Source organism: Thunnus thynnus, chromosome 1, assembly GCF_963924715.1.
Source record: "Thunnus thynnus chromosome 1, fThuThy2.1, whole genome shotgun sequence".
Classification (NCBI taxonomy): Eukaryota; Metazoa; Chordata; class Actinopteri; order Scombriformes; family Scombridae; genus Thunnus; species Thunnus thynnus.
The window spans coordinates 17,102,099-17,164,223 of record NC_089517.1 but is presented as its reverse complement, the minus strand read 5'-3'; the positions used below and the strand labels follow the sequence as shown (position 1 = coordinate 17,164,223).

The 62,125-nt window shown below is 39.1% G+C and overlaps 3 protein-coding genes across 4 annotated transcripts; 1 reads left to right on the top strand and 2 right to left on the bottom strand.

Moving 5' to 3' along the window:
• Positions 1–11,258: 11,258 nt before the first annotated feature.
• On the top strand, positions 11,259–26,977 carry gas2b (growth arrest-specific 2b). Of its 2 annotated transcripts, none has more exons than XM_067587452.1 (9): positions 11,259–11,354; positions 11,976–12,149; positions 15,523–15,759; positions 16,715–16,824; positions 17,522–17,663; positions 19,380–19,443; positions 20,208–20,784; positions 20,888–20,995; positions 26,271–26,977. In XM_067587452.1, exons 3-9 carry the CDS (start codon positions 15,552–15,554, stop codon positions 26,472–26,474), a joined length of 1,413 nt encoding a protein of 470 aa, XP_067443553.1. In that variant the 5' UTR covers positions 11,259–11,354; positions 11,976–12,149; positions 15,523–15,551; the 3' UTR covers positions 26,475–26,977. The 2 variants fall into 2 exon arrangements, with proteins under 2 accessions (XP_067443553.1, XP_067443561.1); XM_067587460.1 differs by having other exon boundaries at positions 11,976–12,196.
• A 558-nt stretch (positions 26,978–27,535) lies between these two features.
• tmem276b (transmembrane protein 276b) lies at positions 27,536–38,676 on the bottom strand. The gene is made up of 4 exons (XM_067587439.1): positions 37,864–38,676; positions 33,531–33,644; positions 31,633–31,770; positions 27,536–31,413 (listed from the first exon to the last, which is right to left on the bottom strand). Exons 1-4 carry the CDS (start codon positions 38,258–38,260, stop codon positions 31,166–31,168), a joined length of 897 nt encoding a protein of 298 aa, XP_067443540.1. The 5' UTR covers positions 38,261–38,676; the 3' UTR covers positions 27,536–31,165.
• A 1,979-nt stretch (positions 38,677–40,655) lies between these two features.
• On the bottom strand, positions 40,656–53,424 carry slc39a13 (solute carrier family 39 member 13). Its single transcript, XM_067587426.1, has 10 exons — positions 53,208–53,424; positions 51,291–51,656; positions 49,127–49,234; positions 48,567–48,709; positions 45,498–45,617; positions 44,573–44,662; positions 42,618–42,668; positions 42,316–42,448; positions 42,117–42,216; positions 40,656–41,985 (listed from the first exon to the last, which is right to left on the bottom strand). The coding sequence occupies exons 2-10, from the start codon at positions 51,616–51,618 to the stop codon at positions 41,910–41,912; spliced, it is 1,149 nt and encodes a 382-aa protein (XP_067443527.1). The 5' UTR covers positions 51,619–51,656; positions 53,208–53,424; the 3' UTR covers positions 40,656–41,909.
• Positions 53,425–62,125: the final 8,701 nt, after the last annotated feature.

Below are 62,125 nucleotides of genomic sequence, written 5' to 3'. Positions count from 1 at the left end.
TTATATATTTTTGATATAAGTGCTGATAAATATGAACCAGCAAAATGCCTTTATTCCAGAAAATGATTTTGAAGTTGGTCTCTAATTCTTGTGAAATTAAAGCCTGTATATTTTGTGTTGTTTCATGTAGGCCAGGATCTTTTGACTGGAAATATTAAAAATCACCCCGAGACATGTTTTAAGATTTATAAAAATACTTTTCTTGGAATAATAATTTGTGTCTGATATGTCTTTTATGTTTTATCTTGTTAAAAATCCTAAATATTACATCTACTCCTTTTCTTTCATTGAAAAATTCAGGATCAATGAATATGCAAGTACTTTTCATTTAGGATGGAGCTTAAGATGTCTCCTGCTTCAGTGAAAAGTTCATTCTTCAAGGCTTAAAGTTTCCACGTCACGCTTGTGTAAGTTGCATATTGAACTGCAATTGGCTCCAGACTAGTCGTGATGCCAGAAAAAAACACCTCATACGTACGCATCTTAAACTCTGAAGAAACTTTCCCCTTTCAACAGATGAGTTTAAAAACTTGAGTCTTCTAGTGTGAAACTGTGCACATATGTACGTCACTCTGCACAGAGAGGGTCAAACATCCAAGTGAACATTTTTTTGAGTAAAGGAGGACTTTAAATTCAAACACAGCTGTAGAAATGCACAAGATAATGATTAATGTCATACTTGTCATACTCCAGCAATATGCTAAATTTTTGCTTTTAAACCTATGCATCTGCTCATCTCTTTTTGATTTAATGTTAATATGTATGCAGACATCATTTATTTTGTTTGGACTCCTGCTCTGTGTGGAGCAGTATTAGTGCATTCTCCGTCCTATGACATTGGCATCAAACAACCCAGGAGTTTTAAAAAGCCCAAGGTGACACAGAGATCAGGGTTTGATTGATGCACAACTTATGGATCAGGTGATATTAAAAACATGCTCTGTGTGTGTGTGTGTGTGTGTGTGTTTGTGTGTGTGTGTGTGTGTGTGTGTTTTGTGTGTGTGTGTTATTGTGACTCTTGTCCCGGCTCAGCTCATTGCTTTTGTTAATTTGACAGGCTCAATAAACGTGTCACCAGCTGCCCTAAATGGTATTTTCTCACAGTCAACCAGCCAGAACTGTCATCCTGTCCCGGTGCAAGTGAGGGAGGTGACCCATAACCCTTCTGTGACCGTCAATCCGCTTATTACACAAAACTTACCACCTCCTCCCCACACTGAGCTCCTAATAAAAGATTTTAAAAAATTTAAGGTAAGAGCAGCCTTGCTGCCTGTGTACTGAAGCAAGTCTTTGTGTAGAAAGACGTCATCCAGCAGCTCTTTAAATGTTCCCTTGACTTTTAATGTTTTCATTTGCATCACATATACAAATATAGCATGTGGGCGTGTGTGTGTCTGACAGCATGGATGCTAAATTGGGGGAATGCGTGCGCATATGTTCAGCATCTTAAATGGCTGTTCAAATGTGGGTGGGGGGCAGGTGCTGCCTGAGCATCAAGGGAGCAGAGGGGGGTGTGTTTGTGAGGAGAGGAAGTGGATGCCAAAATCACTCTTTAATGATTCGGGGGCTGTGCTCGTGTTGTGCCCCCTGAGATCCAATGTGGCTCATAAATAAGCTCCTGATTTGCACATAGTGCCTCCAGCACCTCTGAGGGATTCACAGGGTGATGAGAAAGTATATCTTCAGAGAGGATAAACTCAAACCCAAGCTTAAAGATCATTTAGGGTCGGAACGTATGAATGAATGAATGAAAATATTATCTTTCAGGTATCACCAACAAACAAAACATTCTGCATTACTCTCCCCTTTTTTCTTATGATTTATTACATTTTCTGAATAACTTATTAGTATTTTTAGGACTTGCTTTATTAAATATAACTGCAATCAGAGACATATCTTTGTTTTGGGGTTGAAAAATAGTTTCTATAGTCACATACATCCACACGTGAGCTGTCCATGGTGCTCAATGAAGTATCACTGCGTAACATGACCAGGGGCGTGTTCATTAAGGCGAACGCTGCACACAGATATGCAGAATGCAGATAAACTACAGCAGGGCATCATGGTATTCGAGACCTTAAACAATCCTGTTCTATACATCACACTTCTACACGAATGCTGGGTAGCAATCCCCCCACAACACGCTCGGGATTAACACCGATTGGCTCGGAAAACAGCAGCAGGATCCTCCTCCTGCAGGAGTCAGGAAGCATGATTGGATGCACACGCCAGCCTTCAGCACTATCACCACAGCTGGTATATATTTAGCCGCCCCCCCCCCCCCCCTCACCCCCACTCCATCCCCCCTCTCAACACCTCCTTCTCCTCTCCACATACGCAGCTTCCTACCACCTTGTCAGGAAGTGCGTCATTGGCTTGTCAAGGGGGAGCCTCTGGGGTGAGGCACTCTAATATTAGTAAGTCAGAAACTCTCCTTCATCAGGCCTCCTTCAAGATCACACACACACGCGCACACGCACGCGCACACGCACACACAGAGGAGGTAAGCATATTGGGGTTAGTTTGTGGCTGCCTACCTGATTGATTGAGGCCCTGAAGCTGCTTTCCAAAAAAAAAAAAAAACATTATCCGTTGTAGGAAGTGTAATTAACAGCTACTCCATCCTTGCAGCCAAATATAATCAAAATATTAATGAGCAAGAAAGAGCAGAAGAGATATTAGTTGTCAATACAGAATACCAATATCATCTTAATCTGATATAACCAAATCTTTTTACGAAAGGCAGAAGACGACATTATGATGCAAGATTATGTGCATGCAGCTGAGGCGTCTGCAGATATGTGTGCGCACATGCAGACAGACATAATGTTCTTTCTCTTTTCATCACCTTGTTCATCTTCTCTTTGTTATGCCCTCAGTACTGGATCAATTTCAAACTGAAGCTATTCCAAGAAGAAACAGAGAGAGAATATGAAAGAGAGAAAACAGTTTTTCCATTCAAGGAGATGAATCACGAGCACACGTTTGTTCTAATATACTTCAAGGATACTGCTGCTTCTTTCACAAGTTCCTCCATTATTCAGAGCAAAACATACATTTCATGTCTGGAGGGAACAAATCTGGTAATGAGGCCTTCCCGATTTTCATCTGTTTTTCACACAAAGTCTAAAAATACTGTGATAACCTGAAACCTGAAATTATTGTTACTTTTGAATATTTTGGGGTTTATTTTGGATTTACTTGTTGCTTTATTTTCCTCTTCTGCACCTCAAGATTTCCTGCTCTCTGTTCTGCTTTGGCAGTTTAAACATTTAGATGGTGACAAAAACCAAAGAGCACAGTTTTGCAGTTCAAGTACAGTAGACGTCAAATAGAAGATAAGAACTTCAGGAACATGGAGAGGAAGGGAAGGAGGCATTTTCTTTCAATTAATGCAGCTAAGGCACCTGGATTGAAGTGTGTGTGTCTGTGTATGAACATCATGTGTGTGTGCTCCTTTTTCAGGCTTGCCTCTTAATGCCCTAACACCAGATGGGAGCTAGGGGTGCATGTGTGTGTGTGTGTGTGTGTGCGTGCGTGTGTGTGTCTGGTTAGGAGGGGGGTATTTCCTAAAACCCAAGCATTAGGCCTCCTTTTGTCCTCGTGCCTGTCACTGATGGCTTCACAGTGGGGTGACAAACACACTCCAAATCTCATTAAAAAGTGAGAGATGGGGGGGAGGGCTTTCATGTCTAATGGGACTGGAGGAAACATAAAATAATAAACCCAACTTAGGAGCAACGCTATATATATTATATGTGTATTTTAAAAAGAGGCAGCAGCAATTATCATGTTTATAATAATGCTGCTGCTACTAGTTTTTTAAATTCATAAAATAAAATAAAAATGTACAAAGACTCATGTTGAGGTGCACCACTATGACACACACTTCCTTTAATCCTGTATTGATTTCATGCTGCCACCAATACGTGTCCATCTGATTTCATCAGCTACACTGATGTGACACATCCGATAGAGAGGTCTCAAAGCGGAGGGATAACACAAGGACGACACTATCACTGTCTGCCCTTTTGTTCTGTGTTTGCTCAGCACACACTCCTCACAGCAAGGGCTGACCACCATGAATCCATTTTCTACAAATGTCACTTGTGTTGAATAACCACGACCCAGATAAAAACATGTGTTAGACAATCTTAATCTAAAAAACAAGCCTTTTGTAAGCTCATCTTAAACCAATTGCTGTAATTGCTGGTATGAATGGCACAACACCAAGTCTGTTTTAAACCCTGCAATTTACCCATTAGGGTTAGAAATTGCTTTGCAATTGCAGGCAATTACATCCCATCCAAAACCACACAATCACTCCTCACGACTGAAAAAAAAAAAATCAGGATCCAAGCAGTCATTCTTTTCTCTTCATTACTGACTTCCTGCAGCCATTTTTCTTAACGAGAACTCAACGTTACACATTTGTATTCAGCTAATGGATTTTGTTTTGTGTTATTGTGGTGATGAAATATTAATGCACGGTGCCTTTAAGGGTCGAGCCTGTGAGAGCAGACACCTTGGGACGAGTGTGTGGGAGAAAAAGGCATGGACAATAAACAAATAGGATAAAAAACACACACGAGAGACATTGCCTCTGACATGTGCTTTGGAAAGATATTGGAAAAATATAGCAGCTTGATATTTCACATGAAAACAGAGAGCTCAGGCTGCAACTTTCATTAGTTTTACATCAAGACTGGTTAAATATGACTTGTATTTTATTGAGTGATTGATTTTAACTTATAAAGTAGTTCTCTTTTTTCCCCCACATTATTGGAGTTACAACCCCTGTAAAAATCTCCAAAACCTGTTCAATAATGCTCTCCATCACCTTATCTCATTTTCTTTAAAAGATGAGAAATATTCTGACACCTCTGTTAAAGAAAAACTGAAACACCTGCTGTATGACCACACCTTTTACCATCAGATATACGGAATGATATCTACTCAATTTTAAAGTAACATATTTTAGATTTTATGTCAAATCTTCATTGACACTTAATCAATCTCACGACAAGATAATGTCTCTGACAGACTGAAGTGAGTTAAGTGAAGGCTGCAGAAAAGAGTCAAATGAATAAAGGATAAGATAATATCATGATCTTTCTTTCATCATATCAGCTTCCTTTGTTATCTGCTCCCCTCCTTTCGCTCCCTCTCCCTCCCTCATGCTCTCCCCTCAGTCTGTCACTGCTGCATGGTGACTCAGACACTGCAGAGATGCATCTGAATGATATATCGGATGAGTCACACACAGATCGGACACTGTCCATATTTCCAAACTTTTTATACGCACGTACAAGCACACAAGAACTGGGCTGACATTAGCACCTTTTAACCTCTGAAACACACATGCTGACTTATATACACTCAAACTCTGGCAGGCTTTGGCTCTACGGAGAGTGAGCTGCCATGATCAACGAATCAAACAAAGCTTATTTTCAGGCTGGCTCTTCTCTTCGCCTTCACTCCTGACTAAACAAACAAGCTGATTTCAGTTGTGTTCCCTTCACACTGCCCTGACCGCTGCTACACGAAAAATGTGGACACACACAGTAAATCTGTCAATCCACCGCTCCGCAGAGGGGCAAGAGTTTTTGTTCATTCCCTCGCTCTCGCTGTCCATCTGTCAGTCTCTCTGCCTCCTGCTCAAACTGAGAGTCCGACATTTTAACATTTTAGACCACTAACACGCCCTTCTCTCTGCCCTAACACACACGACTCTTTGTTTCAGGGGTTTCAACAAGTCAGTCAAGCTCAAATATCCTTTGCAATTCAACCCAAAGTCCTTGCTTTTGCTCAGATAAAGAGCAAAAATAAGAATGTAAAAGGAAGAAACCAAGAAGTTTATAGTTTTACATGTGATCACAGATTTGGCTCCCAAAATTCTGTTTGTGGCACCACACCTCACCACAGAACATTAGAGGAATAAAGAATAAAGAAATGGCTTGGTGATAGTAAGTATGAGACATTTTGTCATTCATAAGGAACTCAACCTGGACACATTTACAAGAATTAACAATGAGACATGTCAAGCCATTGACGTCACACAGCTTCTTTTTTAGAAAGGTAATACAGGAGCCGAGTCATTTTGTCAAGGCGTTCCCAGGCTGAGTGATGTCATTATGACAAGCAGGCATCTGTATGATGTTGATATTAGATCCCTCTGTGGATGGGGAAAATAAAATCAAGGAAATGACACCGATCATTTGGCAATATCTCAGAGGAATTACATTTGTGAATCAAGAACATTATTACTGTTTCCCCAGTTTGCTTTCTCAACTGTAGGTAAAGGTGTGGTAGTGATATTTGGAAGCACATGTTCTTGTGTGTGTGTGTGTCTGTGCCCATGTATTTCTGCTTGTGCACATCTGAGTGTGTGTGTGTGGGAGTGTGTGCATTTATTGATTAATTTGCGTCTAGGCTTCATGTATTATTTGTGTATGTCCTTGCCTATTTTCCTTTTTTTCCCCCCTGTGTCTTTTGTCCATATTTCTAAAACTGAGATGAGTTGCTATGGAGACTGGGATACTTGTGTAAAAAGGAAGTGGCAAAAGAGAGAAATGTGGTTGTCAGGAGACACTCTGGGACCATGAGGTCGAGGCTGAAAGAGTGAGCGTGTGGAGTGTGTGTGCATGTGGACTCAAGGTTTAAGCTCTTTGCTTTTCTACACAGTGAAGCGCATTCATATTTATTTTTTTCCTACTAATAATTATGTGATAAAGATAAAGAAACAAGAAAGGCAGACATTCACCCTTCTATTGTCTGCATGTGCAAATTATGTCAAATTAAAACAGTGACCCACCATTGTGCTCGTTAAATCTTATAAACCTTTGTTCATCATCACACAGGGAGTGAGGGTGTGATCCTTCACGTGTTGACAGGGGTTAAGCGACTGGCCGGTGATAATACAGCCGTTTCAGGCACTCCATCACTTGATAATTATATTACACTGGTACTCCATTGCTTCCACTCGCTCCCAGTAATCTTGTTAAAATCCCAGTGATTGGAATCACAGTGACAGAGAGACAAATGACAGCGAGGCAGCCGCCTGTGAAGCCCAAACCCTCTCCACGTCTGACTGAAGGTCTTTGAAGTGCATTAAGCTTTTGTTGGGTAACCATGGAGCTGCATAGGCATACAGGTGCTGAAATGTACCTTTAAATGCATGCATTCCCTTCTGGTTCCCTTAAAAGATCTGCCCATTACACCGCCAATCAGTTTTAGGAGGAAGTGTAGCATCTGCACAGTGTTGTGGTGGCTTTCTTTCTTTGTGTTTTTTTGTTATTGTTTTTTTACTTAAAGGCAGATTCATGAAATCATCACACAATGGCTGCACCCACTCCGTTAAAAGTAAAGATGGCTCCCCCCTTTTCCTTTTTAGTCTAGCATCAAGGGTTTGTGATTGAGTAGCTATGCTGCCCTCTGGTGGCCATGTGTTAACACTCCATTACTAGAAACAATTCTGCTGTAACAGGGTAATGTATGATGGTTTGTTTTGCATGTAGGGAAATGTGCTGAAATGTACAGTACAAAACATTATAATCTGCACTTCTTTTTGCACTTCTCCTGGCTGTAGACTGAGAGGTAAAGTACAGTAATTTCACTGGCTCTGACTCCGGTCTGGCTCCACATTTAGACGTGACAGGTAGTTTAATTAAAGTAAAGGTCTACCCTGCAGCTACTGACCCCCTGACCTGCCAGCCTGAGTCGAGCTAACCAGCATTCATTTGTCATCTGCAGGACTGGCTGACATGTTATTTATTAGTCATTTATATGAACACCTCACGGCTGCACACCCACTGACAGCAGGTTTAATACTTTGCTGGAATGATCAGCGGTAATTAGGATGATGCATAACTTGATGCAGTTAAATTCCTTCCTGAGATGGAAAAAGGCAGAGTGAAGTATGTCCTCATAATACATAGGTCTAATATAATGAGGATAGCACATATTGTCTATATACATATGTGCACAGAGAGACATTTCAAGGAACTTTTAAACCACATTTTATTGGATTATGATGAGGTAAAAAAAAAAAGCATTTTATTGAAGACAAGGACTCCTGAAGGAGTTTTATTTGTGGGAGGTATTTACAAATGAATAACAACAACAATCTTAATGTTCATATATGTCATTTTAAAGTCAACATGGTTTCAGGACATTTTAGGGTGTTGCATTTTAAATTTCCCTTGTGCCATGTAAAAATAACCAGGTTCCAAACGTTGCTGCTCACATTTTTTTGATTTGTTCAGTGTTTCAAATAGAGGTGATATATAAACAAATAGAACAAATTAAGAGAGACCAAAAAAAATTCTGTCTGATTATCAGGCTAAATGTAAACATGGTTATCATTTCCATAAAGTTGGGGGACTCATGAGAGACAAATTAAACAAGAAATGGTGAAACATGATGCAACAAATTCCAAGACATCCTGAAGTTTAGTCCCTGTTATGAGTCTAGCTCCAGAAAGATCCTAGACTTCCCATAACACAACTGATCTTTTTATAACATCTTCCCTGCCTGGTAACTATGCATGTCTTTTAAACTCCACGCCCCTTGTTTGCATGACAGGTTTATAAAATTATAAAAGCTGTAATCTCTCCAACTGCCATGTAAAATACGACATAATAAAATGTTAATGTACTGTGTAAAAATTAACATGTGCTTTGAGTTCAGTTTTAAAAGATGAAATTTTCTATTAAGTACTCAAAAGCTGCACAGACAATGGATACATGCACATGTCTGGCTAAGAGCAGCACACACACACACAAAAAATATTCAATTACTTGAACGCAGCTCATTCCACCTCAAAATGAGATCTGCTTTAATCTGACAGAATGATAAAACACTTGTGAGTCTCTAATAAGTGTGTCCCCATCTGATGGGCCTCGGGTCCTCTTAACCCAGGGGACCAATTTGAGTGGTACACAGCACATGGTGCCTCGTGCTGCATTATCGATCCCCCCACCACCACCACCACTGCAGTGGGGACAAGAAAGAGGCGGATTAGGGTTCAGTTGTCTTGGCAACCTGCGATGCCATCTGTCATGTGTGTGCTGATCCACATCATGTAGCTGAGACATTGTTTTAATTTAATCATTTTCTCACTGCCAGACTTCCTGTTAAAATAGAAGAACTCATTTCATCATGTATTAAACAAGAAGGGTGGAGCTTTAAGAAATATCATCAATGGCCTTAATATACTGTGTTGAGCAACATATAGGGCTTAAAAACACACCACCCAGAGTCTGTATTTGGATCCTTAAAGAATGAGGCTGGTGCTATTTTATATATTTTTGATTATTGTCAAAAAATCTTATAAAAAGACCAAAACCAACAAGCAATTAGTCTCCTTACTTCCTGACATCATAATCCCAATCTGTAGCTCTTGACATCTTATTTGCTTCTATTGACAATGTAAAGCTTTAAAAATGAATTAGAAATATTAAGGTTATTTTTTTTTTTAAAAAAGGCTAAATACTCTCCAACAACAACTGCGCATTGCAGCTTTTATCAAACGTTAGTGAAACTGGAAAAAAGAAATGCAAAAAGGGCATTTGTGGAGGATTATTTTCAGTGATGGGTGTGGTGTTTTAGCAAAAATTTACTGCTGCAGGACATTGACTCAAAATAAACCACAGTCTCCATTTTCATGATGATGAAGAAACATGGCACCTAGGGCACCATTGTGGCTTATTTGATGTGTTTTTAATACTTTTTCGACAACAGTGGAGCTCTGTGGCCATGAGAGAAGGATCAATTCCTTGTTGGTTTTGATCTTTTCATGCAGTTTGTTCACAATAATAAAAATCTGGAATAACACTGACCTTATCCTTTAAGTTAGGCCCTGTGAAAAGAAAAGAAATAAACATGTGTACCTGGGTTGTCTGGCTTCCTTTTATAATCCAGACTGTGTTCCAGAGGCTGAGGAACTTTTATTAACTCTGTGGGAGCTTCTGAGTCACCGTTAAATTGGTTTAACAGGTCTTTAAAACGTCATCAGCATGTCCACTATAGCATACCTGCTCAAAGGCACATTGCCTCTATAACACAAACAGGATGTGATTCACACTCAGTTTAGACTCAGTTTGGCGCTTATTGTCTCAGAAGCTTCTCCAGCGCAACAAATCACACAGTCAGGTGAATGCTAACCAGTGCAAATGAGTAGGAGGGCAGTGAGGAGGTGTACTTAGGGAGGAAGAGGGGAGTGTCTGATAGATGTAGTGACATGAGGGACTTGTCCCCTGGGGAGGGGCTGCAAATGAACCAGCAGCCACACCTGAGACTACACGCACACACACACACACACACACACACACACACACACACACACACACACACACACACACACACAAAGAGGAGGTAAGCATATTGGGGTTAGCTTGTGGCTGCCTACCTGATTGATTGAGGCCCTGAAGCTGCTTTACAAAATAATTTGTAGAAAGTGTAATTAACAGTCACACCATATCAAAATATTAATGAGCAAAAATGAGCAGGAGAGATGTAAATACAGATAAACACTAATTTCATCTCAATCTGATGTAACAAGGCGGTTCTGAAAGTGTTTACGTCTTTATTTTTGTGTTTGGAGTAAATGCTGCCTGTGAAAGTGTTGTAGTTTGATGAAAAAAAATTAGTTAGTATTAGTAGTTAAACAGGTAAGCAGATAGGAAATGGAGCTGGACAGCAGCAAAAACAGTCTCATTACTTTGTCTGGATAATTTGTACATTATTTACCACTAGAGAGTTCCTATCACAGAGCACAGAGTGAAGCTAAACTTCTTTACTCAGTTGAATGAAAACTAACATACAGTAATTCCAGGCAGTAGTATTTATGTATATGCATGAAGCAGGATATCAGCTGCTCCACATAGGAAACTAGCCTAACTGTGCAGTACTGGTACATTTAATTAAAGATATTAATTACTTAGCATAGCTAGTAAGTATAAATATTATACTATATGTTTTAATTAGTGTATAATCTCCTGAAAATAAGAATCATCGTGTTTTTGTTTAGAATGAGCCCTTTATATCTACATAGGGAGCAGGTCCTCTTCCATGGAGGCCGCCATGTTGCAGCGCCATGTGTAGAATTTAGTGGCATCTAGTGGTGAGGTTGCAGATTGCAACAAACTGAATACACCTCCCCCTCCCCCTCTCCTTCCAAGCTTGTAGGAGAACTTGAGGTGACCATGACACGCAAAAGGCCCTCTCTAGAGCCAGTGTTTGGTTTGTCCATTCTGGGCTACTGTAAAAACATGGTGGTCCAACATGGTGGCCTCTATGGAAGGACCCGCTCCTTATGTAGATATAAAGGAAAACACAGGGATTCTTATTTTCAGGTGATTATACACTAATTAAAACATACCAGAATATTATATTATATATAATATATATATAATATTAAGTCTGTTCTGCTAGATGCCACTAACTAACACATTTCCTAAACAATGTGCCCAATATGCACTTTAATGCATTTTAATCCCTACATTAAGAACCTTTGTGATCCAGTCATACCCATTTAGATCTATGAGTGTCAATAATAATTAAAAAAGGTCTAACAAAGAATTGAAATTTCATTCTAAACCTCATTTTTACCCACACACGCCACTGTAGTGAAGATAGACTAGTGTAATGACCAGATTTATGATATGTGCTAACATTTCATCAAGTATGACGTCACTGTGGTTCCTATCGTCCTTTTCATTGGAATTGAGTTGCTAGGAAACCAAATTTATGCTACATCCGGTTAGCTGATGACATCAGCAGTCACGGCAAAGGGAAGCAAACTTAAACTTGGGATGACTGTGAGGGTTTTATTGGCAAGTTTGCTCAGAATATGTAAAGTTAATAAAGTTTTCTACCAAAACTTTGTGCACACGTGCGTGAAACGTGTGAACAAACCGCTGGGATTATGATTGTTTCTTCTTTTCTTTTTTTTTTTTTCAATCTGTCATCTTCAGTACTTCGTGTAAGATGACACCCCACTGTTGCAGGCGTGTACAGGAGAGTTTGTTTTAACTCCCTCTGTTACACTGTTGTGCATTTACATGTGAGGAACCGGAGGCGCGTTCAACATCTGGCCGTGACTGTGTGTGAATGAATGAGAGGAAAGTAAAGACGGGAGTAAAGACACTGTGAGTAAAAGAGAAACTTCTGCAGAATCTAGCTGAAGTTACTATTTGTAAGTACCTGTAATTTACATTATGCAGCACTGCATGATACATTTTTACAATAAAAGTTGATATTGTTGCTATATGTGGACGACGACGATGATGATGGAAAAACAACAACACTGAAAGCTATCATGAAATTGTATCTCCGATTGTAATATTGATTATTTCAGTGTTTCTACAACAGTCTTTTCATTATGTATAGTGTTTGAAAGTAGGTCAGTAACCGTAAATACACTTTTTTTTGTTATGAATATTAAACGTTATTATCTTTGTTTATGACAGGAGGGAAAAAGTCATTTAAGAATTCAAACTTAGACATTTAAAATATCCAAAATCTGATCAGCTTGAAGTTGGTCAGTTTATGTATTTTATATTGGGATCTAGCAGTCAATAATGTGTGTTTTGCCTGCTAAATGTTACATCACAACCATAAAAGATGAAAATATATGTTTGTAAGTTTTTAAAGTGAGTATTTCAGTAAGGTGCTCTGTATATCGATATCTTTAGTGTCTGAACTCACTCACTGAATAGCCTGCTTTGAGGTGCTCAGTGTTTATTTGATTTTTACCCTAAAACAGTCAATGGAAGATTAAAAAAAAAAATCTCAGTGCCAAACTTTTATATTATTGTGTTTTACTGAAGCTGGACGGCGACTCTTTACTTTTCAGGGTGCATAAACAGCAGCAGGCAATAGACCTTTCCATTCTGTGTTGATATGAGGTTTATTTAGACTGGGAGCAGCTGAAGCAAAGCCATGGGCTGAGAGCACAGCTATAGCTGAAACCTATATCTCACCTACACCAGTTATATCCATTCATTACCTGTTATTCATTCACTAGTTTTACATTACATCCTTTAAGCTGTTACGATCCTACAACAGACACCTGAGACAGATCAGTGACTCAAAGCTGATGTAGAAAGCTTGAAGTTATTAATCTTGATATTTTCTGAATGGTTTATTCAAACAGTTGACACAGAGAATGGATGCTGAACATACTTTGAAGACAAAAACAGAATACACAAGGGTGAAAAGCCTACAGGTTACAGTAACAGCAGACTTACTGAAATGTGTTTGTGGAACACAGGTTTCTGACCAAAGTCATGATTATTTCAGAGACAAATGTGGTTAGACTCATTTTCTAAAGTAAACATGACAAACTTGTTTGTCACATAAGGAAGCAGGAGTTTTTTAACTAGTTGTGGAGCCAGTTATTTATAGGACACAGGCTTTCATTCTCTGGAGAAATCATTATTAGCCATACAAAAAACCACATACAAATCACATGCAAATCACTCTTTCATCTTACACGCAGTACATGTTCAGGAATTTAAGCCACTGCTTCAGCTCAGATCCCTCATTTTGTGCACATTTTTCAGCTTTCAGCTTCGGCTGGTGTGTAATTGTAACTGTTTCCCCCTAACAGACGGTTAGACTGTGAAGATGATCGCTTTTATTGAGAACACAATTAAAGGCTGTAAAATACCACCAAAGCACATCTTACTTAGAAATATTAAAGGTTGCGCAAACTAAATGAGGTGGAATAGAAACATGGATACATGCACGGGCCTGTGAGTGTGTGTGTGTGTGTGTGTGTGTGGCGTGTTTACAGACATGGACCCTCAGCTCTGCAGGAGTATAAAGGCTGCTAGTGTCTTAGAGCTAGGCCAGTAGGTGACCTTTGCCTTCTCTTCCCAGCAGAGCCATCCTGTAGCAGAGGTGTGAATATTGCACCTGGATGTTTTGTTAGAGACAGAGGCTCTCATGCCCTGCTGGTCAACCTGTAAACCGGCCTCAAACTTGGCAGGCAGACCCCTTCCCATATACTTGGTCTGTCCCAAGTCTGCATGATGTGTTCACAAAAGACCCTTTTCACCACGTTCACTCCTGACCATATGTCCACAACATCCTCACATTTATCCCTGTGTGTCATTCATTTGAGCTTGCATACCTGTACTACATGCACGTACTGTGTGTACAGAATTCACTGCTGTTTGCTCCCATTTGCCCTACTTACTGTGTTACTTTGTCATCAACTTTTTGCTGATGTAAGACAACTTTACGACAAACTGCACTTGAACTTGTAATGATGCTCTGCACCACCAATCTATAGGTACTTTAAGGCAAAAACGCAGGTGGTAAACACTATAAAGAAGCTCAAAAAGCCAGATGTGATGCTGCCTGTCTGGGTCTCAAACATCTGCCCTCCAGGTGTGCTTCCACCTTATTATTCTGCTCAAGATAAAGTCTCTGATGATTGTGTTTTTACTTCACTGAAACTTTAAAGACGGTCATCTAGCACAAACCTGTCTGCTGTATATGAGTAGACCCACTGACCCAGTGCATGTGTTGTTGTCTTAATTCCAGCTGATTGGCAGTGAGTATTACTGGCAGTCAGAGCATGTCTCTGCATGGGGCTGAGCTTTATGATGGAGACTGCTCTGAGAACAGGACAAATGAGCCATGCAGCAGAACCAGGAGACTGGCTCAGGGTTGTAGCTGTACACCTTATTAAACCTCAGCCCGCAGTCAGTCAGTTTAATCTCTTTGATTAATGATTGTGTGTATTTCTCGGTTGTGAGGTCTATGCATGGAAGCCTCTGTGTGTAAAATTAGTTTCAACATGTATTGTTGTTTTTGTATATGTGCAGGACAGTTCTGGTTTCACTCCAAGGAACCCTTTGCACTGTACTCCCAAAACCATTATGTTTTAATTATTTATTGCCTAATTTTTTGCCTAAGGTGATCAGCCCTTTTTTTCCAACCAGTAACTCATTACATTGCATTTCTACAGTACAAAAAGCCTATCCCTCCCAATGTAACTGCGAATTAAAAGACAAATTTGTATTTTTTTTGTTGCTTTATTTCATTTTTGTTTATTTCAATTTCTATTATTTTTCCTTGCTCCCACCTGTATATGTTGACACTATTGGTGGAGAGCACTCCAATATTTACATATAAAGAACATTTGTTGTTTCAATTTTGTATGTTCTATGTCTTAATGTTGTATTTTGCAAAAATGCAGTGAAAAACAAACTTGCATACTGTCGTCATGTCAAATTTATTTATTTTCATATGGCAAGCGTAAACTCAATGTGCTTAAAAACAAGTAAAGATCATACATAACAAATATATTACATTAAGATTACATATATAAAACAATATAAAACAAATTACACAAGCATGGAAAACCTAGATAACCATAGCTGGCATCTCCACTACCTTAAAATCTCCTGGACTTAGAGACAAATGCAAAAATGTCAAAACCAAATCGTGACAAGAGTATGATCTATCTAAAACAAACTAAACAAATATTTCTATTTTTTGTTGCAACAGGGTCCTTCAAAGACAACCGGAGCTGAAGTATGAACACTGAAGTGGAAGTGATGAACATCAGTGTTGAAAGTCCCCTGACAGGGTTGGGGATGAATTGTGTTCTTGGCCAAAAGTACAGACACTCTGGTCCAGGCCTCACCAGTCCTCAGGAGTACAACCAGTGGCTTCCCTACCGCCATGACGCCAGCCTGCTGCCCATGAAAGAAGACCTGGCTTTCTGGCTCAACACCCTCTTGGGTGAGACAGTCGTCCTATAACTCAAAAACTAAAATTGAAAACTGGAATCACTTCTTTACTTTCACAAAACACCCACTATTGTGTTTCGAATTTGTGCCTCAAAATTATCAGAAAGAATGTGAATTCTAAGTTTAAGTGTAACACATGAACTGGGCCTTTTGTTTTAAAAAATAGGTGAAACAGCTGCATTCACATTAAACCCAGAGACACATTAACCTACTTATTATCCCAAATCCTTGAAATACCTCTCCATGAAGGGTCCTGTGCTAGAGGAAGGGGATGTTTCTTCCCACTTTACTGCATTGTGAGGGAAAACATAAAGGCTCTGCACATGCCACAACCTGTTGAAGGGAGTCTTGAAAGTGACAAGACTCCAACATGATGAGTTTCTGACTGTTTCAAGTTTTTACTACCAAAAAAAAAAGTCAAAACAGCTTGTGGGCTGGGGGGTGTGATAGGTTTGGAGAAAAGGGATCAAGTTAGTACCAATTTGGATGTGTTAGGAGCAATTTAATAAACCTGAATAAACCTTTAACTCTCTGGAGTTCAGAGAGTTAAAAAGCAGCTGATAATTGGTTTAAAAATTAATACAGGAAAAGTCCGGGTGAACTGGAGTATTAAAAAAAACCTTTAAACCTCAATCTGTAGTTCCAGTGTTGTGATGATGAGACTTCTGATAATCACAAGCTCTTTTCCATTTTCACCATATTTTTCCTCTTTATTATCTATTACTATATTCAGAGATTTCATTGCCTTATGAGAACCTTTCTTCTTCTTTTTTCTTTTTCTTCAGCGACAAAACCAACCTGATCTACAGGAAAATATTGCAACATCAGGATGAAATTATCTTCAAACTGATCTACTCCTTTGGGAATTTGTCTGCTAAAAGTGCAAACCTTAAGTTATACAGATAACTTGCTGTATATAATTTAGAGTACCTGTGTGTCATTCTCAGGTGAGGACCTCACAGCTGATAGTCTGATGGAGAGGTTGGATAACGGCGTTCTCCTCTGCCAGCTGGCACAGCTGCTCCAGGAGAAGATGATCCACGTCAACAACGGAAAGGTGCTGCGACACAAACACATGCACGCAACTGCAGTAACACACAACCACACACTCATTTCCATTCAACAAAAAAAACAATAAGAACAGTGAACTAATGAATTCAAACACATTTTACCAACATACCAAATTAATCTGCACTTTTATTCTGCTGTGTACTGACTCTTCAAACCTGTAGAAGCCATAATAAGGCAGATGAGTTGAAATTAAGCTGCACACAGGATCTGATGATAATGTAAGTTGCGTCTCAACAGATTTTTGGTTTGGCCCAGTTCTCGAGAATCTGTGAACTGCAGGATAAATGCTTGATAGAAATATGCTCACATAAAATGTAATAAAACCCACAGAACCTGAAGGAGGATTAGATCACAAAACCAGGTCAGGTCTGTGGTCGGCACTGGCAGTAACTTGTATGTTTCATAGAACTGAGCCTCACCCTGTTACCGTAGGTTATGTTTTGACAAGATCCTGATTTGTCCTCTGTACACACAGAGAAATTGGCAAAAGGGACGAGAAGGAGTAAATGTCGTGTATCCACCACTGTATTCATATTCAAACACTGTTTATGACACACAAGTTGACTGTTTTTACCACGTGAACCAGCATTAATCGAAATAAGAGATGTTTCCTCTTCCTTCTGTGTGTCTGTTTGTATGTGTGTTTGTGTGTATGTGTGTGTGTGTGTTGAATATGAGTACAGCCCTTCATAAGAAGAGTGATCCAGTGGCGAGCTGATGCAACTTCTGGATCATTTTTCGCCAGAGACAACACTGCCAACTTTCTCTACTGGTGTCGAAAGATTGGCGTTGATGAGGCTTACCTTTTTGAGTCAGAGGATTTGGGTGAGTTTAGACCGGAGACTGCACTGTTAAGGACTGTTATCTTACGAATAAAGGCCAGAAGTCAATAATGACACGCACATGTGGTTTGTTATTAATTAAATTAAAATCTTAAACATAGAAATCAAATAGCAAGAACTGTATTGTGTCTATTTGTTGTGTGAGAACATTATTTCTCTTATATTTCCTCTATAATCATCCCATTCAACTACTGCAGCACTGTTAGTGACAAATTATCCTCTTCATCTCCTCTTGTTTTTTACTTCTGACCCTCTGGCAAAGTCTAAGTAGATGTGATAAAGCATAATATGAAATCTCACATTGTTGGGCTTATTTCTCAAAAATGATTGATTATGCATCATTTCTTATACATACAAAATAATCTAATATATAAAAATAACAACATTCATTATTAATGCTTGGGGCTGGTAATTAGTGTCAAATATGTGGTGTTTATATGGTTCACTTTACTTCAAAATCAAGTACTGAAACTGGTGATTTGCATGCTGTCATACCTCCAAAACTCTAATAACTCAATAACAATCAGAATTAGGGCTGCAACAAACAGTTATTTTCATTATTGATTAATCTGTGGATTTTTTTCTCAATTAATTATTTTGTCAATAAAATGTCAGAAAACAGTAAAAAAAAAAGGCCTATTATAATTTCTTAAAGCCCAAGATGATGTCTTGTTTTATCTGATCCAAAGACATTCAGTTTATGATCATGTATGACACATAAAAGTATCAAATTATCACATCTGAGAAGCTGCAACCAGCAAATGCTTGGCATTTTTCCTTAAGTAATTACTAAAATGATTATTCGATTCGATTATTAATGATCGTGCTGAGTCAGACTCCTTGTATCATTTCTCATTAATACAGCTTGCAGTTAACATGCTACCTTGGTTCTGTAACATCTGTAATACACTTCTCTATGAACATCTTCTCACTTGGGCATGTCTATGCATGGCAGCAGATGCGTGAGAGTGATAATGTGCAGGTTAATCCTCACCAACAATAAGTCCTCCCCCCCCCCCGCAGGCAGTCTAACCTACTTCACTTGACTAATTGAGTGACGTGGAGAGTAAAGTTGCTGTGCTTTGACAGGCTTCACTTTACTGCCTCAGTGACATGAAGGTACATATGTTTATTCTCTTTTCTCCTGTTTCCTTTTCTTGCTGCAGCCATGATGTAATGATGGATATCAAATACAGGTGAATGAGGATAAAACACCCATTAGTAATAGTGACATCATCTGATTATTACTTTTTATGTTGTCTTTAAGCTACGCTCTCTCTTGCTCAAGTTTGTGTGCCACATATTGTAGTTTTACATACTTTTATGCATGCTTAACCAACCCACATCTTCACAAATGAACTAACCAGGACGTTTCTGGTCCAAACAGAGTGCACAGGGCCCCCTTTTTAATGTATAGATAGTGGACTGGAGGCAGGAGAAGAAGCTTTCATGCCCTCATGCCCTCAGCTGCACATCCAAAGCCCACAGGAATTCCAGCTCCTCTTCAAAGATAGAGATGCACAATAGAGACGGAGTACCTACTGAAATAATCCCTCTCTGTTCAGACTGCAGCTCGTGTTTTCTTTTGACACAGATGGGAGTTTTATCTCCGGAAATATCTTTCCTTTCAGAGAGTGACTTTTTATTTTCTATCCCTCCACCCCTCTCTGTTTGTGCTTTATACATGTGCTGTATGAAGTCCTCCACAAGCAACCTCGGGAGGTGTGCCTTTGCCTGATGGACCTGGGGCGGATTGCAGCCAGGTAACTAGAAAAGATCTGTCCCACCCAAGGCAGGTTCTCAAAAATAAATCAAAGCTGACTCACCTTGAGAAGAAAACTGCTGCACTTTTCTCAGAGGGTTGACATTTTACAATGCAATCATCATGTTAAAGAAAGTGTCTTCCATCTGCTGATTAAGACAAACTACTTAATGGCCAGAGATGCAACATGCTTAAACATTTAGCCCAATACAGAACAGTTAAGCAGCAGTTTTCTACGCCAGTGGTTCAGTGATTGTTTTCTATTACGTAGCCCCACGGCCCCCTACAGATGAACTCAAGTTCCCCTTCACTGACACCACCCATGTTCCAAATGTGTTCATTTGAATACATTTTAAACTTGATGTTGTTTAATGCTGTTAATTGTATAAAAGTTCATATTGTTAAAAAATGTTCATTCAATTGAACTGCCAATGTTGGTTTGGCCAAATTTACATGCCACTAACACCTGAAGAGGCAGCTCGATGATTTGACTATTTATCCATTACTTATTATTTCAACTGTTTATCCATTAATTACTTTTCTAACTATTTCAACTGTTTATTCACAATTTTTAGTTAACTTTGGATTTTACTTTTAGCTAGCAACTGTTTCAAAACTGTTTATTATTTACCATTACCATTATTTTTAGCTAACTATTTCAACCATTTATTCATTACCTTTAGCTTACTATTTCAACCCCTGGTTGGGAATCAATATCGTACTACAATTGCTGATATATTTTTATCATACCCGTCCCTCTCTCAGGTATGGAGTGGAGCCTCCAGGGCTAGTGAAGTTGGAGAGAGAAATAGAAAGGGAGGAGGCAGGGTGCTTATCTCCATCATCCCCCCTACCCCTCTCTTTTTTTGCTCTTCCATCGCTGTGTTCACCATCACAATCATTCCTGCCTCCAGCCCCCTCTCCTCCTCCACCTCCTCCTCCTCCTCCTCCTCCTCCTCCTCCACCAGCACCCCTCACTCCAAGCACAACCTGTCTGTCTGAACCCCTTACTGCCTCCCTCGCCTCTGATCTTCCATCAGCCACAACAAACCCAGTGCCTACATGTTTATCCCCTCCCCAGCCCTCCCTCTCAGCCTCTAACTCCTGCACAACCACAACGTCAACACAAACACCTTTGTTTTCTTCATCCTGCACCACTAACACATCTGCATCAACTCCACTGTCAGCACCTTCCACTCCCAAAGTCTCCTCCACCACATTAACCAACCACACTCCCAAAGCTACACCTCCCACCCCCTCTCAACCTGCAGCTCTGACCCGTCACTCCAGCAAATCCACAAGACGAAAGAGCACAGGCACCAACAGCATTTTGGATGATATTGTACGTACTTTATCTCCAGTGAAATTAATCATAGTTAAGTTTTCCAGTGTTAAAGGTGTATACTGTATGTTTGTACTCCCTCTCTCTGTCTAACCTGTTTCAGGTGAGAAACATTATTGAAAATCCACCTTGCAGCTGTCCCACCAGGTTCCCCGTCGAAAAGCAGCCTAAAGGCTGTTACCGTGTCGGTGATAAAGTTCTGTATATACGGGTGAGTAATGTATGTTCTAGCTTAACTCGTCTCCTATAAATTACATTTATGTAATATGCAACAGCAACATAATAAGGAAACATTGTGTATTAATGTATCTGCCAAGCAAAATATACTGAATGTATTTGCAAATTGTTCACTGACAGCGTATCTAATTTAATTTTCCTACAATTTCCGCTCGTAGCAACTAAAGCATGATTAACTTGTTTATGGTTCTTTTTAGGCACTCAAAGCACTTAGTTAAGGTTAAGGAATGATTGTGGTCTTGGTTCAGTATTAAAGTCTCTTTCACTGTGGACTTGAGGCATGAGACAGGACAAGTTTACTGTATTAACATTCAGCTGAAACCATGAAAATATAGTGCCGTCTACACTGGAAAAATCATCACAGGCGAACATAAATCAGGCAGCAATTATGTTTCCCATAAAAAAGACATTTTGCAAAATAAATTGGTAGTATATGAACATAATTTCTAAGAAGACAGAGTTAGTTCCCACCTCCTCCACCAGTTTCAAAAAGGTAGAAAAATGAGTAAATTAAAGCTACAGTAATTAAAAGTAAAATTAATGTAGAACTAATGTGTGCAATTATAACTGGATACTGGATTATAAACCAGATCTTATGGTTCACCCAATGAGGATGCATCGTATACAGAAGATGCTATAACACATGATATGAAGCCTTCAGGTTTATAATCAACAATTGAGTCAGCAACAAGTACAGTACGTCAGAGCGACTGATTTTCAATCATTTGGGATGGAGACGTTGGAGCCTTTCAGCTTCCCTGAGTCGTGCACCACCCGTATACCTCCGTACAAAGGCTCGAGGAACGGCCTTCTGGGAGGCAGGGTTGCTTGGCAACCAATGGTCAGGATAAGACCGAGTTGACAATGATTTTATTCAGTACACAGACCTTCAGCAAAGAGTTCAGACCTGAAGGAAAAACAAACACGTCTCTTTCAGGTTGATTTTGCAAAGATATGGCCACGGTGCGCAGTTCAAATGGCAGCCCACTCGGGAGTCCATGTCCATCCAGGTGGGGAGGGTTATGCATTTAAGCGGAGGGATTTACTGCAGTGTCTGTCTGTATCCATAAAAAAAATGTAATGGCTTCAATGTATGTTTAGTCCACATACAGTATAATTCTCAGTGTTATTTCATTTATTTCAGTTACAGTGTGTAAGGTTTATTGTATAAATCTATAAAAACATGCTGTAAAACTGAAAATAATATATCTTTCAACACTGTATTATAAGGAAAAGACTCACTTTTGGAGCTGAAATGCTTTCTGTGAAATCATCTTGACACAGATTGAGTGAATATGATCTCACAGTTTGCAACTTCCTACATTAAACACAGAGGTGTATCACAGCTTCGGTGGCTAATTGGTCACTTGTTGAAACCCATTTAATGCTTTGTTAATCTTATTGAAAACCCCATTGACCTAACACTCTCTCAACTGGTAATCAATGCTGTCAGTGTCAGTTTCCTCACAACAGAGTTACAGCTACATTTTGACTGGCTGACAGACAACATAGTTTTCACTCCCCCTTCAAGTCAGAGAACACCTGTTTTTCCGCAGCAGACCTGCCAGTAACACGGGAGCACATTTCTGAACACCACATCAAACAAAACTGAAGCAATAAAGATGCGATAACCAGAGTGAGTTATTGCTTAATGGCAGAGTCCACAGAATACATAATATTAAGCAAATTAAATGTAGAGGAAAAGATTTTATATTTCAATATTTCAAGGATGTATTTTCCTAAAGTATATCTACTGTTGACCCTTTGTGCTCACTTTCTCTGTGCAGCCTTGCAAAGATGATGCCGTAACCGTGTACATCTGTCAGTTTTCAGCCGTAATTACTAGTTTGTAGACACTACTTGCACTGCTCCCTTTCCTTTTCTCCCAGCCGCTGACAACACAAACACCTTGTCTGTGTGAATAGAGCGCTGCAGCCCATCGACCCTGACTCCATCCATTACCTTGAAGCTCACAGCTGCCTGCACGTGTGGAGGGAAACACGCCATAAACCTCAATTACCATATACCATGATAACCCCCGTGCTGCTCCTAGGAGAGTACGCCATTCAATGCGTGCAGACCTTTTTAAAGAGCAGATACTATTGATTACCGAGACAGTCATTAGCGAGGGGTTTAATCAGACAGCTTGTTAATGAGCGGCTGAGCATGACTGCCTCTCCTCACGTGTAAACTTTCTACCCCCCCCTCTCTATTCCCTCTGGAGACTATTCAATCACGGTGGCCCTGAAGTGCTCCGCCATTCTTTGGTGTTAAAATAGAGGAAGGCTTTTCTTTCTTCTCTTTCTTCTTTCTTCTCAATTAGGCTCTCCTTCAGCTTTGTAGCAGGGACACTGTCTGACTGTGTCATTGGGAGGAAAGATATTCAGACACCTCACAATATCAGGCCACAGCTATTCTTTGTTTATCATGTTATCTACATAAAAGATAAGCCTAAAAAATAAAAAGAAGACATCTTGCTTTTGAGCTCCATTTGTAGCTGAGCAAAATCACCAAAATGAGGATGGTGACTTTTTTTTCCACGCATTCAGTTGAGCATTTTGGCAGAAAAACTCTTCATCATCCTCCCAACTCAAGTGTCCTTGAGCAAGACATTGACTCCATAGAAGCTCAAAGGTCTTTGACGTAGGTGACTCTGACCTCTGACCTTACTGGGGAGGTAGCAACAATACTACACAGAAGTGACTGTTACTGACTTTCAATCATTAGTTAATCAGCTGATGTTCTAGAGGGCGGATGTGATTTTAATCATTAGGCTGAAACCTCTGTAAAGTATTAATGAACAAGACGAAGAGTACAGCCATGCTAGCTGCTCTTTGAGGATGTACTTACACAAAGTGGCGCTTTGGGCTAAATGCTTACATCAGCATGTTTAGCAAGTGTTTCTACTATGTTCACCATCTTAGTTTAGCGTTTTAGCATGCTAACATTTGCTAATAACCTCATGGTGGCACTGGAGGAAAACTCAGGGGATCACCAAAGTAATCGGGGTAAATCACATGGGGAACCTGAACGTTGGTGCATAAGGAAAGAGTGGAAATTCATCCAAGAGTTGAGATATTTCAGTCTGGACCAAAGTGGTGGACTAACAAACTGAATTATCATCCCTGCCACACAGCTACTAAAAATCTTGATCCTCATCCTTTAAAATAAATCAAGTCAATTTTATTTATATAGCCCAAAATTAAGAATTTGGCTTAAAGGTCTTTAGAATCTGTACAACATACGGCTTCATCTATCTTTATCCTTATACCTTTAATTCAGTAATGAAAAACTCCACACAAAAAACTTAAACAGGCAAGAAAAAGGTTTTAAAAACAGAACTGTAACGTTCAGAAATTGCATGTTTTTCCACAGACTAATAAAGTGATGTGAGGGGATCAAAGAGAACATGATGTAGCGTATTAAGCGCATGTGCCTACATCAGGTCATATACTATATCCTGTAATGCTGCTGGGTTTGTTTCTTTACTGTATATTTTAGAAAAGCTCACTGTACTTAAAAAAAAAAAAAAAAAATCAAAAGCAGCGGAAATGGCTAAAGCCTGACTCCTACTGGTGGCTGTTTAAATGACTCCTCGTCCCTGGGTACACTCATGCATCTTTCAGTAGGAAAGGAGAGAGGGAATCAATGGAGCTGCCAGGGAGGACACAGGGGAATCCAGACGGTGGTTTATGGGATGCAGACGTAGCACACTTTGTATGGAGACCTGTAGGGGGGGAGGGGCTGGTTGTAGAGACAGAAATAAAGCAGTCTGTCTGAAAAAGGGAGCTTGTGTAGAATATCACAGTCCAGGAAGATGCAAGTCGGTTTTTTTACTAAATGATCAGTATGATATCTGAGTTGGACCCACATGTTTCTACTTTAAAATTGCTCTTATGTTTAAAATAGTGGATGTCAAATCAAATATAAAAACAGAGACCTGAGAACAAGAAACATTAATGGTCAAGCAAACCAACACATATATAAATCTAGATAACACGCAAGTGACAGATTAACAGAATTAAGCAATTTAATTTAAACATTACAGTTAATACTTACAACATTTGTGCCAACTTGTGTAAAAAAGAGAAAAAGGGGACAGTAAATATTGAAAAAAAAAAATCCTGTTGAATTACATGTAGATTATGTCATAACATATTAATTTCCTTGGAAAGCACAGTTAGGATAATGACTGAATTTTTGAGAATGAAGACCCGTCAAAGTTACATTCACTCCACATCTGACAGGAAAATGGTTTATTTAGGATGTCAGACTTGACCTCTGTCAACCTCAACATTTTAATCTGCAGGCTGACAGCTGAGACAGACCACGTCTGGGCTTTCCACCATGGCTGCTTGTGTCGCCTGCCCTGTGTGTGTGTGTGTGTGTGTGTGTGTGTGTGTGTGTCTGTGTGTGTCTGTGCGTGCATGTGCCATTGATTTTTCATCTCATACCTGTGACACACATCTCCCTACATAAGAGGAGCAGATCTGCTTGTTTTATCACATTCTTAATGGCTCCTTAATGAAGGGTTTATTGGCGATAAGGCAAGAGGGGGGTGGGCCAGTGCTGACAGGACAATGAATGGCTTTGCAAGGCCTCCTGGGAATGTTAATGTCTACTGGGAGTTGCGGTTCTGCACTGAACTCATCTCAATCTCTCCTTTCATTTTTTTTTTTTTTCTGGCTTTATATTGTGGCAGTAGTTGCCATGGCAGCAGTTGGTTTTCAGCTGTAAGGACGGCTGTCTGTGAAGGATGTGTTGATTCAGATACAACTGACCTCTACTTTACTGTTGTCAGATAGACTGGATATACAGTTGTTATTTAATTTAAAATAGTGCTTATTAGGTGGTTTGTGTGTGGATGCGTGTGGGTGTGCCTTTGTGCGTCACTACGTGTGTGTGCGCACGCATGCTCATGTGTGGATTAGTCCTCGGTGTGTGCTCAGCTGGTGCCACGAGGTGTTGTTTCATTTGGTTTAATGAGATTTTGACAAAGCTATCCGAGAGATCATTTGCCTTTCATAGCCAGAGCTACACATGCAGGAGAAGCTTGTACATATTAGATTGGTGTGTGTGTGTGTGTGTGTGTGTGTGTGTATGGAAGGGGAGGGGGGTTGCTCTCCTCAGCACTGCTTTTCATATAATTGAGAATTCATAAACATCCTGGCAATAAGTCAGCCAGAAAATGTATGCACACTTTATTTTCCAGCATTCCCTACTCGACTTTTTCATGTCACCTTGTGCAGATGCTGAATGAGCGTCACGTGATGGTTCGCGTAGGTGGAGGCTGGGAGACCTTCATAAGTTACCTGCAGAAACATGACCCCTGCAGAGGACCAGTTGGCAGGTCTGAGGTCAGGGTCTGTCGAGACAAAGCGAAGCCGCCCAGTTTGAACATCTCACCTGACAGCTACATGGTGGTCGGCGCCCATTACCGTGGCAAGAAGTAGACTCACTTTTGTTTCTGGCTCTGGGCAGCAGCAGTGAACACTCACTCAATTAAACTAAACTATACAAGGTCACTGATTTAACATGTACTTCAAATCCATTTTATCTCAAGTTTAAGAGCAAATCAGATTTTTTTTTATTTAAAAGCTGAGATATCACTCTGGATATTACCTGCCTGCTGCCTGAACGAATCATACAACAACCTGTCAGTGAAGCTATAGATTACAGTTTTGTGTAGTACACAATCATGTCTTTTGAGTTAAATTATACTATTTCATTTGTCCTCTTATAGTAGTGTTAGTAAAGATAGGTCTATGTGTTCATGTATCACAGTAGTTTGAATTTGCATGTTTGAGCTTTTGTATTTTGAATGATCAAGTCTTATAGTGGCAAACTGAGTAGTGCTGTTTTAAAGATTTTACATGTATGCAGTAATGTTTCTTTATTTTACTGGATAAAATCTGTTTGGATTTCTGTTTAAAATAAAGTTTATTGTTTCAACAAACTGTTTGAGAGCAAATCTATCTTAAATTACAGCGTCTAATATTTTGTTTACATCATAATTTGTCATTTATATTTTATTCTGTAATACATGATAGATGCAAAAACCACTTGTATTTCCTGTTCCTTATTCACTTGTACATTATAGGCTTGTAGCAGTACGTTTATCACCTCAGTCCTAAAAAGGCAAAGACACATAACATCAAATCCTCCCTCTAGATGGCACCATGTCCTAAGTGACAAAAGGCCAAGCCTCGCCTCCAAGCCTCTCTGGAGGAGGGTGCTCCTCACACTGCTGTTATAATCATAATTCTCAAGTCTTGTAAATATTCATCTTGGACTGGACATATGCAGTCCACAAACTACCTCATCCCCACAGGTACAAAAACACACACATTTGCTTCATCAGCCAGGTAAGGAGAGTCATAGATTAAAATTTTCAAGCTTTAAAAAAAGGAACATTAGTAGAGAGAGAAATGTCCAAGAGGAAACTTGTGAATTCTGGGGAAAAAAATGCAAACACTGAAAGTCAAAACTAGTAATTACATATTTTATTTCAGTAAAATAAATTAATTAAAAATGGACACAAGTTTTAATATTGAAAGAAACTAACTGTAATGAGATCATGCAAGACTGTAATGTCTTTTTAGTCCCCACACAACTTCTGCAGTGGATTGAACCAGTATAAATGACTTGTAGAAAATAATAGCTGTGCTACTGAAACAAGTGCCACTTTAAATGGTGGCATTTTCACAGGGCATCTCTCATTGCACAGAGTACATTGCTAAGTTCCTCATGAAACACAGGAAGTTGCCATTTGAGAGAGATTTTACAACAATTTTAAATACATCGTTACACTGTGCTGACTCCATCCTTTCACTAATACAGTATTATTCTTTTTTTTTAAATCTTGCTACTGTGTGCTACTCTTTTGTATTGAACCTCGACCCAATCATAACAAAATCTTTGTTTTAATATCCAGACATTGTAATGTAACTACTATTTGAGATATAGGGCTGCAAATAAATTACTACTTTACTTTTTGACAGAGTCCTGCATATGTGCAGTAGTTGCACACCAGTACTGGAAAAGTCCAATTTTCCCACCAAGAATACACAAAAAAGTTAATTGTGTGCAATTGTGCTTCAGTCCTAACAACACATTATACTTGCACCATGTACTTATACATACACTTTAACGCTTACAGTAACACTTGTATTACTGAGCATCCGTTTGGGTGTGAACTTTATATAACCAAAACACCAAACAGTATTGCATTCTGTGAGTTGTAAGGACATCAGAAAATACACTGACTCAACAGTCAGTGTAATGAACATAGATATAAACTTGTTTTATTTCTATGATAATTGTATTTTCATTCATGTCCTTGTTACCGACTGACCCATAACACACACCATGATATAAACCCAAACTGTTTGTAAAAGACACAACAGGGTGCTTATTACATGCTCAAGTCATTTTTGCTCCCATATGTGGCCTTGCAAACATACAATGTATAACTCCACCTGTATAGACTTCAGGTTCACAGACTTTTAAGAGACCCAGCAAAGTGCAAAGATTGAACAAGACACTGAAGATGCAGTTTTCAACCATGCCTCAGTTAATTTCCTCGTCTTCTGTTAAGTGTTTGCCTCATGAGGAGGTCAATGGTGACGGTGAAAGGACTGAACATCACACACAGTGTTGTCAACACACATTATAACACTTTTTTTCTAAGAAAGTTAATTGACATAGCTGATAACATCTCTCATGACTCATCTCCAGCAATCGACGTTATAAAAACCTCATTACACATGGCTGTAATATTTTTGAGTCATGAACTTGTAGTGAATTTGAAAATATGACAATTGAAAATGAATTTGGTTTGATGACGGAGGGGGAAAAAAACAACAGAAAACTAACTGCTGTGAGTCGTCATCATCCGAGAGCGGCACCAGGAGAACTGTTTCCCCCCTTTCACTCAACAAACTAACCTGCTCTGTTCTGTTTTCAAAACCTGTTACTGTGCCCCCATCCTACAAACTATGGAGTGTATTTTGTAAGTTAGTACACAAAAACTGGTGGATTTTACTGATCTGTGCTAAAAACACATGATTCAAGTTGAACTGGTAATTTGAAACACTTTCAATTTTAATCAAAAATGTTGTTTTTTTTTACAAGAATGTGTTACTTTATTTTTGTTTTGTTGTTTTCAAAAATGAATCTAACTATGTCCACATATTAAAAAAAACAAAACATTAGTGTCCATTAACACTTAAAAACCAAGCCATTTTAGTATGCATACTTGTGATTTTAAGTGTACTTAATTTTGTAATTTTCCGGTGTTAATGCACCAAAATTAAAAAACGCAATATCGTGTGTATTTGGAACACAGCTTTTAGTGTACAATGCTGCATTCAAGGGCTTTTCTAAATGATTATTTGTGCTTTTTTTTCAACATTAAATTAGGAGGTATTTTCAATCCAACAATTGAGTTGCAGAAGTATGGAGTAATGGAATATCCTGCCATTAGTACCATCTGATGACTCAGTGTAATGGCACATCATTGTGTACTGAAATTTATAAATGTATTTTTCCAAGTTGTCATGATAGCCCCTGTAAGTGTTGTATTACATGCTGATTGCTAATAAAAGTCATGGATCATGCCATGAGCCTTAACTGAATGTGCTGTCCAATCCCCCATGTACAAAAAAACTGTTATGACATAAATGATTTCCCGTGGCTGCTTGTTTTATTGTTTCAGCCGTTACTGAGTCAGATTTGAGTCAAGACAGGATGACACGGCCCTCGACCATTGCGTGATGTTCTTATGTTAGTGTAATTAGTGCAGATAAGGATTCAGAATGCAGCTTGTGCTTTCATTTTAAGTGGGATCACTGAAAATATTGCATTTGTCCCCCTAAAACTGCTTCACTTGCTTGTATTCAGAGTATTACACAAAAGGCTGACCAGTATTAAGGGTAAACAATTCACCGCAGTTTGGTTTCTTGTGTTGCTCTTGTCAGGTTATGATTCAGTTGTCAGCAAACAACTGGGTCTGACAGAGCAGTAACAGCACAGCAGCATTAAGTCACAGCTCAGCAGTTACCGTGATTTAATGCTTTCTTTTACTTCTCAGTTCTTCTTTTCACTTGGTACCACAAAATACCTTCATGTTGCTGAATCCAATAATGGATTCATGCTCTAAGAACCATTCTTTAACACTTTTTTCTTCAATGTGTGAAGCGGCAGAGCTTAACTTTGCACACGTCTCCATACAGTCAACCATCATTACCTCTAAACAAACAGAAAACAAACATTCTTATTCAAAATCTACTTTACACAAACAATGATTTGGATCTACATAGAGATGCATTTTGTACATATAGAATCTTTAAAGAAGCATCAAACGATTTGCTCTTCAATGCAAATTAAGTTCTGTGTATTTTATCATACTGACCACGCTGCTAGATCCATCGTGTGCTCTGCAGAGACTGCAGACGTCTACCCCGGGGCTAATGTTTGATATCAGTAAGTGTGCTACACTAAAGATAAGCAACGGGCAGTCAACGCCAGATTTTTTTTTTCTTTACGAACAATAACACAGCACACATCACTCGACTGAAAGAGGAATGCTGACGGGATGCTCTGGCCTGATGTTTGTGTGGTTGTTCCTTTTGGAGGATTTCTCTTATGATTCATCCAGAGTAAGTGAGCATGTGTGGAAAAGCTGGTGTGTGTGTGTGTGTATGTGTGCTTGTTTGTGCCTGCGGGAGTGTACTGTATGTGGCAAATGCATTTAAGAGAGCACCATTTTAAGACAAATTCTCCTCAGAGAAAACAGTCACCTTTAGATCGCCATAAAGTCAGCATGTCAAAAATCAGAACAACAAAAAAAAAAAAAAGAAAGTCTTTTTGTGCTATGAGAGCGATGCCCCAGTCGTACGTTAGGTGTTACTCTTAGTGTCCCTGGAGTTCCCTTGGGGGTTTCGAGAATAGGTGTGTGAAGTTTGTCGTTACTATGCTCCCTCTGTCACAACTCAGGCACACTGAACACTGAGGGGGAGATGGCGATGTTGAGGGTGGTGTGAGATGGTGATCAGACAAAAAACTGTTTCAGAGTCAAACATCAAGGTTGGAAGGGTGTGATTTGTGCGCTCCGTGGGTCAGTCGCTACGGCGCCTCGGTCCTGTCACACGGTTCCATTCTCTTGCCTCGGCTTGTGGGTTGTTGTGCGAGCGGGCGTGCTCAGGGAGGGGGCCAAGGTGCAGAGGAAGCCAGCCAGCAATGTGAGACCGAGGCCCCCCCAGGCACAAAACATGGACCAGCCATAGCCATGGCTAATGTCCTCAGGGAGGCCGTACATGTAGCGGGGGTAGCGGGATAACTCGAAGTTGATTCCTGCCACACATGTGCACAGGGAAATGATGCAGCATGTTCCTGTGTGAGCAGAAGAGACAAATAGTGATTATTCAGTTCCTACATGTAATGTGCATCTTACTGCAGGACAAGAATCATGTTACTGCAGGGCATTGATCTACTGTCTCATCTTAACCCCAAAATGCTCTCAGCTGTCACCAACTAAAAACAGAAATTGCATAAATTGGATTTTGTATGCATGCTTGCGTGTGGATGTGGGCATATGTGCTCTCACAGTACCTCCCATGAGAAAGAGTAGCCCAGCTACATATTGCATGAGGTCATGCTGCTGGCAGCATCCCAGCACTCCAATGATCCAGCCAAAAAGAATGATGGACACGGCCATGCCCACAAAGCCAGCCGTCATTCTTCTTAGATCTGCAAGCACAGGTGAAAATTTAACTTTCAGGTACTGAACAGAGAAACTGACAGTTATCTTTTAAACTGGTAATTAGTCTGAAAGGTTAATACCGTGAACAAATCATTTTATTTATTTAAAACCTTTGAAAACGCATAGAGGGAGAACCCTCATTTCCAAATGTAGAAGTCCCAACAGTTACAATGGTTGCTAAAAGGAACTAAGAGGACATTTTAACTGTTGTCCTCATTTTACTTACAATAATATATAATGACAATAAAGGAATTAATCCAGCAGTGCAGTAAAGCTGGAATTAACAAATTGTATCCCTCAAACTAAACTAACGATGGTCGAGCATCAATTGTCCCACCGTTCTACTGCTAAGCAGGATGTACTGGATGATAATGACAGCAGTAATAAGTATAGAGTTAGAACTGTGTTCCTAATCTTTTGTCCACTCCATTAACATGCATGAGGGGGGCAAAATATTAGGAACACTTTTCAATATAATGTACACCAGTACACCACCACCACCCACTACGACCTCAATAATAAACATAAAGTATAATTATCACCTTTCTGACAATGTCAGCAAAAACTGAAAATGTATCAGCTTCTAAAATGTAGAATTTATGGCAGAGCTGTTGTATTGGATTGAATCAGATTTGACAGGTGTTCCTGATAAAGTGCTTGAGGAGTGTATCTAATATTAACACTTAATGGTTTGGTATAGCTTGTTTCAAGACAGAACATAGCACGGCAGACTCACAACAATATCCAATGTAAAAATGAAACGAATCAGGCACATCTCTACTGAACATAAAACAACACACCTAGAAGCGATAAGATAAAAGTAACAGTACATCATACAGAAAACCACTACTGACGCTATCCAAGGTCAGACGACTCCTGCACCCTCAAGTGAGACATAAAAGCCTATCCCTATGTTTAAAGTAGAGATTTAAAAGAAGAAGCAGATCTTTGCAGCCTAATGTCCCCTTGATAAGCCATTTGAAAGGCAATGGCTCACTAATAGTGATGACCTGATAACCTCTGATCATGAGTCTAAATGTGGGAGAGAAGGGCTTAGAAGGTTATTGATCTGTTCCACAGCAAAACCTAGCTGTGCCTAAAAAATAAAAAGTATAATCTTACAAACAATGAACAGGTAAACAGTGAAAAGAGGTTAGCATCACAACTGTGCTAGTTTTGAGTTATAAGTTAAAGCTGCTGCAGCTGTGGATGAGAGAAAGACTCCTGATTTATAGAGGATGGGAGGAAATAACAGCACGGGATGAGAAAGGTGTGAATTTATTTCACTAGTTCTACTAAAAAATAAACCAATTCCGGTATTTTATGAAATGGTGAAAACAAGATGGACAAATAGCTTCAGCGCTGTGTCTGTGAATAATGTAACTTAGAATAAATGTACAAAGAGAATAAGAAAGGACCCAAAATCATGCCTTGAGGCACACCAAATTTCACACGTCTCTGAGTCAAATTAAACTCCTTGTTGTCTAAAGAGATACAGCTTTAAAATAGCTATTGGACAAGAAGACTTAGAATTAAGAATAAGCCATTAACAGCTGGTAGAAGATGGATTTTCATCTTTTTCTTTTTTTTTCTTTTTCATCACTCAAAAAGAAAGTTAATTGGACACAGAAGAAGCAGAAAGCAGAAAAATAAATGTGGATGAACAGAAAAGATGCAAAGAACAAAATAATCAGCTGACTGAACCAACAAGTTCAACAACTCCACAGAAAAACACATTCAGACTTACGGAGTGCGTGCCACTCATCCTGTCGTATGGTCTTTGTGATGTTGATGGGTAAATTTCGTGGGAGGATGGACGAAGAGTAGTGATACTTGACTGGGGTACATCTTTGAATTATCCCTGGGAAAAAAAAATGCGAACAGTCATAACTGGAGCACAAATATCCTTAATTCAAGAAGAGAAAATTAAGTCAAAATCTCATTCTGAACCTTTAACACACTCGTGGAATTATGAAATAACACACACACATGCACACACAGTGGAAAACCTTCATATTTGTTCTATACCCTCGCTGAGTTTTAATTTTCTCAGTTAGCCTTATTAACCTCATGTTCCAACCCTCTCTTCATTCTTATTATGGGAGGATTAGGAAACAATATGGAATATGGATTATTCCAACAAAGGCTACATAAAGAGCCTTAATTGTTCTCATTTAAAGTAAAAATGTCTTCATATTTACTGGATGGTCAGCACAGTAAACTGCAGACCAAATTAGCTGCACACACACAGAATTAAATGGTTTTTGGGGCACGAGTATGAGGTCCAGCTCCTAGTCTATGGAAAAAGGTTTAATACTTTTTATCAGTGTCCCTGCACCTTATTTGTTTTGTAATTTCACATTTAAGGGAAAAATGGGGTGATCTCTACTATACTTTGCGTATGTTACAATAGGTTATATCTTTCTTTCTTTCAGTGGTTAGATAAATCTCTCATAATGTTTGTCAAAGCTTTTGTGAAACTCTTACTTCTGTTAATCTCTGATTTTAAAGCACCTTCCTTCTAAAAGTCAGGTTTGTGATCTCCTAAACTTTGATCTCCAGGTTCTTTGTTAATGACTCCCAAGGCTACTATTGAATGAAGACAGATGTTTTTACGTCAGGGTGATTCTTTTAGTTCAAATATTAAATGTTTTCCAAATGGAAGCTGTTACAGCAAAGCCGAAAACCAAGTTTCAACGCAGCACCAGTGCACTCAAAACTGTTCCTTATGGAAACAAAGTATAGCACCACTTACAGTTAACTTTATATCATGTCTTTAAAAAATCAGCGCTCTTACTTGGACTACCAACTGGATCACATCTGTCTTGAATGCAGTTTCCCACCAGAAATAACTTTCCATCTCATGTTGAGAACATTTAATTCCAGGAGAGAATCAGCTTTCGAAATCAATACGAAATTGTGTTTTAACAACTACAAGTGACAACCTGAAGGCAAAATTTTAAGTGTTAAATTGACAGGGTTTAAGTACAAACCTGCATAATGTTACGAAACAACACTCATTGACAGTGACAATTTGCTGTATGTGGAGTATGTAATAAAAACTATGTGTCAGTTTAACTGTCAGTGTGTATGAGTCCACACCAGCAGATTCAGTTTAACACAGAAAAATGTTATTTTGCTTACAGCGTTGCTGTCACAACACTGTGATCATCAAGACTCTAATCATGATTAGACAGACATCAGACACCTTGTGCACCATCAAACTTCACAAATTAGAGCACTTGAGAAAATAATTTACAACACATCACGTTTCGTGTTAAGAAGCGTTCAATTATTAAACATTTTGCAGCTTTTATCTTTCAAACTGTCTGATTCTGAACACAGTTTTGTAAATTGCATCAATTGAATGCTGCGCATGTAAGTGCACTGACAGAGTTTATAATAAGGAATGCCTCACATTTCTGACTTGCTGTTGACATCTGATCTCTCTTTATGTGTTAAATCTTGGTCATCCTGCTTTCAAACTGAAGAGCATAATCACAAGTAACTTGCTTGAGTAGCTATCAGTGTGCATGTGCCATTATAGCTCTGAAATTAGCCTTTTCAGAGCTATTTTCATGTTCATTGAGGTGCAGTTATATGTGATTTGAATGTCATATCACTTCGACATGTGTATCAGTTCATGTCATTTTACTTGTGCAAAATAGTCTTCAATGTAGTGAGTGTGGCAATGAGAGAGGAAAGATTGGGCGCAAATTATGCCGTTTTTTCAGTGGCCATTATGGTTGATCTCTGCACAGATGTCAGTGTCAATATTGGCACTAAACATTTATATACTGTATATTTATACCTAAAATCTACAAATATGAGCTTAAGAATCAGACAAGACCGAGTTAATTGACTAAAATCAAGTGTCAACTACATTGCATGTGCATTTCCAAGGCGACTACAACTAATAGTGAATGGTTTCCATCGCATCTTTAATCGAGTGAAATTCAAATCTTCACCTACGTTGTTGCTGCATGGAGCTCAGCATGATGAATAAGGTGCTGGAGCTACTAGTATCAAGCACTATTATAGGATAGGTTCACAGTTTTTCAAGTCTGTCTTAAAACAACAGTCGGGTGCCCAAATGAACATTGAAACAGGTTTTTCTTGCTGTAATCATTCCTCCTGTTCATACTGACCATTAGAATATCCTTTCATAATGCACTTACAATGTAAGTGATGGGGGACAAAATGCACAGTCCTCGTTCTGAGTAAAAATGTATTTACACATTTATCTAAAGATAACATGAGGCCTCAGCAGTCTGAGTTAGTCAAATAAAGTGGATATCTTTCACAGTTACAGTCTTTAATTAAAAAAAAAAATCCCTCTTTGTGTCTCGATGGACAGTGTTCAAAGGATTGTAACAAAAAGGGACATTTGGCACCAAACAGACAGTAACTTTGAAAGATAATGAATTGATTTGACTAATTTGGACAGCTGAAGATGGCATATTAGCTTCAAATACACTTTTAAATACATTTTTGTGCAGAAAAAAGCTTGTGGATTTTGTCCCCCATCACCTAAATTGAAAGTGCATTATAAAGGGATCTCTTAATGGCCAGTATGAACAGGAGGAATGATTAAAGCAAGAAAACCATGTGTCAATGTTTATTTGGGCATCTGACTGTTATTTTAGGACAGACTTAAAAAAAATCCCGTCCTTTAACACATTGTATTCATGTGACCAGATTAATTGTTTGGCAGTTAAACACCACATAGCCTACCAGCTACGGACACAATAACATGAACACATGATGTACAATATATATATGATACAACCGCACACAAAAGATACGCTTCAAAAAGCTATTTTATATATATATTTTTTATTTATCTATTTTTTGCTGAGACTGTGTGTACGAACTAGTATGCAAACCAGTTCAAGAACAGGACTGAGTCAACACCTTTCTGAAATTATGTCAATACAAACAGTAAAATAACGAGCTTCATAAAAGTAGTATATATACATATTGCAGAGGTATTGCATTGGAGTGATGTGTTCATGCTATAGATCCACTCCTGTAGGACTGAGCAGTGCAGTACTATAAATTAATACTACAGAGCTGTTTTGTCATGTACCTGTACATTGTGTGTGTGCATAATATCTGTACTCTGGTACTCTATAATGATTTTTGAAATTCAAAACTGTACGCTGTGAAATGTAGATTCTCTCAGAGCACTATAGAGCCGCTAAATTAAAAAAAAATCTTTTAAATAGTCATTTGCCGATATACTGAGACAATTCAATTGTTAACCTGAACATAGAGCAGCATTAATCCTTGTTTCTAGTTTGGTTAAGTTGTGTATGCTTGGAAGAAGATGGGTTTTAGAGACAACATGGTGTCCAGAGTCAATGTTTGGAAAAGAAAACTATCCATAATGTTTCATTTGGGCTGTTTTAAGGTGTAATTTGAATCGAGGTTCATCTACCTCCACTGTGACAGCTTTAATTACGACAATAATAAGTGAAATCCATGTTTTCTACACAGCGAGGCTCCTCTTTTTATGCATCTTCTTAGTTTCTGGACCTCTCTCTGGATCAGGTGTATCCTGGATGGCCCTGAACTATGGCCTCTCCTGCTGTTCAGTGAAGAGGGCTGTATATTGTGTTTCTCTGTTGTGGCCCAAAAATAAATTCAAACCATATTTATCAACGATTCACCTCCTGCTGCACTATATCCAATCCCCATTTAATAACGTGCTGTGCAATTAACCTTTTAGGAGAGCTTGTTTACTCTTCTACATGACGGTAAACGGGATTCAGAAAACAGAAGGAGCTACTGAGACCGGCCATTATCTCAGAAGGAGGAAGAGGAGGCTCACTCAGCACCATGGACAGCGAAATTCACAAATAAAGAGAGGAGCCATATGCTTCTGAAAAAAAGACATCCTTGTCTAGTTTTATAGCTTTAGATTTATAAAAGAGACACATTTGAGTGTGAGAGGAGAGCCTGGGCCTCGGGATCATCCTGTGTTTGTGTCAGGCTAGGTGTGAGCTCATCGCTGAGCATCACGGCCTGGTGCTCACAAGAAAAAAAAAAAAAAAAAAAAAAAAAAGCAGGCTGCTCACCTTTGTAAATAAGGTCCTCGGTTTCCAGGTCGAATCCTTCCCGGTGACACTTCCTCCAAAGCCCGGAGATGGTGGAGTTAAACTGCCGACTGCAATGGGACTCCATAGCAGACACCGCGGCCAGAAAGTGCCGCTTCCCCCTGATGAGAGCACCAGCATCTGGGCCGTCACCTTTCCTCTCCGCGCTCTTTGGAGGCATCTGGAGGGGGAGGTTGTGGTTTGAAATGTAGATGTAACCCGGGTCGTTTCTCTTGTTGGCATAGTTTTTACACCTCTCTCTGTGTCTCCTCGCGTCGGTCTCGTACCAGTAGTCGGTGCAAATCGCCATAGCGAGCAGCCCCAGCGCACAGAAAGCCAAGAAGAGCCCTGTGCTGGTTAATATTTTCATAGCGGCCATCTTCCCCGCTTGATGGAGAGCCCAAACAGTCGCAAGAAGGTTCCTCCGTGGCCGCGGTGGTGGTACCGCGTGAAATAAATCACGACGGCACTCACAGCCTCACGCGGTCCTGCACGGGGAGCATGATGATGCAAGGCCAGTGTTGTCTGGACTGGATGCTGCGGTCTATTGTTATGGTACCCGGTGGATGCAATGTTGTTCCCACCATCTGTTATGGTAGCTACAGGAGGAGGAGAGGGGATGGATGGCGACCAACGCTGTGAGGAGGCAGGGGAAGGGGTGTAGTAGCACTCTCTCTCCTCCAGGTTGTTGTTGCGGGATGGGGGAGCAGACAGGAATGTGCTCTGTTATGGGGGGGGGAGTGGTCATTTGTGATGCTTGAACGGCCACATTTTTTGCTTTGGGGAACATGTTAAAATACAGGTGCAATACAAGGAGAATTTTATTAATCTTTAAAAAAGCAATAATCATTAATTTTCCTAGTTTGCAAATGAGTTCTTGAACAACAGCAAAACAAAGTGGCTGCTATAAATTATGAGTTTACTCAGACAATTAACTGGATGCCAGTTTAGGCTGTTAAGTATCTGTGTCCCATATGTGTCCATCCTTACATGTTTAAAACCTTGTTTGAATATCAAATGTAGTTTTAGAAATTAAATGAATAATGACTCATGCAGATTTCCTCCTAATTCATAGGTCACCATATAAACATATAGACTTTAGGTCCATTACATTCAGTTGTTAAACTATATCATATATACAGTATATACAAATTCACATAGAGCTTGGTGTGCAGCATCTTATTATATTTTATTTGCAGTTTTGTAAGTTTTCATTCATAATATTTGCTTTTATTGTCCTGTGCCCCAGTGATGATTGACCACCCTGTATAAATAAAGGTCAAATGAATGCATGAACAAATATTTATGTTTGCAATTACTTGTTTTCTTTCATTATACAGTACTGTAGTGTACAGTATACCACAACTATGTAGAGAGGATTAGATTATGTAGTATTCTACATAATAATGTAGTAGGCTATAGTAATGTTGTTGTATGTTGTATAGTGTTGTAATGTGTACTTTTTCCTGGATTCTGAATGATTATCTTTATACTGTAACCGTTGTACAACCTTCTTTGACAATACTGCACTTAATTATGATCATGTCAATAAAGCCAATTTGAACAGCACCTTCTCACATTTTGAAAAGCACAGGTGTTAGTTACTAATAACATTAACAATGGCTCTGCTCTATTCAAGTGTCCCAGGAAGTCATGACTGTATGACAGTTACCTGACAACACACAGCACAATACCAGGAGCCTGAGACTGAAGCAGCTCAAAGGAATTCAGCCATCATTAAGTTCATTATTTACACCTGTGCTTTTCTACACGTCAAAATGTCTTCTGTGAAAAAGGCTGGCTGCTTTCAATGACGATGACTTCTAACATGAATTCCTTTTGTTGAATGGATCCGTATACTTAAATGAGACCAAGACACTGTAAAAGATAAACAATCCATGCTGGATCAAATTATAGTGTATAACACTGATATAACAGATTATCAGATGTCTATGAAACTTGGGTAATCTAGGAAACCTTTACAGTTCTGGTAAAGGGAATTGTTGCTATAATGTTACACTTATATTAAATCACAAAACAGCAGATTGACAGTTTCAGGATTTTGTGAGCAGTAATCCAGTGTGGACACTCTAAAAATGGCCACTGTTAAAACTTTTAATTGTGTGTTGTGTTGTTAACAAAAGTTGTACTATAATATTTACCACAACACTGTCAGGGGCATTCTCATCCTCAGTAACAGGTTATATTTGAATTCATATTTCAACCCATTCATATTAGTTGATAGTCAATAGTTGGTTATCATTTAATGATTTGTCCCTCATGTTCTTGCACTATAGTGTACATCGTGGTTGTTTGTTGTCCTTCTGTGCTGTGACTGAGGAAGGCTCCAACAGACAATAGGCTGCTCACAGGCTGATGACTAAGGAAGGCAACCCGTGGAGGAGTCGTTATGGCAACAGAAGCTTGCCAAACAGACTGTGTTGAAATTGGACAAGTATGAACACACGATCAAACCCCCCCCCCCCCCCCTTCCCCTTCTCTTTCTCTCTGCTCCCATATGACATTTTAGGCATAGGATCTTTGCAGCAAAACCATGCTTGTGGTGGGGAAGGTTTTTGTGCAGCGAGGTCAATTCAACACACCGGGCTGCATCAGCACTTTACCTACAGGTCTACTAATCAATATCAGGATATCCTAATCCCACTGAGATCACTGTAATAGCTGGGTCCCTAATTGTCTTCTAGTATGTGGGGTTTTTAATGGTATTGTGACCTTTTTTCAGTGTCATTAAGTTGAAAACAAAACAACACGTCTGAAATTTAGTGTTTATTTCTTCAGTGGAGGAAACAACATAATGATATGGATAATCCTGCATGGTTAACGTTGAAAGAATTGTTATTAAAGCTGCAATGATTAACAAAAAAAAAATAACCGCCAACTGTTTAGATAATTAATTCATCATTTCAGTCATTTTTTTTAAAGCAAAAATGCAAAGATTCTCTGGTTCCAACTTCTGACGTAAATGTTTTCTGTCTGTTTCTGACAGTAAACTGAATATCTTTGGGTTGTGGATTGTTGGTCGGGACAAAATAAACAGTGATTGTCATTTTTCACCATTTTCTGACTTATTGAAGACCAAACAACTAATCAATTAATTGAGAAAACTGACAGATCAATCGATGATGAACATATTATGGAACTAGTTGATAACCAGTCCAACTCACAAAATTGTTGGGACCAAGTACAAGTCAAAATATAACAGTAACAAACAGTAACCATCTTTTTCTTAAAATATCTTAACATTGTCGTATTTTTTTCAGTTCAAAACAGCTTTTTCTAATGAGCACCAACTTGTGCTCAAAAAGGTGCAATTATTACTGCAACTGTGTGGTATGTGGGAGGCACAAACAGAAGAAGAGTACTTTGGTGTAGAGCAGACACGAAGCATAAACAGACTATCCTGAATTCTTGGCACTTAGTTCTTAACGAGACAAAATGATGGAGTGGTGATGAAGCACATCTGACAAAACTGTATGTTGCTTGTCTCATTTTCAATAAATATGCAGCAGCTACAATAGAAACAGAAGATGCAAAACAGCAAAAATACATACAATTAATGGTTGAATACATTTTTAAGGAGGTGGTCATGTAGAGATCCAATCATACCTGTTCTGTTGAACCGGTGCATCAGGTCTATGTACATGTATGTGCAAAACAACGTGATTGTCTGATCAACAATATAAGACAATTTGGTAACAGATATCGGTACAAACCCTCTTAATTCCCTTAGTATTTATTGTAGGTCTGGCACATTTTAAAGTGTCCGCACAAATGTCCTGTCAGAAAGGTCTTCCTTTCAGTCATCCATCCATAAGGTGCCATTCTTTTGTCAGATTTTTGTTTTAGTGTGACATAATGACGATGACAATATCAAGGAGGTGTAATCTCTCAGTTTTTATGAATGAGAGGTACCAGATATTAAGAGGCTGGTGGAGAACAGGATTTCTCTCCCGTGCTGGATTGTAGTGTTGTTCGTTTGGTAAGGCGAGAGGGGGTTTCATCTGTGTTCAGTCAACGATGGCAGACAAGAGAGCCATGACAGCCACGCCGCAGAAAATGAGCAGGATCTGCAGTAGGGAGTGCCTGTAAAGAAAAAGAACAAATGGAAATTCAAGAAATATGCCATCTGCCCCTTTTTCACACCACTGAACTCATTACGCATTTCAGACAAAAGATATACCATGTTTGACTCTTTGAAAAAACATTCAGCATACCTTAAACTGGACTCCTCTAGCAGGTCAGGCACCACATTCACCAAGGCTATGTAGAGAAAGCCTCCAGAGGTGAAAGGCAGTATCCAGGCAGTAGCATTTTCTAAAAACAGAAGGAAAAGACTTACAATTGATTCTGGCAGCTCTAAAAAAGTCTCAATGATGTATTCATAAATCCTATAGAGAACTGGTCCAAACTTACCTGTGCCTTTTGGTGACTGAGCGCACAGAGCGAAGCAGGCTCCTAAGACCCCGACCAGCGCCGTGTACAGCTGCATGCGAGCAGCACTCCACCGGTCGAAGCCAGCCCGCAGGAGAATAGCGAAGTCTCCCACCTGCAGGGGAAAGACAGTTCTCACATCACAGGAATGGCTAAACCTGTATGTAGCCTGTTTACATGCACTGTAGCAATCTGATGATTCCCTCCAACTTTTAGCTAAGACAAACATAACATCTTAAAGTAAACCATGAATTTAAACATTATACTGTACAATTTAATCTCACCTCATGCGGGATTTCATGGAGCAGGATGGCAAAGGTGGTGAGGAACCCAACCTGCAAGCAAAGTCTCATTAATACAGTTCTGTCTTACTCGGTAAAGGAGAGCACTCATCCTTATTAGGGGCTCGGGAGCACTACAGTAAGTGCTGAGCTCAACATGCTCAGCTTTCAGTACAAGTGCAAAGGAGGAAGATGTAAAAGAAAGTAAAAAACAAAAAACCTTTAAAGAGATGTGTAGACCTCTAAAAAGTTGACATTGTTACACATGAAGGACATGGTGAGACTTAATGCTGTAAATTAAAATTACATTATCATTTCATTGTTTGTTTAACAAAAGTTTAAATTGTAAAAAAAAAGTTTTTTTAGCCACAGAAGATTTATAGTAAATGTGAAATGTGCACAAAAATTTGGGAATTAAAGACAAGGGTATAATGTAGCCTGATGAATAAATAATGAAATTACCGTTTTATCCAACAAGCATGTAAAAAGCTCATGTAATCACAATATCAGTGTCATCAAATCAGTAAGGTGGGCAGGAACAAAAATCCACATCTGAAGGTGAATTTAAACGAATGAGCTTCTAAGCCACATAAAGCTAATTTGGTACTAGCAATGACCGTCTCCCTTAAGAATAAAGTATGTAAATTATCCATTCTGAATTAAAAACTGTGAACTTGTTCGTGTGTAATCAACACTGCCTTGATACAGAATTATTTTCATACAGCATTTGGTTGTGGCAAATTCACAATGTGATTCATGCGCATTAGAGTAAACAGAAAACACTGGTCAGATGTCTTGTATGTGTATGTTTGAGACATCTAGTTAACTTCCTCTCTGGCACGTTGATCCATAGTTCATGCTGCTAGCCTTATGTCTCTCCAGCTGGACTCTCTCCTTCCCACAGCTACAATATACAGTAATCTACTGAAGTGATATAAATCCCTGTTACTGCAGTTTAAAGTGCAGCTTTTTTTAACAAGCCCGTAACATAATACAACATGACAAGAAACTGAAACTGTAAAAGTTTGTTGTATCCTGTATGAAAGCCCACTGAGTGGTCTTTTAAGACTGTGGCCATACTGATACAACAAGTCTATTGCTGTGTCAGTGGGTGTTTATATGCTGCCAAACACTGTACTCACAACAGGAATAGCGTTCCTCTTTGGCCATTTTGCAGCTTAATATTCAACCTTTATGTGCGAGCAACCAAATTTGAGCCATAAGTATTCATAGCATTCTCATATTCAGTCCGATGTTGCCTCCTTGTTAATCATTTTCTTTGGGGCAAGATTTCGAGTTTCCTCTAACTAACATCTGGAATATAGAAGGGCTTTAAACCTTTATTTCACTAAACTATTAGATTTCTTTGTGATTATAAATGATTCTTGGTTGCTGGTCAGAGTGAGTAATAATTAAGGGGTCATCATTGATGACAATAACGTCTATTTAAAGCACCGTATTTCACATAATTATCCTACATGTTGATGGACAGCCTAGTGTCAATTTATGCACTATACTTAAAAGATCATCAGTTCATGATTGTTTGCCAATTTGATCCACAGCCGAAAAAAGCCATTTAACCTGTAATTACATTCTATAAAAACCTGGAATTCATGTATAAATATGCATGATGACGGCCTACGTGTAAATGCATTCATATTTTCATGTATGAGTCATTTGTTGAACCAGTGCGGTTAGAAATGTACATGTATTCAGCATGAACCTTGCACACCGTTGAAAAGTGAAACCCTAAATCAGCATTATGCTATCGCAGTTTGAAAACATTTTTTCTTCTCAGTAGTTTTGTTTACAGTTTCATTTTCACTGTGAAATGTATTGGCTTCTAATTCAATTGCTGACTGTAGCTTAATGTAATGTACACATACAGCAATGACAAACAAATATAGACATTGTAAAGGGAAATTATTTGTAGTCTTGACTTTATTACAGCTCCTTACCTTCTTGCTGACCAAGAAACTCCCTGCTACTGCCAGTCCATGGGTGAAGTTGTCGATACAGTTGGCCAGCAGGTTTAGGTACCCACTCGTCTGTGACACATGAAACATAATGCCATTGTTATTCGTGTTACCTTTGATTAGTCAGAAGTAAGAAACTTAAGGTCAACAGGAGTCTAAAATGTTAATTGCCTGCGTGTATTCATCCAAAAGTTGTAATGACATGAATGACAACTTGCAAGACTTTAATCTCGACTGAGTATTTTGTTAATTAGATGTTATTTATCTCCTTGACCTTTTCTTTTTATTTTGTGATTTTTGATCAACTATTTTTCAGACTTTCGAGACACTTTTCAGTGATGCATTAAGTTTGATCTTTGTTTTTTAGTTGTTGTTGTTTTCAAACTGAACATTTTTGTTGATCCCTAAGTCATGTTGTGATTCATTCCCTTCTCTCTTTTCTCCATTGTTACAAAGAAAAACAGATGTTCTACTTAAATGGACCTAACAGAAGTGCTTGTCTGATGGCCGAACGCCCTCCTCCATCAAATTCCTGACACTTGTGTGTACAACTTAGTACTGCCTTCCAGGAGAGACCATCAGAAAGTGTGTGCTGTTATCCCCATATTTTAACGTGGCTATTCAGAGCAGCTATAAACACTTCCTTTAGGTTTTCTGTTAAGTTACATATTATTTAGTCCACTGTCAGTTTCCTGGTTGGCTCTGTTTTGATTATCTATAGTATGTCTATAAGGTGTCACTGAGATGAGGGAGAGCCAGTCGCACTATTTTGTCTATTTATAACTAATGATATGACTCAATTTGGAAGATCCGAAATTCAGAAATAACTCTCTTACATAATCAACCCATACCAAGAATTTACCCCCAGCAGTGTCTCTATTGTTTTTTTTTTAAACTTGTTGCATACCTTAATTTTCTCTGATCTTTCCGGCAGACTCTGTTGCTTGGAGGATTTCCATGACTCAGCATGGTGTCCATTTCTGAGTGATACCACTGCTTTTCCACTGAAAACTGAATCAGACTGTTTCTGTAGATAGAAAAGGAAGAAAAAAGATGACAATGAACATGTTGTCCCCTTGTGCACCCTTTTTTTAAAAAATTTTTTTTAACATATTTTGTTAAAGTTAAAATGTTTGTTAAAGTTTTCATAAATAATCTATATGTTCCCATCACTCATCAGTGTCCACACTCAGCAATATTAGAGATGCACCGATTGACCTGCCGATTGTGATTTTGTCCGATTGTGATTTTCTTTCTTTCTAGAACTATAATTGTTTACTGTAATTCTTTAATGGAAAATTCAATTGTATGTTCAAAATAAAACATTGTTCATATAAAATATAAAACATGAACACAGTATTTGGTTTTCTAACAACATGATGAACTTTTTGGTCATCATATCTAGATTAATAATATTTATCAGTTGTATTAATTCAAATTTACTACTTTATATTTTTCCTACAGATTGAAACACACAGCAGGATTCATGTCAGTGTGTCAGATAATGAGAAGGAAGTTAAATTAAATATAATAATAATATAATAATATAACAAAAACAGCAGCAGTACTAACAGCAGAGCCACACCTCAGTTGATTTTCAATAAAAGATTAATGTAAGACTTTTAATTTTACCTTACCTTAAAAGGTAAAATCACTTGGTTTCAGGTAAACTGTAAACAGCTGAACACGTCCCGGCGTGTAAACTCCATGTTATATATAGGCTATTTTGGGCTGGACAGACTCACCATCTGTCCCATCTTGACCAGACCCAGGATGGTGCGGGTGTAGCCTGTGTTCAGGCCGCTGTCTGAGCCCTGCCTCTTGGTGTTCGTGATGACGGTGTGCGACATGTTGCCAGTAAATAAAACGGGTAAATTAATGTTTTAAACAAGTTAAAAACTGCAGCTGAAGTGCTGTAACGTTACCAGTCAATGGCAGGTCTCTGCTGCAGTTCATATCATTTAGTTTTAGCATGTGTGTGTGTGTGTGGTTGTGACCTTACTGTCTGTGCCACTCTGTGTGCAATGCAAACCATAATGCGGCTATGTGCGACACGTGTGTAAATTTAACCAGCAAAAAGTCGGATATGTGAGACTGATCGGGGCCGGTCACCGGTCGTGGCCAATGGGCAGAAAACTGCCTGTTTTCGATGGGTGGTCGATCAATCAGTGCATCTCAAAGTAATATGCCATTAAGTTGTCTCCCCTAAGGAGACATATTGCCCACTCTGGCCACTGACAACATCAGTGTAACTAAAACCAGTAAGTTAATGGTAGCCTGCAAAAGGCTCATTTTCATCTAATGGCAGCAGAACAAATGTTCAGGGTAATACTGTAAAAACTTTAATTATTTTTCTCATTTCTTACACATGCAGTAATAATCAGTCATGTGTACTTTTGCCTTTTTTACAGACATACCATACAAACCCATAAATTCCAGCGCTAGTGTTCCACATCTTCATATTTTAAATATGTTAAATACACAAGAAGAGATCTATTCATTTCAGAGTAGCCTCCTTTTTCCGAGAACAGCCAACTTCCCTGTTCCTTCATTCAGAAACCACTTACGTTGCCATTTAGACTGATAGTCAAATTAAGCTAGAGGGAAATAGCCTGCTGTCCGCTGGATGTGGTGCGGAAATGTTTGCTCCACGTCTATGATTGTAGTATGAGGAAGTAATAAAGTGTGATGAATTTTCAGGGCTATCAATCTCCTCCTGCTGTAAAACAGATGGGAGCAAAGTTGTCATTGCAAAAACACAAAGATGTTCAGCTGTCTACAGTATTTGAATCTTTTGATAAAATAAGTCTAAACGCAGTATTTTAAAGGATAACCTTTCTCTCTCACACAAGCACACTCTGTCACACTCTGTCCCTGTCTTTTGTTGCCTCTGTCTATAAGCCGAGTGTTCTCCAGTGGACACTGAAATGGCTAAAGCAGCTGCTTCACCCCGGCACTATAAATAGACACCAGTGGAGGAGCTGAGCCATGGATTCCAATCTCCTCCCTCACTGGCACTATAAAGACAGGAAGGAGGATGAAACAGTCTTTCCAAACATACTCCGACCAGCCATTCATGCCTACAAAGAAGCGATGTGTTAAATGGTTGTGTTTGTCCATCTTGCAGAGTCATAGTTCATGTTCTATTATTTCTAAACAACAAACTTTAATGCTGATTAAGACAAGCATCACATTTTCACACCAGTTAGCACGCTGATTAAATCATAAACATGAACAGCTGTTTCAACCCAGTACACAGTAGAGACACAATATGTCATAAGGTTTGGGTTGCTCATTCATCAACATCCATTTCACAGTCATTTATACTGAGGTGATATTAACGGAACAGTTTGACTTTTTAGAAACACACTTAAGATCGATACCATTCATATGTGTATATGATAAATATGTAGAGAGCCAGCAGCATGTTAGCTTAGCTTAGCATAAAGACTTGAAGCAGTGGGAAACAGCTAGCCTGGCTGTGTTCAAAGGTAACAAAATCCGCCTACAACCACCTCTAAAGCACACCAATTAAAAAGTTATATCTTGTTTATTCAGTCTGTACAAAAACTCAAGTGTGAAAACTACACATTGTGCTGTTACAGGGGATATATATCAGACTATTTCTTGGCTGGGCACAATAACTTCCTGGAGACAACAAGACATGAGAAGTGGTATCGATCTTCTCATCTAATTCTTGGCAAGAAAGCAAAAACACGCATTTCCCAAAATGACAGACTACTCCTTTAAACTCTTCTTTGTATGAAGAGATCACAGATAGGCCAGTTGTCAGTCATCCAATGCTACAGTCACCAAAACACTGATACCACTGACAGAAATATGTAGACCAAGCACAAACCATGAAAACAAAAATATGTGAAGACTTGTGTTAACATGTTTGTGTGCACTCCAGCAGACCCCAGTGAGGATTTTCCTCTAAAAAACATACTATTTATACAATTGCTGAAATACTTACGGCAGAGTTAGAATTCATGTCTGAATGTGAAGGCGGATCCTCGTGGCTGTCTTGGTCTGGGAACATCTTCTCCAGGAGAAGGAAGGCCAGCAGGCCAGTGATTACCCACAGGCCCTGGGTCTTGTAGTGGTTGTGTTTACCAGCTAGAGGGGGAACAGAGAGAAGAGTGGGTGAGCAAATAAAGTAAGTGACAGCTGAGCTGCAGCATTAGACCACTATTTTAGTGGTAAACAAAACAATACTGTTTCACATAACTAGCAAACGAAAATTGCTGAGAAAAACCACTGTATTACTACTTCCTTCTCACCTGCTGTATGTTACATGAGTATAAATAATATGAAAAAAGAATATTGACATTTCAAGTAATTAATTAAGTAATTTATTTAAAAATCATATCATATATGAACAGATTCTGCCCCTGAGGTTTATGAGTTTGACATGACACTTTGTACTAGAACTATCCTACTGTCATATATGTTTGAGAGGTAAGAAAGGGTCAAAATACATAATAAATACTTCAAATTCAAAAAGGTGATGTCACTGATGGAAAGGAGACCGACCTAAAGAGCCAGAGAGCGCCCACGCCTCAGGAAGGAGGTGAAGGAATACATCGCCAAGGAGACCACCAATAGCAAAGCTCAAAAGCTTCTTCAGTTTCTGGCATCCAGCTGAGGAAACACAAAGAAAGAGTGAAGAAAAGTAGCAATTACTGTATAGTATGATTAATGGAGATCTGTAGAGTAATTTCATGTGATCGTCTTTCATTTTGGCTTCAGATCACAACCACAAACAAGCATTTACAGCTCTTCAGTGCCTTTCACTTTTTTTTTTTAAATGACACCTTTTCTACTGATTAATTTATCATTTCTTAACCAATAAAACAGGACACACACAAATGCACTAAAGTGTCTCTGACTCAGTCTATTAATACACATGATTACTGATGTGTTCCACTAAATGTTTTTATTCTTTTAAGAGTTCCCTTGGTAATGACTAACCTTCTGTCGGGACTACACTTGAAAGCCCACGGCCTGAAATACATCTGGAATGCCACGTTCCTATGGGTGGGGCCGCTGAAGAGGCCTCAGGCTGACCTAACTGAGGCTTGCTTATTGAAGCATGATAGTGTCAGTAATAAGATGAATATGACATTACCAGATTTATTTTAAATGTTAAAGTAAGATATATGATGCTGCAGTGATTACTTAAACTTGCAAATTACAACTGCTATTACATAGACAGTTAAAACAGGAGATGCCCAGTACAAATATTTTGTAATAATGATTAGTGCACATTGATGTCTGCTACAGTGTCTGTTGTAGCCACACTAATGGTGTTGCTCTTTGTCGATGGCAATGTCTGTCTGTCAGTCCACCACTTTGTTCCAACCTAAAATACAACTACTACTGGATGGTTTGCCATGAAATTGGAACAGATATCCACGATATCCAGATAAAACTAATGTAATTCCAATTAGCTGTAATTTGTGTTTACTTTTGGACATACTAGCTAAACATCAGCTGTTAGCATTTTGAGCCTCACAGGGCCACTAGCGTGACTGTAGACTCCTAAGGCCAGGTTACGCTGTAGGAGAATAAGTTTGTACAACGTGTCGTCTGGCACAAGTGTTTATAGCTGTTCTGAACAGCCACTTTCTAAGTCTGCCATTATAGAGAGGGGTGTGACACGCTAATTGTTAAAATATGGGGATAGTGGTGCATATTTTCAGACAGTATCTTCTGGAAGGCATTCATTGTGTTGCACTAGGTTGTAAACAAAATATGTGACAAAAATAGTTGAAGACTAATAAATAAAAAATAACCTTAATTAAGCTAGAATTCATGGGTGGGCTTTGGATCAGATTGCACAGGAGTTTTGCTTTTGTTTCCATTTATTCCTCCAACACTAAACCTCTGTCACATCACTGCTTTGTATCCTGGTGACCTCATTCATCCCACAAGTGGAAATGTCAACACCTGATCAAGCCCCTCAAAGAGCAGAACAACACACGTGCATTCCACTGCATGTGTTTCTCCGTGTGTTTAATGCACAAACATGCAATGGAGTGCACGTGGCCAGCATGCGGTCACCGCTAAAGGAAGCAGCAGGTTTCCAGGAAGATCAAATGTCCATTTCATGGGATCCTGAAGGTTGTACACCATATAAAACTTAAGTAGACAGTGCAGCTGGGTCTGGGACTGGTTATCAGGAGGGTGTTTTCAGGTATATAATTGTGAAAGTGTGAGAATGATATAGCTCACCCTGACTGCAGTCCCTGCAATGCATAGTACATATGAACCAAGAACATGATGGAACATGATACATTCTGTTGGGCTAATGACGCAGAGATATTTCCCTCTTTCACTACGCACATTTGAACTCTTAAGTCGTCTTCTTCTCATACTGCAGACTTTTGTTAGTTTATATTTGACCTTTAGCATTTGTGTGGATGTGAATGCGTTAAAAATACAAAGCCTTTTTTTAATGCTGACATTAAAAATAGTCTTAGTATTACTATGACTGTGAACCTTGGTTTCATAGCAGCTGTGAAAGCTTAGTACATGGACACAGAATATGACTGATTCCTCCTGTTTGGAAAGTTACTCAGATATCATGATGCATCATTGATGGTTGTCAGTATATTTTTATTCAGAGCAAAACATTGTGATAAGACTTGTATTGTGATTCACTGGCATAATTAGGTCACACATTACCATCTCTTACCTTCTGTTTTGAGGGCTGCTCCTGCTTCAATGGGAATGACAAGCAGGGGGAAAATCCCACTGAGGCCTACAACAACTGAGCCCACCAGAGATAAGAGCCAAACATGAGCTTGTTCGCTGGCTAAGAAGTCTGCTACTGCCTGGAGGCCTGGGAGGTCATCTGTCAGGATGGGGCCTGGTCCTGCAGCTGTGGCCGTAGCATGAGCCATAGATGTTTGTGTCATCTTCTGGCTGCTTGATGCTCCCCTGGAGGTCAGCATCAGCAGGGTAACTGTGATAAACTGAGTAACTACAGCCCAGCTGGGCCTCTTACAGCTTCCACCTTTCATCCGTCCCACGGTCCAGAAAGCACGTGCAACCAGTAAAGCTGTAAGAAGAGCACAATGTCAGACAAACGTGCCTCTGCAGCAACTTTGCATGTATTCAAAATTAAAATATGCATTAAATTAGGGCCGCAATTAAAGATTATTCTCATCATCAAAAAATCATGTCTGTTAATTGGTTTGTTAAATGTCAGAAAATTGTGAGAAATGCCTGTCACAGTTTCCTAAAGCCCAAGGTGACATCAAGTTTGTTTTGTCTGACTAACAGTGTAAAATCCAAACATATCCAGCAGTTGAGGAAACAATAGACAAAACTCTTCTTTGTTTTGAGAAGCTGCAGCATTTATTAATGTAAAGTACAGGCTACAGTGTAACACTTTACTGCCAGATTTTATATATATATTAGCAGTTAGTGGATCACAACATTCACGGTTTGGATGTTTGTTTAAATTACTGGACCTTAAATTTAATTATACTGCACCACCAAGAAAGAGCAGTTTCCCCTGATTCACATAATCTATAACACTTGATACTCACTGAAAGAATAAGCTCAGAATTGGCAAAAATATGAAACTATGTTGAAGGTGCTTCTTTGTCTATGTAGGTGTTAGAGGGTTAAACACAGACAAAATTGAGCAAATTAATGATAATAATTGTTTGTTGCAGCCCAACTTTACAGCTGAAAAATAAACTTATCAGTGCTTTTTGACCAAGTGATGGAGACTCTGTTTTTAAATGACCACATACATATCTTTCAGATTACTGATTACAGATCACCATCTTTTATGATAATCCTTGTATATCTGCAATACTTATATTGGACCTGGCTGATTTATCTGTCTGTGAGCTGCAGTAAATGTGTCTAAATCACAGAGTAGGCCACTTTCTGGACATGGAAATTAGTCTGACCAGAAGTCTAACCAGCTGCATATTGTACTTAGCCAGCACAGCTGCAGACATAAGTTAAGTTTTGTGCCAGAGACAGAAAACTCCAGAAACACCAGACTGCAGTGTTTGTTTCCATTTGGCAGTCTGTTGCTTGTGGATATGTGGCCTCTTCGGGAGGGTTAGTGAAAAGTTACTGCATTACTGCAACTGGTTACTCATCTTCTGCACAAAGGTTGCAACATCTTTTAACAGGACCTATTTGTTCTGGGTGCTACAGTTAATCATTTTCCTCCCTGAGAGTTAGCAGGGCAGAGCCGTTGAGATAAAAGTCCCAGTTGACTCACAACAGTTGTGCTGGGATGTAAAACAAACAGAAAATCAAAGCTTCCGCAGTGTTAAACTAACTAACAATGCGGCAAATTAACGTTACAGAGGAAAGATTATTTTTGAAGCCGACACAGTGAACTCTAATGTCTGTGAATAAAAGTTAGCAAGCTAACGTTAGCCGGGCAAATGTACTCAGAGTAGACGCTCTCAGCTTGCTAAAGAGGTTAGCTCAGACAAACGCAGTCACTAACTCTTAACGCCTTTAACACCAAAACTAACGCCCGCTGGAGTAAGTTAGTGCTACCGGTGCGGGCCGGAAAACCTCAGCAAAATGCTAACATCAAACTACATCGTGAACGGGACGTTTTATGTTTAAATACCTTGTGATTTCGGCAGTCTTTGCACCAGTGTGTCCCTGCCATCCAGGCCGGCTAGATGAAGGCAGGCTTGCGCCGCTGAGTGTTTCCAGGCTCCCAGGCAGCGGCTGAAGGCTGAGACCCGCTAGCTGTCGGTCACCACCACGGCTTTCCCAAACAGCCACGTATCAGGATCCTAGAGGAAAAAAAAACTGTAAACAGCAGAGGAGAGTCAGGACATGGATCCCGCCCCACTAAAGAGTTCAGTTAGTTACTTCGGGGGGTGGAGGGGGGGCTAAGGAGTCAGAAATAGTTTCCACATCAATGAAAGACCTCCAGTATGTGTTTAAAAAAGTTTTATTTAAACAAAATAGTGTAGTGGAGACAGTCAAACTTATAACAGAAGTGCACATTTAGATTTAACACAGAAACTCACAGAAAGGATTCACCACATTTTTCCACAAAAGAGGTGGTGATACAATTATTGTGGACAATAAGGCCTGTCTTTGGAAATCGTGGCATCAAAGCTTAAAGGGAATACTTAAAGTAATAGTCAGCTGCCTGAATGAATATTGAAATTGTTTTTTTTTTCATTCCTTCTTCCTACTTAGCAAACAGAACTTTCTCAGTAATGATTGGTGATGCCTCTTCCTCGGTGGCCCTCTGACATGTGGTGTTCCCCAAGGCTCTATCCTTGGCCCCCTCCTGTTCTGTGCGTATATGCAGCCTCTGGGACATATAATTCATGAATACAATATTCAGTGCCATTGTTATGTTGATAATATGCAAATTTATGTCCCATTAAAGACCAGTGAAGAGGGCAATTTTCATCATTTATTATATTGTCTGTCAGAAATAAAGTGCTGGATGTCCCAAAACTTTCTCCAGCTAAATGAAAACAAAATAAAATAACCATTTTTGGTCCTCTAAAGTCTAAACAGATGTTACAGAAACATCTTAGCTCCCTGTCTACAAATCTCAAACCTGCAGCCAGAAACCTGGGTGTAAGGTTTGACAGTGAGCTCACATTTGAAAAGCAAGCCCAGTAATATTACTGAATTATTACTCCTCTACAACCCACAGCGCAGCCTGGTTTTTAGAGGAGGCAGGGTCCTTCTGGCTGTTCCTAAGTCACGGCTCAAGACTAAAGGTGACCAGACTTTTGCAGTCAAAGCCCCTCAGCTCTGGAGCTCAGTGCCTGAAGATTTGAGGCTTGCAGAAACAGTGACATTGTTTAAATCACTTCTCAAAATTGACCTTTCTAGAAAGGCTTTTATTTAATTGTTACCATAGTTTTATTTCCAACATGTCTTATCTATTTTATTACTACTGTTGTTTTATTATTATTTTATTATTTCTAGTCTTATACTAGGGGTATTTTATTCTGTTTTATTTCAATTGTCTGATTTTACTGCTTAATTGCAGAAATTAATTTTTTTTAACCATGTAAAGCACTTTGTAACTTTGTTTTGAAAAGTACTGTTTCAATAAAATGTATTATTATTGTTAGTAGCAGTAGTAGTGAAGTAGTAGCAGTAGTGAAGATCCCTTCATAATGCACTTATAATGTAAGTGATGGGGGACAATTTCCACAAGCCTCCTTCTGTGCAAAAAAAGTATTTAAAAGTGTATTTGAAGCTCATATGAAACTTCAGTCATCCAAATTAGTCAAATCAAGTAGATGTCTTTGAACATTGCAGTCTTTTTAGTGCCAAAGTTCCTTCTTTTTGTTACTACACTTCCATCGCAGCTCAACAGCAAAACACTGTCCGGGGAAATTTAAAAGGAATTTGATGCTAAAAAGAATGTCCACTTGATATCCACTTGATATGACTAACTCAGACTGCTGAAGCCTCATAAAAGCTTCAGATAAACTTTTAAATGCATTTTTGCACAAAATGACTGTGTGGACTTACTGTGGATTATGGCCCCCATCACTGAAGCATTTTAATAGCCAATATGAACAGGAGGAATGATTACAGCGAGGAAAACCTCTTTCAGTGTTCACGTGGGCACCTGACTGTTGTTTTAAAGCTATCATTTAAAGTAGTTAATGTGCACATTTAGGTAGATTTAACACACAAACTCAGATCAGATTCACCATATTTCCACATTTCTATGCTCGTACAGTAATTTGAAACATTTGTAATAAAGTAACAGTGATGAATATGACATGATATTGTCAGATTGTAACATAGATGCACCTTTCACTACACATTTTTCCCATTTCCTATAATTTATAACCTACTAACAGGTACAGGGACAATTAGCCTGCATGTGGGACAACAGCAATGTACTTTTATGTACTTTTTTGCTTTGAATTATTTTTTACCTTTGGCACAACAGTTTCCTTTGGTACAAATGAAATCCTATCTTGAGTAGGCCCTTTTTTATGAAAGATGTATTGACATGTCACATTAGCACAGTTGCTGCTTCAGTTTCAGGGTCCTGGTACTGTGCATGCTGGCTCACTGTCACACTATCATCATTGGCTTACTGGGACACCTGAATAGAAGTGAGCCATTGTTAATGTTATTATTATCACCTATGCTTTTCCTACCATGACAAGACAAAATGTTTGCTTTGAAAATTGCCTTTTTCACTGTTGAGCTGCTCCAAGATTCACAACACTTCAAATTCACAATTTTAACTAAGTTGAACAATCATATAAGCAGGTCTACTTTTTTTCCCTTGAATTTCTATATTTATCAGACCACCAGGTTTTCTTTTGAGCAGTTTGAATTTCATGACATTGGATCAAAAGCCAGTCTATTCAACAGACCATTAAAAGTGGATGTGGTTGTAACGCATTGCCAAAACTAGGGTGCCAACCCTTTTATCAATGATCCTTAAAATTCATTTGGGTTCCTCCTCCAATAATTGATTTTTTGGCCACTCATGGGAATCCAAAAAAGTTGTGATCACAAAATTGACTTATCATCAACTTTTAAGCTGATATGGTGACTTTGTTGGCAAACAGTTGCTTATTTACTCATTCAGCAAATTTACGTTCAATATTCACTCTCTTTTAGCTCTGTTCTTGTTCTTTACTAACTCCTGAGGGAAATATCTGCCTCTTTAGTTGCTAAATGGTCCACTATGTCCACCAGTGAGTCACTAACTGTGTCTGTTTGCAGTTTGATGCTGAGCAGGTAGTATACAGTTGATTTTTTGAGCTTTCTCACTGAAAACAGCTGCCTGCTGAGGCTGAAAACAACACAGTGAGAGTGAACCAAAACATTAAAGTCAGAGAGATGTTTAGCTGAAACTTGCTGCACAGCTCTGTAAAGCCAAGGGGAGCATCAGAGTCCAGTGTCATCAAGTGGTGCATTGTTAATATAAATATAAAGATAATATCTGCTTTAAGTAAGATTCATTTTTTTGTGTGTTACGAACACTGGTGGGAACACAAAAGCAGGACACAAACAACAGTGGTGGATGAAAAGATGACAGTTTATTGCAAAAGGGGAAGGGGATGAGGATGGATGACGGGGAGGAATGTCCAGTGGCTGGTGGGGAGAAGATGAGAGTAATGGCAGAGTGTGGCTTGCGTGAGCAGACTGAACGGCAGATAGGTAGGTTGGTGGAGCAGAAGAAGTGGCAGGTGAATAGTGGTCCTGGAGCACAGGGAAAACAGGATTAACAAAAATGGAACAATGCACAAGGGAAAAAGTCACTAGGAGTAGACACAGTTTGGCCTGAGTACTACCACAGAGGGTTGAACAAAAATCTGGCGATGAATGGGTGAAAAGCCAGAGTAGATATACTGCAGGATGATGAGCCTGATGGGAGACAGTTGTGTGTAATCAGCCAGGAGTCAGGAGAACCAGGGAAGGAGTGCCATGCCCACGCCACACAGACACAGAGACAGACAGGGTAAAAAGAAGGGAGGGGGAAAACACAGGAAAACACTGGGAAATGCAGGATTACAGCCGTGGCTGTAACAATTTGATATACTTTACTGTGTCCATGTTAAATCATCTTGAACTGAGAGCACTGCTGACATACCATAACTAGAAAAAAACATGAACCTACATAAGTCACAAGAGCAAACTACTAACAAATAGAAAAAAATAACCTCCAGATTCATAACAAATACATTTCTGTCAGTGAATAGAAAGGTCTACCATCAATTATTTCTCAATGGCACAATTGTATTACACTGCTGTCCAATATGTCTTGGAACAGAATCACTCAGAAATGCGTAATCGCAGGCTGCATTGAGAGTAAAATAGATAAAATAATTGAAAAAGAGTGTGAAGAAAAGATTTAGGGGACAAGTGCAGACTCTTTGGATGTTTGCATTCTGTTTAGTTGGGCAGACTTCATTCAGAATGAAGGTTGGGGGGGTGGATGAGGGACAACATACACCACTGCTGTTAAACAAGGCTTGGGAGACAGCAAATAGAGAGAGGACTTTGCACTGTTTGCTCCAGAACCTCAGCTAAAAAATGATTAGACCCAAAATATTGTAGGTACATGTTATATTCCTCACATGCCTTACATTAAAATCAAAGCTAAAGCAAAAACTGCATCAAAACAATAAAAAATTACATTGAAAAGAGAATATGTTACAGTAAAGAGTGCTGCCTTACTTGATACCAGAAACCCAGGTTGTGTTGTTTTTGACACAGGACAATATGTAGTCATGTGAGCAGGAAAATATCAAGGTAAACCACATCATTGATAGGAAGGTAGCAAACAAATAACTGATGCTACACTAGGACCCCCCATGGTTGGGTCCCTAGATGATAAGCATCCCTATCATCTCACCTCTAGCAGAGCTTCCAACACTCCAACTGTGCAAAAAGTATTCATAAGAGACCGCCTGACCACCAGGTGGTGTATGTGTGGTGTATGACATTTGCATCAAACGGCCCAGAATAAAAAAAACATCATATCATCACAGCGATTAGATTTGACATATCCTCTGTCTCAGTATTATCTTGAAATGTGTTAAGCTGATGCTGCAACTGACAAACAAAGAAAGTTTTGTAATAACATCAGTTCATCCTCAGTTGAAGTTGGCCCTTTAAAAAAAAAAAAAGCCCCGTATGTTTAAACAGTATTTGAATGGTTAAAATTGGTCTACATTTTCAGATATACTTACCACCATAATAATGATGGATAACATAAAATGGCTAAAAAGTACAAAAGTGTGATTAACAGTTTAAAACTGTTAGAAACACTCTCAGAGTAAAAGTGTCAGAGTAAAACTAACGCCGAGTACTTTGGGGATGTTGTTTTTTACATCAGTCTTTAAGTTCTCAGATTTTTAAAAATAGACTGGCTAACTGCGGCTCTGACACTCGGACTAGAGTGAGATGTGAAGATAACAAAAAAACATGATTAATATCCGCACTGAGTCATCTTTGTCTGACTTGAGCAATACATAAAGAAAGAGGAACTTGGTTGTTTGGTGGGGATAGGGGCCCAAGGCCTTATATGGTTGTTTTTGGGTAAATGTGCGTGTTTGTATGTGTGTAGTTTGGGAATGAAGATATTAAAAAGACAAAAAGTTCAAATCAAATGTTATTTAACAAATTGAGACAACAGATTAGGTCTTACTGCATACAGTAGCTGTACTCTAATGTGGCGTGTAAGAAAAAATAGGAAAATTATCTTTCTGCAGTGTGTGTGTGTGTGTGTGCGTGTGTGTGTGCATGTGTGTGTGCGCAAGTCCATGTGCCTTGTGATTCACCCTTGTCTAATAATACCCACAGCCTAGTCTGATGGTTGATCTTGTGGAGTCCAGAGAAAATGAGGAATCAGGAATAAGAAGTGAGAGGGCTGGATGTCCCCTTGCATGCATGTCAAGCGACCGTTCCATGTCATTGTGAAACAGATGACGGCCACTGAAACCTCTGGTGACTGTCAGCCAGGAAACATAGACCTTCTGTGTGGACTGTCCACCCACAGAACTGAAATGTTCTCTGTAATGGTCTCTTGTTTTTGCAGAGAGTTTTTAAGAGAATTGTATGTGAAACGGAAATGCATTTTGGAGCCAACTCCTAGGCTGGGCACCATTTTTTTAGGTTAATATAATCTTGTTGATGCCTGCTGCATTGCTTGTCAGGCTCAGTGATGATGTTACGCCTGTTAAAGGCTCAGAGCAGGCAGTGCAAAATTGCATTGCATGTCAAAGCGACAATTTCTACAGCCTGCTGGTAATTTGTGGCTCACACTGTAATAGGCACTGCAACAGCATCAATATATGCTAAAATAAATCATGTGACACATGTCATTCTGTTCGTTTGTTTGTTTTTTTACTGAATTAAATTTCCATCCATTTATGTGCTTTGCATTTTGTTTGCAGGCCAAGATACATATATACAGCTAATCACATAATCACCTTTTGTTGCACTTCAGTTCTTAATTCCAGTTCCTAATTCAATGATCACTTTAGCAAACAACATGCACCACACACGTGGTGTAAAAAGCTAGTTTTTATATTTCTGTAATTTATTATATGTGAGGAAATATTTCAATATTGTCAGAAACATACAGCACCAGTCAAAAGTTTAGACTCATCAACTTTTGACTGAAACAGTGATTTCAACAAAAAATGAATTTCATAACCTCCTGGACATGAGAGATGCTTTTTTCTTTTTGCATAAGTGTGGATGCTCTTCATCTATCACAAAAGCACAATGGTAGCGGCTGCTCTGTTTTTCAGATGAGCTCCTCTCATTCACTCAGTGAGAACAAATGAAGAATTAGCTGATTTGAGTGCTTGTAATTTATTCTTGCTCTATATGCCACAGAGGTGCCTCCGCTGTACTGACACTCATCAATCAATCAATCAATAAATCAATTTTTATTCATATAGCGCCAAATCACAACAAAGTCATCTCAGGGCACTTTTCACATAGAACAGGTAAAGACCGTACTCTTTAATTTACAGAGACCCAACAATTCCCCCATGAGCAAGCACTTGGCGACAGCGGTAAGGAAAAACTCCCCTTTAACGGGTGGGGGGGGGGCAGAATAACAACAATCATAACAACAATGACAACAGCAGCAGCAACAGCCAGGGAAGGATGCCAACAGGACTGTGAAGGACCGCGAAGGCTCGGCCCAGAACCCAGGGTTTCCTGCGAGATGAGAAAGCACAAAAAAACTCCGGGGAAGAAGCAAAGTTAGTGACATGCATTGATGTTACATGAATGCATACAGATGGAGAGGAGGAGGAGGAGAGAGGAGCTCAGTGCATCATGGGAAATCTCCCAGCAGTCTAGGCCTATAGCAGCATAACTTAGGGCTGATCCAAGGTGAGCCTGGTCGGCCCTAACTATAAGCTTTATCAAAAAGGAAAGTGTTAAGCCTACTCTTAAACATAGAGAGGGTGTCTGCACCCCGGACCGAATCTGGAAGATGGTTCCACAGGAGAGGAGCCTGATAGCTGAAGGCTCTGCCTCCCATTCTACTTTTTAAGACTGTAGGAACCACCAGTAAGCCTGCATTCTGGGAGCGCAGTGTTCTAGTGGGATAATACGGTACTATGAGCTCTTCAAGATATGATGGTGCCTGACCATTAAGGGCTTTGTAAGTTAGGAGAAGGATTTTAAATTCTATTCTAGATTTTACAGGAAGCCAATGTAGCGAAGCTAAAATGGGAGAAATGTGATCTCTTTTTCTAGTTTTAGTCAGTACACGTGCAGCTGCATTCTGAACCAGCTGAGAGTCTTTAAAGACTTGTTAGGATAGCCTGATAATAAGGAATTGCAATAATCCAGCCTAGAAGTAACAAATGCATGGACTAGTTTTTCTGCAATCAGGTCACAAAATTATTGAAAATAATGTTGGTCACACCCAAGTGCTTGAGTCCTATCGCAGTAACAGTTCCTTAACTACATGCTTAAAGATTTTCTGCTTTTTCAAAATCTGAAAGAGAATCAGCTTTACTGGCCAAGTATGTTGACACATACATAAACTCTTTCTAGTGACTCTCAATGTACTTATACACAACAATCTTCAGGAAGTTACACATACACAGGATACAAGATTTTTAAAATATGGTTGCAAAAATATAGTGAGCTCTCAGTACTTTTTTATATTATTGAGATAAAGGGGAAGCATCTATTTGTTTTAGCTGACACAGAGAAACAAATGCATTCAAAGAGTATATTAGTCAAAAATTTTAGTATGCTTACATGTGATCTGTATCATCTTGAACTGTAAATGTATTTCAAGCACTGTCAGGAACATGTAATAGCTTGTCCCCTTTACTGAAAATGTGAAAATGCAAGGAAAAGGAAAAAACGGTGCTTTTAAAAAAGCTTTGTGGTGGACGTGCAGTGTTGACACACAGAGGTCACTGTCATTGTGTCTATGTTGATCATTAATATTTGGCAAATTTGAAAAAAAAAAAAAGCTCAGCACTTAAGTCTAATGGAGTCTGTCAGCTTTATAACCATTAAAATCAAGCTGTCAAGATGTGACTGGAGTAATTGAACTCATCACCATGAAAGGTTTCAAAGTGCATACACAAAACTTGTTTTTGTAGGAAGAGTTGGTCACCTTCTTGTTTTAATAAGGAAGAAGAAGAAGGAGAAGAAGAAGAAGGAGAAGAAGAAGAAGAAGCCTTATGGTACCAACCTAAATTGGTAGAATTAAGGAAGTTTTTAGTTCCCCTGCTAATTCAGAGATATATAGAAAGCCTGCATTTTTCAACCACCTTTGGCAATTTGCTTCCAGTAGTTCAACAACTCCCGTGTGGACACCTTTTCACCTCATCACTGGATGTTGTACAGAGGAGCAACGGTAAGACTGGGGCAGATTTGTTCTTTGAGTGAGACTGTGGGCGTTTCCTGACTTTCCTTATACAAGCACGCTGATATGAGAGGATGTTTTAGTATTACTTTGTGTATTGAACATGCTCAATGTTGTCTTTATGAGCTGATAAATCACTTTAAAAGTATTTAACCTGCAGTATTTCCTTA

Excerpts from the sequence above, each read along its gene's own strand:
- gas2b (XM_067587452.1), top strand. The coding sequence starts at position 15,552 with ATGAACACTGAAGTGGAAGTGATGAACATCAGTGTTGAAAGTCCCCTG. Across the intron at positions 17,664-19,379 it reads TTTTGAGTCAGAGGATTTGG|TCCTCCACAAGCAACCTCGG; the intron begins GTGAGTTTAGAC and ends TGCTGTATGAAG. Across the intron at positions 20,785-20,887 it reads ACAGCATTTTGGATGATATT|GTGAGAAACATTATTGAAAA; the intron begins GTACGTACTTTA and ends AACCTGTTTCAG.
- tmem276b (XM_067587439.1), bottom strand. The coding sequence starts at position 38,260 with ATGGCCGCTATGAAAATATTAACCAGCACAGGGCTCTTCTTGGCTTTC. Across the intron at positions 33,645-37,863 it reads CGAGGACCTTATTTACAAAG|GGATAATTCAAAGATGTACC; the intron begins GTGAGCAGCCTG and ends TTTTTTTCCCAG. Across the intron at positions 31,771-33,530 it reads GGATGAGTGGCACGCACTCC|ATCTAAGAAGAATGACGGCT; the intron begins GTAAGTCTGAAT and ends CTGTGCTTGCAG.
- slc39a13 (XM_067587426.1), bottom strand. The coding sequence starts at position 51,618 with ATGAAAGGTGGAAGCTGTAAGAGGCCCAGCTGGGCTGTAGTTACTCAG. Across the intron at positions 42,217-42,315 it reads TCAGTCACCAAAAGGCACAG|AAAATGCTACTGCCTGGATA; the intron begins GTAAGTTTGGAC and ends TTCTGTTTTTAG. Across the intron at positions 41,986-42,116 it reads CTAGAGGAGTCCAGTTTAAG|GCACTCCCTACTGCAGATCC; the intron begins GTATGCTGAATG and ends TTTTCTTTACAG.